A 72089-nucleotide genomic window follows, 5' to 3' on the forward strand; every position below is an offset into this window, starting at 1 on the left:
GAAGGGGGGGGGGGGGGGTGGAGCAGTGTCCAGCCTGTGGGGTCTGAGCCACTATCTCCGCTGACAGGACACTGAGCTCCTGAGGGAATCGAACGTTCCCCACCACAGGGGATCGCTCACCCCAGCAGCATGCCGTCACCCCCTTACAGAGCCAGAATTAATGCTATATTTGAGAAAGCCTGGGAAAACCCAGATGAAAAATTTCAGATCCCTAGAAAGGTTCTCGTTGCTTTCCCTTTCCCTGTGGAGGATAGGAAAAAATGGGAAAACCCACCCACAGTTGACGCATCTGTATCCAGACTCTCAAAAAGGTGGTTTTACCTGTCCCCAGATCTACCGCGTCAAAAGAACTGGTTGATCGCAAGGTTGACACTACGCTCAAAACCATATACACGGCTTCAGGGGCAATACTACGTCCTATTTTTGCCTGAGCATGGATTTCCAAAGCTATAGCAAAGTGGTCATGCATATTACTTAAGGACTTGGATACAATGGCTAAAAGTGACGTTGAATTGTTTTTACATTACATTCAGGATTCTGCAGGATTTATGGTGGAATCCATGAAAGACCTGGGTTCAATGGCTGCAGGGATATCTTCCATGTCTGTCTCAGCTCGTAGAGAACTTTGGCTGCGCCAGTGCTCTGCAGACGCAGAATCCAGGAGATATGTAGAGACCCTACCCTACACAGGTCAGTCTCTCTTTGAGGAAGTGTTGGATGCGTGGATTTCCATGGCTACAGCGGGTAAGTCACCTTTTCTTCCCTCAGCTGCACCTGCTACGAAGTAACCTTTTTCTTCAGCTGCCTCACAGTCCTTTCGGGCTGCTAAAACAAGAAAGGCCAACACCATCTTTTAGAGGAAGTGCAGAGGGTGTTTCTCCCGCAGGAAAAAGCGTTTGTGATACAACCAATGGTCCGGGATGTCCTGAAGACAGCCCAGGTGTCGGTTCATCAGTGCATTCAACTTCTGGGGAAGATGGTGGCCTCTTACGAGGCTCTGCAGTTAGAAAGGTTTCATGCTCGACCCTTCCAACTGGATCTCCTGGACAAGTGGTCGGTATCTCATCTGCACATGCACCAGAGACTGTCTCTGTCGCCAAAGGCCAGGATTTCACTCCTCTGCTGCCTACAATTACCTCACCTTCTGGAGAGCCGCAGGTTCGGAATTCAGGACTGGATCTTTCTAACAACGGATGCAAGTCTCCGGGACTGGGGGCGCATGCTCTGGGCAGAAAAACACGCATTGGCGCTGTTAGCAATCTTCATTCCAGGAGTAGACAACTGGGAAGCAAACTTCCTCAGCAGACACGATCTCCATCGAGGAGAGTAGGGACTCCATCCGGAGGTGTTCATGGAGTTAACAGATCTTTGGGGTGTACCTCAAATAGACATGATGGCCTCTCGTCTCAACAAGAAGCTTCGGCGGTATTGTTCCAGGTCGAGGGACCCACAAGCCGTGGCGGTGGATGCCCTAGTGGCTCCGTGGGCGTTCCAGTCGATATATGCGTTTCCTCCACTTCCACTCATTCCAAGAGTTCTAAAACTCATAAGGAGAAAAAAAGTTCAGGCGATGCTCATTGCTCCAGACTGGCCAAGAAGGGCTTGGTACGCAGATCTACTGCTAAAAGAGCAGAGGCCTCTTCCTCTTCGGGAGGACCTGCTGCAGCAGGGGCCATTCGCTTATCAAGACTTACTGCGGCTACGTATGACGGCATGAATGTTGAACCCCAGATATTAGCTCGGAAGGGCATCCTGAACAAGGTTATACCTACCCTGATACAGGCTAGGAAAGGAGTAACGTCTAAACATTACCATCGTATTTGGAAAAAAAATAAGATTTTAAACCTACCGGTAAATCTTTTTCTCCTAGTCCGTAGAGGATGCTGGGGCCTCCGTAAGGACCATGGGGTATAGACAGGCTCCGCAGGAGACATGGGCACTCTAAGACTTTAGATGGGTGTGAACTGGCTCCTCCCTCTATGCCCCTCCTCCAGACCTCAGTTATAGAACTGTGCCCAGAGGAGACGGACAATACGAGGAAAGGATTTTTGTTAAACAAAGGGCGAGATACATACCAGCCCACACCATACAACATGGTATATACTAAACCAGTTAACAGCATGAACAAAACAGCATCAGCCAGAGACTGATCTCAACAGTAACATAACCCTTATGTAAGCAACAACTATATACAAGCCTTGCAGAATTTGTCCGCACTGGGACAGGCGCCCAGCATCCTCTACGGACTAGGAGAAAAAGATTTACCGGTAGGGTTAAAATCTTATTTTCTCTTACGTCCTAGAGGATGCTGGGGACTCCGTAAGGACCATGGGGTTTATACTAAAAGCTCCAGACCGGGTGGGAGAGTGCGGGCGACTCTGCAGCACCGATTGAGCAAACATGAGGTCCTCATCAGCCAGGGTATCAAACTTGTAGAATTTTGCAAAAGTGTCTGAACCCGACCAAGTAGCTGCTCGGCAAAGCTGCAACAATGCCGAGACGCCTCGGGCAGCCGCCCGAGAAGAGCCCACCTTCCTAGTGGAATGGGCCTTTACCGAATTTGGTAACGGCAATCCAGCTGTAGAATGATCCTGCTGAATCGTGTTACAGATCCAGCGAGCAATAGTCTGCTTAGAAGCAGGAGCGCCAACCTTGTTGGCCGCATACAGGACAAACAGTGCCTCTGTTTTCCTAACCCTAGCCGTCCTGGCTACATACATTTTTAAGGCCCTGACTACATCAAGGGACTTGGAATCCTCCAAGTCACCCGTAGCCACAGGCACCACAATAGGTTGGTTCATATAAAACGACGAAACCACTTTAGGCAGAAAATGAGGACGAGTCCTCAACTCTGCTCAATCCACATGGATAATCAGATAGGGGCTCTTGTGAGACAAAGCCGCCAATTCGGACACCCGCCTTGCAGATGCCAAGGCCAACAACATGACCACCTTCCAAGTGAGAAATTTTAATTCAACTATTTGAAGAGGTTCAAACCAGTGAGATTTAAGGAACTGTAACACCACGTTAAGGTCCCACGGTGCCACAAAAGGAGGTTGGATGTGCAGCACTCCCTTTACTAAAGTCTGGACTTCTGGGAGAGAAGCCAATTCCTTCTGAAAGAATATAGATAAGGCCGAAATCTGCACCTCAATGGAGCCTAACTTTAGGCCCATATCCACTCCTGTCTGTAGAAAATGGAGAAAACGACCCAGCTGAAAATCTTCCGTAGGAGCATTCTTGGCTTCACACCAAGATACATATTTCCTCTAGATACGGTGATAGTGCTTCGCCGTTACCTCCTTCCTAGCTTTGATTAGAGTGGGGATGACTTCCCCCGGAATTCCTTTCCTAGCTAGGATTTGGCGTTCAACCGCCATGCCGTCAAACGTAACCGCGGTAAGTCTTGGAACACACAGGGCCCCTGTTGCAACAGGTCCTCCCTGGGAGGAAGAGGCCACGGATCTTCTGTGATCATTTCCTGAAGATCTGAATACCAGGCCCTTCGAGGCCAATCTGGAACAATGAGTATTGTCTGCACTCTTGTTCGTGTTAGGATTCTCAATATTTTAGAGAGAAGTGGAGGGAACACATAGACCGACTGAAACACCCACGGTGTCACCAGGGCGTCCACCGCCACTGCCTGAGGATCCCTTGACCTGGAACAATACATCCGAAGCTTTCTGTTGAAGCGTGACGCCATCATGTCTATTTGAGGAAGTCCCCAATGACTTGTTACCTCTGCAAAGACCTCGTGATGAAGTCCCCACTCTCCTGGATGGAGATCGTGCCTGCTGAGGAAGTCTGCTTCCCAGTTGTCTACTCCCGGAATGAAGACCACTGACAGAGCGCTTACATGATTTTCCGCCAAGCGAAGAATCCTGGTGGCTTCTGCCATTGCTGCTCTGCTCCTTGTCCTGCCCTGGCGGTTTACATGTGCCACAGCTGTGACGTCGTCTGACTGGATCAGAACGGGTAGGTTGCGAAGAAGATTCTCCGCCTGTTGCAGGCCGTTGTATATGGCCCTTAATTCCAGCACATTGATGTGTAGACAAGCCTCCTGGCTTGACCATATTCCCCGAATAAACTTTCCTCGTGTGACTGCTCCCCATCCTCGGAGGCTCGCGTCCGTGGTCACAAGAACCCAATCTTGAATGCCGAACCAGCGACCCTCTAGAAGGTGAGCACTCTGGAGCCACCACAGGAGAGACACCCTGGCCCTGGGGGACAGGCTTATCCTCCGATGCATCTGTAGATGGGACCCTGACCACTTGTCCAGAAGGTCCCACTGAAAAGTTCTCACATGGAATCTGCCGAACGGAATGGACTCGTAGGCCGCTACCATCTTTCCCAATTCTCGAGTGCATTGATGAACTGACACTCTTTTTGGTTTCAGCAGGTCCTTGACCATGTTCTGGAGTTCCTGGGCTTTTTCCATTGGGAGAAAAACACTTTTTTTCCACGTCCAGAATCATGCCCAAAAATGATATCAGAGTTGTCGAAACCAACTGCGATTTTGGTAGATTTAGAATCCAGCCGTGTTGTAGTATTCTCAGGGAGAGAGACACGCTTTTTAGTAACTGATCTCTTGATCTTGCCTTTATCAGGAGATCGTCCAAGTATGGGATAATTGTGACCCCCTGCTTGCACAGGAGCACCATCATTTCCGCCATTACCTTGGTGAAAATTCTTGGGGCCGTGGAAAGCCCAAACAGCAACGTTTGAAACTGGTAATGACAATCCTGTACAGCGAATCTCAGGTACGCCTGATGAGGAGGATATATGGGGACATGAAGGTATGCATCCTTTATGTCTAGTGACACCATAAAATCCCCCCCTTCCAGGCTGGAGATCACTGCCCGGAGAGATTCCATCTTGAATCTGAACCTCTTCAAATATAGGTTTAGGGATTTTAGATTCAGAATTGGTCTGACCGAGCCATCCGGCTTCGGGACCACAAATAGGGTTGAATAAAACCCTTTCCCCTGTTGCACTAGGGGAACCTTGATAATCACTTGCTGTTGACACCGCTTTTGTATGGCAGCTGAAACTATTTCCCTCTCTGGGGGAGAAGCTGGCAAGGCCGATTTGAAAAATCGGTGTGGAGGCACATCTTCGAATTCCAGTTTGTAGCCTTGGGATACAATTTCGACCACCCAAGGATTCAAATCCGACTGAACCCAGACTTGGCTGAAGAGTCGAAGACGTGCCCCCACCGGTGCGGACTCCCGTAGCGGAGCCCCAGCGTCATGCGGTGGATTTGGTAGAGGCCGGGGAGGATTTTTGTTCCTGGGAACTAGCCGTAGCTGGTGTTCTTTTCCCTCTACCTCTGGCGAGGAAGGAAGAGCCACGCCCCTTTCTGAACTTATGAGACTGAAAGGACTGCATCTGGTACTGAGGTGTTCTCTTTTGATGAGGGGGAACGTAAGGCAAAAAAAGAAGACTTACCCGCGGTAGCTGTGGAAACCAGGTCCGTGAGGACCTCCCCAAATAAAACTTCACCTTTGTAAGGCAAAGCCTCCATATGTCTCTTTGAGTCAGCATCACCTGTCCATTGGCAGGTCCACAGGGACCTTCTAGCAGAAACTGCCATGACATTGGCTCTTGAACCCAAATGCCCAATATCTCTCGCAGCCTCTCTCATATATAACACTGCGTCCTTGATGTGACCTAAGGTCAACAAAACACTATCTTTATCTAGGGTGTCAATGTCAGATGACAAGTTATCTGCCCAAGCTGCAATTGCGCTACCCACCCATGCCGACGCTACTGCAGGTCTGAGCAGGGCTCCCGTAGTCGCATAAATTGATTTTTAGGTAGTTTCCTGCCTGCGATCCGCCGGATCCTTTAGGGCCGCCGTGTCCGGGGACGGTAGTGCCACCTTTTTGGACAAGCGCGTCAAGGCCTTGCCCACCGTGGGCGAAGATTCCCACCGTAACCTGTCCTTTGAGGGGAAAGGATACGCCATAATAATTCTCTTGGGAACCTGCAGTCTCTTGTCTGGAGTTTCCCAAGCCTTTTCAAATAAAGCGTTCAGCTCATGAGATGGGGAAAACGTTACCCCAGGTTTCTTTTCCTTAAACATGCAGACCCTCGTGTCAGGGACAGAGGGGTCCTCTGTGATATGCAAAACATCTTTTATTGCAATAATCATATATTGAATACTCTTGGCCACTCTTGGGTGCAACCTTGCATCATCATAGTCGACACTGGAGTCGGAATCCGTGTCGGTATCAGTGTCTGCTATCTGGGAAAAGAGACGTTTATGGGACCCTGAAGGGTCTTGTGACACAGTAAAAGCCATGGATTGACTCCCTGCTTTGTCCTTGGACTCTGCTTTGTCCAATCTCTTATGTAATACAGCCACATTAGCATTTAAAACATTCCACATGTCCAACCAATCAGGTGTCAGCTGTGCCCACTGAGACACCACCACCACCTGCTCTGCTTCCTCCCTAGACAAGCCTTCCGCTTCAGACAAGTCGACACACACGTACCGACACCCCCACACACACTGGGATATATGAATATGGGGACAGACCAACAATAAGGCCCTTTGGAGAGACAGAGAGAGTATACCAGCACACACCCAGCACCACTAGATACTAAAACAAAGTCCCAGCCTGTACAGCGCTTTATATATAAAATTAGCACCAAATAAGTGTGCCGCCGCCCTCGTTTCTGCACCCTGTTACTTGTTCAGCAGGGGAGAGTCCGGGAGCAGCTTCTCTGCAGCATGCTGTGGAGAAAATGGCGCTAGTTAGTGCTGGAGGATCAAGCTCCGCCCCCTCAACGGCAGGCTTCGGTCCCGCTATTTTTATTATACTGGCAGGGGATTTATTATATACTGCCTCCGCAGTATCTATATACGTGTGCCAGTCTTATGCGAGGTAAAAATTGTTGCCCAAGGCGCCCCCCCCCTGCGCCCTGCACCCTTGCTGTGCCTGTGTGTTGTGGGAGCAATGGCGCGCTGCGCGGTACCTCATGAAGATTTGAAGTCTTCTTGCTTCCTATAATTACCCGGCTTCTATCTTCCGGCTCTGTGAGGAGGACGGCGGCGCGGCTCTGGGACGAACAGCAAGGACAACACCCGTGTTCCGACCCTCTGGAGCTAGTGGCGTCCAGTAGCCTAAGAAGCAGAGCCCATCAGTCCAGGAAAGTGGGTCTGCTTCTCTCCCCTCCGTCCCACGAAGCAGGGAGCCTGTTGCCAGCAGTGCTCCCTGAAAATAAAAAAACCTAACAAAAGTCTTTTCAGAGAAACTCAGTAGAGCTCCCCTGTAGTGCATCCAGTCTCCTCTGGGCACAGGATCTAACTGAGATCTGGAGGAGGGGCATAGAGGGAGGAGCCAGTTCACACCCATCTAAAGTCTTAGAGTGCCCATGTCTCCTGCGGAGCACGTCTATACCCCATGGTCCTTACGGAGTCCCCAGCATCCTCTAGGACGTAAGAGAAATACGTATCTTGGTGTGAGTCCAAGAAGTTTCCTACGGTGGAGTTTCAACTGGGATGGTTTCTCCTCTTCCTGCAAGCAGGTGTGGATATGGGCCAGAGGTTGGGATCCGTAAAGGTCCAGATTTCGGCCCTATCTATTTTCTTCCAGAAACAGTTGGCTTCCCTCCCAGAGGTTCAGACCTTTTTGAAAGGGGTCTTGCACATCCAGCCTCCCTTTGTGCCACCTACAGCACCATGGGATTTTAACGAGGTGCTGCAGTTTCTCCAATCGGATTGGTTCGAGCCTCTACAGGAGGTTGATGTCAAGTTTCTCACATGGAAGGCTGTCACTTTGTTGGCCTTTGCTTCTGCTACACGTGTGTCGGAGCTGGGGGCTTTGTTTTGTAAGAGCCCCTATTTGATCTTCCATGAAAATAGAGCTGAGCTCCGGACACGACAGCAGTTCCTTCCGAAGGTTGTGTCGGCATATATCAACCAACCTATTGTGGTGCAAGTTGCTACTGACTCCTCAATTTGATCAAAGTCCTTGGATGTGCTAAGGGCTCTGAAAATCTCTGAAGAGGACAGCTCGTCACAGAAGATCAGACTCTGTTTGTCCTGTTTGATCCCAAGAAAATTGGGTGTCCTGCTTCTAAGCAGACAATCTCTCGCTGGATCAGGTTCATTATCCAGCATGCGTATTCTACGGCAGGATTGCCGTGTCCTACATCTGTTAAGGCCCACTCTTCTCGTAAGGTGGGTTCTTCCTGGGCGGCTGCCCGGGGTGTCTCGGCTTTACAGGTTTGCCGAGCAGCTACTTGGTCTGGGTCGAACACATTTGCAAAATTCTACAAGTTCAATACTTCGGCCTCTGAAGACCTGAAGTTTAGTCAGTCAGTTCTGCAGGAGCCTCCGCGGTCTCCCTCCCGTTCTGGGAGCTTTGGTACATCCCCATGGTACTAATGTGGACCCCAGCATCCTCTAAGACGGAAGAGAAAATAGGATTTTAATTACCTACCGGTAAATCCTTTTCTCGTAGTCCGTAGAGGATGAGGAGCGCCCGCCCAGCACTTCGTGATCCTGCAGTGATTACTTAGTTCAGTACTGCTTTGTTACTTCGTAATCTTGTTCAGCTGATGTTTCAAGCTAGTTAGCTTGGTTTGCCTTGAGTGTGAGCTGGTGTGAATCTCACCACTATCTGTGTAAAATCCTTCTCTCAAAGTTGTCCGTCTCCTCGGGCACAGTCTCTAGACTGAGTCTGGTAGGAGGGGCATAGAGGGAGGAGCCAGCCCACACACTCAAACTCTTAAAGTGCAAGTGGCTCCTAGTGGACACGTCTATACCCCATGGTACTAATGTGGACCCCAGCATCCTCTACGGACTACAAGATTTACCGATAGGTAATTAAAATCCTATTATTGCCAGCCTACAGGCCCCCTCATATCCTTGCCTTTCACCATTGAAAGCCCAGTCCTCTCCCACACGCCACATGTTACGCCTGCAGCCGAACTGGAGGTGGAGCAGCCGAGGGCTGGACCGGCCACAAAACACATACTGCCACCGCCGGAACCACACCCAGTGGGACAGAGCTGCAGAATTCCAGTGCCGCCTGCGTTTGGAACCATGGGCCGTAGTTTGTCCGCCCCTGTTGCCTATTTGTACCTTCTGGAAATTGTATACCAAAAAAACAGTTCTATTCTAACCATGAACCACCCCTTACCCATTTCATACCCTTTTATATACATTATGTACCCTTTTGTAAAGTAAATTGAACACAATAAATGCAATCAGACTCTCTTGAAGCAGTTTATTTATAAATTTAGAGGGTTAAAAAAAAAAAAAAAAATGGGAAACAGTTTCCAGCATATAGTAGATGAGGCGGCTGAGGGGGTGGCAGATGTCCTAATGCTTTTGTCAAACAGTGATTTAGGAGGGACATAAAAGCCTTTCACGTCTTATCTGGTCAAATCTAACTGGAGATCACTTAATAACAGAGGGCAGAAAATCTACTCCCCTATTAAAACAGAATATCACCAGCAGGCAATGGGAACATTCTGGCTGCTAGGAGATCGCAGCCAAGGAACGTCACCGGCCATTGTGGTTTCCACATTCAAAACTGGCGACAAGTCTGGACAAAGTGAGGAGAGACAAACTCTACACTGACAGTCTTCATAATAGCCGTCATGGATTACTCTCGTCACAGCAAGATATCACCTTACTACAAAAGATCTTTTTTCAGGGAACCTAGGGAAGGAAGACGGGTGGAACAGAGCTGTGTATGAAAGTGGAAGAGGTAGAGAAAGGGATTGAGGTAGAGAAAAAGAAAAAGGTTCTGTGGACCAAGGGAAGGAATTTACCATCTACAGTACCGGTCACTGATACACAAAAGGAGGCAGCTATTTGCCTTAACCAATATTCAGCCTATCATTTTACCACCAAGCTGTGACAACACCGAGGCATGATGCAGAGTTACCTCATGCCTCAGAAGTCGTAACTTCTTACCGAAGAGATGTACTGGATTCTCTGATAGATTTGCTCAATATGGAAAAGATCTTCATCCCTTTCACCTACACACAGAAGGGCACTTTACAGAGGTCAAGAGATGAGGTGGACAGAAGACAGACAAACAATGGGCTCTAATTAGCACCAGAAGAATTTGCAATCAAGCATTATCTGTTCCCCTTAAAATATACTACATATTAGCAAGATAGTCTGTGCCATGGCAAGGCAGAAATGGCTAAATGAATCCAAAGTGGTTGAAAACCCAGACAATTGAACAATATTGCATCTCTAGTCAGACACTTGTGCACCATCTAGTGGCCATTTCATAGATGACGCGAGTCGCGTCACATCCGCTAACAGGAGAGATTTCACTCTCAATAAAAGTTCATTATGCATCCCGGAACTGTACAAGAACAATGGTCAGACGACATTGTGTTACCTATGCTAGAATGTTACTCAACTATAACACTACATAAAATGAAGGCTCAACAGCGCTCGATAACCATATATAGTCCTCTCAGCCAGACAGGCCAACATTCTCCTCACTTATGCAAAGAAATAAAAAAATACCATAATCCAGAAAGCTACCGATATCTACAGACAGCCTTAGACATTCATATAGGTCCTGGAGATATGTAATAGACACACACTATGTGCTACAGGAGTGTGCATCGGTGTAATATGATGATGATAGAGGTAACCCATAGAATTAAGCACCTGCCATATAAAGATGTGTGAGGTCTGCCCCTATACACACAGCCCAGTGACAGTGTGCACAGTCTGGCACAATCGGTCGCAGGGAGAACCAGATCTCAGATCTCCAGCTTTCGGTTTATCAGTATGGAGCAAGCGGTCAGGCAGCCTCCAATCTTAGACACCTCCGTGCAGGATGATGGGACCAGTGTGTAATCAGTCAGCTTCTGAAAGACCTGGATGCAAGAGATACAAAGCAGATGTATTACGTCCAAACATATGCAAGGCGTACAGAACGCCGACGCCAAGTATCACGTCACTGATAATAATCCTGTATACTGGTAGTTAGCAACCAGACATTTTTAATGTGTTCTATATAATGATACATATAAGGATTAGCTATACACTGACAATATCAGGGGTGCACACAGCAGTTTGGGAGCTGCCCCACTACCACCAGGTGCAGAAGTGGAGCAGTGTATTTATATACACCAGTGTGCAGCGAATGCTACTTACCTGCACGCTGTTGGGATATTCCTCCGCACTGCGGTGAACCAAGACATTGGTTTTGGGGCCCACGCGAGCGTAGATGCAGTTAGCAGCTGGGTCATCTGGCACAGTTAGTGTCTCGTAGTGGTGATCCGTCAGCTGCTCCATCACCTGCAGGAGATGGCAAGCAATAGTAAAGAGAATTTTGTTTCAACATGGAAACCATGAGCTTACTCTGATTGCAATGTTTACTACTAATACGGATGGTGCCGCATAATCTTTCTGCAGCAGGAACCCAAGCTTCCAACTTGCCATCATTATGAGACCCCAAACAGTCACTTCCCAATAGAGTAGTCGTAGAACACATGTAACTGTGACAGGGAAGGTGGCCCCACTCAGCTCTGGGCCCCATAGTAGCCGCACTCCCTGCACCTATGGTAGCTACACCCTGTATATAACACATGTAACTGTGACAGGGAAGGTGGCCCCTCTCAGCTCTGGGCCCCATAGCAGCCGCACTCCCTGCACCGCGCGCTCCCGAAAAGGGGGCGTGGCCTATGAAAAGGGGGCGTAGCTTCGCGGGAAGACCCGCGATCGCGAGCCACGCCCCCCAATTTCGTCACTGAGAGGGCATGCCCAGCGCTCCGTGAGCCGCTGGCATGCCCCCTCTCCCTCGGTCTACAATGAATAGACGCTGTGCGCATGCGCACAGCGTCTATTCACCGCTGCTCTGCTAAGCAGGGCAGCGAGGACTGAGCCTCCCAACTGCTCCCCCCCACCGCGGGACACTACGGCCCGCGGGTGGGACAGCGGGACAGACCCCAAAAAACGGGACTGTCCCGCGAAAATCGGGACAGTTGGGAAGTATGTATAACACATGTAATTGTGACAGGGAAGGTGGCCCCTCTCAGCTCTGGGCCCTATAGCAGCTGCACTCCCTGCACCTATGGTAGCTACGCCCTGCACATAACACATGTAACTGTGACAGGGAAGGTGGCCCCTCTCAGCTCTGGGCTCCATAGCAGCCACACTCCCTGCACCTATGGTAGCTACGCCCTGTATGTAACACATGTAACTGACAGGGAAGGTGGCCCCTCTCAGCTCTGGCACATACCAGCCACACTCCCTGCACCTATGGTAGCTACACCCTGTATATAACACATGTAACCGTGACAGGGAAGGTGGCCCCTCTCAGCTCTAGGCCCCATAGCAGCCGCACTCCCTGCACCTATGGTAGCTACACCCTGTATATAACACATGTAACTGTGACAAGGAAGGTGGCCCCTCTCAGCTCTGTGCCCCATAGCAGCCGCACTCCCTGCACCTATGGTAGCTACACCCTTGTATATAACACATGTAACTGTGACAAGGAAGGTGGCCCCTCTCAGCTCTGGGCCCCATAGCAGCTGCACTCCCTGCACCTATGGTAGCTACACCCTGTATATAACACATGTAACTGTGACAGGGAATATGGCACCTCTCAGCTCTGGGCCCCATAGAGCCACACTCCCTGCACCTATAGTAGCTACGCCCTTGGGAGTGTGTAGATCTGATAATCATGTTAATCACAAACCCAGCCCATAGGTTGTGCACCTCTAGAGTATTTTGTAATGTAGCTGTTATACATTATTCTATAGTTATCCAGGAGTAATTACACATCCAAGATGACCAAGGGGCCTATTTATAAAATATTTGCAGAATATTGTTTTTTTTTCGGGGGATCTCTGCAAATATTAAGTCTCCCCCATATGTACCATGGAGGGACTGCAGAAGATATCTCCGTTTCCAGCAGAAGCCACAGAGCCATCAGAACCCCCCCAAGTAAGGGACCTTGTATTTTATTTTAACTTTTTATTTTTTATTACAAACTCTGTACTTAAAACCACATTTTATGGGTAATCTGAGCCAAGTACTTCCTGATTAGGGCTCTGAGCCCCCATTTTATATAGATATTCTAAACATCACTTTTAAGTACTTAAAATACAAGCCCCGCCCATGTGTGTCACATGACTCATGCTGAAAGATTTGTTATAGTCAATCCTATAGTGAGAGTCAATCCTACAGTTAGCGGAGATTCTGATCATTTCTCCTGGCTCCCCAATTTGCCACAAGAGCGTAGGGTAATCCAGAGTCTCTTTATACTAAGGGCGGGATTCAATTCTTTTCACCCCTTTCCACACCCGTTCTGTTTCTGCCCTCAGGGACGTCGTATCATTATTTCAGCTCGCTACTCCGGGAGTAGCGAGGCACCCAACCCTTTACACAGCTAAACCCGATTACTATGGGCGCAATATGCACGATAACGGAGATCAATTTAGAAAGGAAATTGGGCGTGATACATCATTTGAATCTCACCCTAAGTGTCCCATTTATCAAACTTAAGGGTCTATTTACTAAGCCTTGGATGGAGATAAAAAACCAGCCAATCAGCACCTTACTGCAATGTTACAGGCTGTGGGGCAGATGTATTAACCTGTAGAAGGCATAAGGAAGTGATAAACCAGTGATATGCGCAAGGTGATAAAGGTACCAGACAATCAGCTTCAATATGTAAATGAACAGTTAGGATCTGATTGGCTGGTGCCTTTATCACCTTGAACATATCACTGGTTTATCACTTCCTTATGCCTTCTCCAGGTTAATACATCTGCCCCTGTGTTTGAAATATAACAGGAACTAGTTGGTTGGGACTTTATCTCCATCCAAGGCTTAGTAAACAGACCCCTAATTCTTTTCTGAGAACATGGGGAAATGTCTGTATCTGTATATTTAAGGACAGAGTTAGGAGTCACCTCTGTGTAAGAAATGAGGAATGCATGAGAGCTCAGATATGTAGGGGATATCTACAGCTTTGCAAGAAATGGCTCTCTATGGAGACAGTTTGGCTAATTAGCTAGCTCTAAATAGCTTAGCCTGCGGTAGCCAACAGCTGGGGAAGCCTGTTAGAAGGATCTTCCGGTATTCCAGCAGGCTGACCCTTTTACAGATGCACATTGCAAATATGTAGCATTGCACATGTATGGCCACACAGAGCCAGGAGGTAAAAGCAACATAGGAAGACATTACTTTGCTTCTTACAGCAGTATCAGAACATGCGTCCCGGCAAGAGAATGTTCTTATATTACATTTCTTATTGCTGCAATAGAAGGATATTAAACGTATCAGGACAAATTCAGATATTAATAAATTGGCCCCAAAAAGATGAACTAAAATATCCAGTAAATGAGAACGTTCCCTCTATCCGGTATCCAAATCGACAACAAAAAGGTCGACACACCTTTGGTCGACATGGACAAAAGGTCGACATGAGTTTTTCACAATTTTTTTCTTTTTTGGAAATTTTTCATACTTAACGATCCATGTGGACTACGATTGGAACGGTAATCTGTGCCCAGCGGAGCGAAGGCACCATGCCCGAAGCATGGCGAGCGAAGCGAGCAATGCGAGGGGACGCGGTGCACTAATTGGGGTTCCCGGTCACTCTACAAAGAAAACGACACCAAAAAAAAACTCATGTCGACTTTTGTCCATGTCGACCTAAGGTGTGTCGACCAATTGGCATCGACCTAAGGTGTGTCGACCTTTTTGTTGTCGACCTGGAGTCCCAGACCCCTCTATCCCGCCCTCCTGGCTACACAGACCTTACAGATACGCGTGTCTCACCAAGATGGCCGACTTCTGTCAGAGTGCGGGTAAATTTCCAATCAAAGAGCATTATGTAACCATCAGATATTTGTTCTCACTGCATAATATGAACTAGAGCGCACAGACCAGATTGTACATTCGTTTTTATATATTAATGCACACTTCATTTATATTAATAAGAAAACTCCTCCTATACCGGTTGCCTCACCTTCAAGGCTTTTTTAGCTGTGCTGCTGCTTCCGATAACGAGGGTGTCCGGGCCGCCCATACTGCAGAAGCTTTTTAGATGCAAGTCTCCAGCAACAGGAACAGTGGATACGGCATAATCCTAGAAGGGAAACGTATATACTGTGTAAGAGTTGTGTAGCTGAAGCACTGAACACCTGAGACAGCCATTTTGTGGAGATTACAGGATATAGGTATTACCAGGCTCCCAGCCAATAGTTGCTCACCAGTGGGGATGGCAAACAAACAAGATGGAGACATGACAATGATAGCTACACAGCAGACCACAGTGAGCACAGGGATATCTGGCTGCAGTAGAGAGAATTGGGTCAGTTGCAGAATACGTTTTATCTGTGGAACAGAATATGGGTAAATACCTGATACGTTTTTGCCACCATCTCTGCTCCGCGGAGATTGGTCCATTTGGACAGACCCACAAATATCTCTGTACCTGTAACGCATGACAATATGGTCATCAAGAGTCTCTCAGACATTACAGCTATGGTTAGCAACACCTGCTGCACAGGGGACAAGGTCGGAAAAACTGGATTAGGGATCTACATGGCATTAAAGCTGCAGAGCCACCCAGTAAAAGCTATTTACTAAAAAGGTGACTCCTCGCCCCAGCTGGAGCTCTGTATATGCTTGCTTGTAGTGTGTACATAACAACCATACGATTTTAGGGCATTGACGTCAGCCTGGACCCCCCTCCTCCTCCTTGTGCTCCCTTAAAAACAACTCCAGTCACTTAAGATATCATCTTATTGTTTCATTGTATAGTGTGTATGCCCAATATCGTGGGTCGGGAAACTGTATACAATGTCGCATGTACATAGCCTAAAGGGCCGTATTCATGGCCCGATTTGGGGAGAGCTGTGTGCCGAGCATGCGGGGGGGAGATGGCGCTCATTTCAGCCAGCGGGTGAAATGAGCGACCTGCTAGATTGGCCTGCATGCAGGCTCAATCTAGCACCAGCGATAGCAATGCCCGCGGGGCTGCGCATCGCTATGGGGGTACACACGGAGAGATCACTGCTTAAAATCTAAGCAATCTTGTCAGATTGCTTAGATTTTAAGCAGCGATCACTCCGAGTACCCCCCTTAACTCTCTGCACATTACATCTTCCCCACCTGCAGTGCAGCATGGTTTTGTCCATTAGTGTGCTTTTTTGGTTGGCTAACAATCCTGAATAAGGCCCAGAAGCCGCTGTTTTACCTACTGTATATAGTAAAGCTTCACTACTATATACAGTATATCAGCAGGGCCCATACCCCCCCACCCCCTAACAAAGACTGAGGTAGAAACAGAGCATATACTGTAAGTAAACTTGGGTAATATAATGGAGCCTATACCCTTTACTGTAAAGCGATGATAGAACTTTGTCTTCCAATATTATTTACAGTAAGGTGCATTCTCATTCTACAGCATTTCCATTACATTACACAAGTAACCTGAATATATCCAGTAGCCAAAAAGACATTCTTATTTCCTGATTAGTGATGTTCCATCACGGCCCTATATCACCATGACAATTGGCGTAGCGGTGATTGGCCAGCTCTGGATTATCAGGCCCTCACATACAACCAAAGCCAGAGTGAGGACCCACGGATGGATCACTGGTGTATAACGCCGCTGGCACTTCTGCTGCAGAAAAAAGGGGGAGGGGTGTGCAGGCCCCAGCCCCTCACAGCGGGCATTATGGCTTTCCCTGCCCTTCTGCTCTGCCTGAGAGCATCTCACCGCGCTCCTAATGTCTGTCCTCTGATCCCAGGTGTCCATTTATGTCAATCATGCTACATTGTAGGGGGGGGGCTGCGTCCATCTCAGAAACAGGTCCGCACATGCGCAGATCACCTAACATCGGAGATGTGAATTAGGCTAGAGCCACACATAGCGGCCAAGCGGGTCCCAGTCAGCGGGACCCGCTTGGCCGCAAGGAGACTGCACATAGGCACCCACACGTGTGGCAGTCCCGCCACCGCCAGATCCAACCACAGCATGCTGCGGTTGAGCCAGATGACAGGACAACGGGATTTCAAGGTGAACACATACATTTCAACGTATATGTTCACAGTGTGTGGCTGTGAAATCCCGTGTGTCACTGGCCGGATCCTGTTCTGCGGGTCCCAATCAGCGGGAACGCTTGGCCGCTATGGGTGGCCGTAGCCTAAGCCATCAGGTTTATGTACATCTCTGAATTAGACCGTCAGGCCTAAATGTATTAAGCCTTAAAATGTGAGAGTGGAGACGGATCAAGAACCAGCTCCTGTCCTTTTTCAAACATCCTGTAACATGGCAGTTAGGAGCCGATTGGCTGGTGCGTTATCACTGTCAGTCTCCACTTTATCACTTTTTAAGGCTTAATACATTTGGGCCACAGTCCTTCCAACCCCCTCTCCCCCATCTATAGATCTAGTCTTTGCTGATTTGAGTCCTCTGGGTTTTGGCGACAGGGGCCCATTTATTTACTTAAACAGGTCCCCAAAAAGTATATTCCTTAATGTCACATACCGTGGAGATTTGGGATGCCTTTTTGGGGCAATTGTTCAGGTGTCTGTACACGGGATCCAAATCAAACCCCTCCCAGCAAAGTAAAAAGCTAAGTGGCCACTTTACTACCGGGAAAGCTAGCACGGTGTAAGAAAACGCTTCGAGCAGTCTATTCCCCTGCGATAATCACCGTACTGCAAGAAACATTCCATCCTCTGCAGATCACCGCTTATGGATCACTCCCAACTTTCCTCCTAGAGGGCAGTGTAATCACTGGTGGCGGAGTGCGTGCAGGACATTTCTGCATAAGAGCTCCGCAGCCAACATCTTCAGTGACATCCAGCAGCACGTCACCAGTAACCACCCAGATTCAGGCTTTCACCAGTACCTTGGTATGTAGCAGGAAATATGCTCTGCATGCCGATTCCTCTCACACAGGACAATTTATATACAGGTTATCCAGAATGCTTGAGAATTGTTGGTTTCCCATAATTTGGATTACCGTGCCTAATTGCTGCTAAAAATGGCTCCGTTTTCCCCGCACTGCTTTTATCACAAACATGGTGTAACAGTTTTGATAGGGATGGAAGAATTCCTAACCACCCGGATACCACCGGAACATCCTGGATGAACTGTACTTGCGCCTGTTTTCATACCACGGATAAATTATTTGGGATCAGTATGAGATCCCGGAGGTCGAGATGCCAGCAGTCAGGAGACAGACGCCGGGATCCTGAGAGCAGTGATCCCGGCGGCGAGCACGACGTATCCTCTCATAGGCTTGCTGTGCTTGCCACACTTCGGGCCCGGTGGTGGCCTTAGATTCTATTCCCCCTCGGGTGGTGGTGTGAAGGGGATTACCACTTTCCCCTCCACGGAGCGACGGGCGGCAGAGCGGCGGGCGGTTTCCAGTCTGGAGGGGCTTGCATCCGAAAGGATTCAAGCCCCTCCAATCCCAGCGGCGCATTTCAAACGGCGCGCCAAGCGCGAGCCAATCAGGGCTCGCGCCTTGGCCGCCAATCAGAGCTCGCCGCGGCGAGCCAATCGGGGCTCGCCGCGTCATAGCTCCGCCCGCTCCCGGCGCCATATAAGAGGCGCTGCGGAGCGGGACCAGTCAGTCGGACGGCGGACGGGAACAGAAGAGGAAGAAGAGCTCCTGCGGAAGAAGACGTCGGCGGAGAAGAAGACATCGGCGGTGCGGAAGAAGACGTCGGCGGTGCGGAAGAAGACGTCGGCGGAGGCACCCAGGAAGACGGAAGACGGCGACCAGCGGCGGATGTCCGGCGGAGAGTGCTGCAGCGTGTGGAGAGCAAAAGAGCTAACGAAGCTCCCCGCTGCAGCCTCTCCCTCCGCGACAGGTAGGCGGCCCTGGGCCACCTCTACCTATATATAATCCTCCCTAGAGCACCAGGGACAGGCACTAGGCCTGCGGGCAGAGTCAGGCCCTGTCGGCCTGTGTGCACGTTAGGCAGGCCTCCGGCCTGTGCCCTCTCTCCAGGCCCCAGGCCTGTGCCCTCTCTCCAGGCCCCAGGCCTGTGCCCTCTCTCCAGGCCACCGGCCTGTGCCCTCTCTCCAGGCCACCGGCCTGTGCCCTCTCTCCAGGCCACCGGCCTGTGCCCTCTCTCCAGGCCACCGGCCTGTGCCCTCTCCAGGCCACCGGCCTGTGCCCTCTCTCCAGGCCCCAGGCCTGTGCCCTCTCTCCAGGCCCCAGGCCTGTGCCCTCACTCCAGGCCCCAGGCCTGTGCCCTCACTCCAGGCCCCAGGCCTGTGCCCTCACTCCAGGCCCCAGGCCTGTGCCCTCACTCCAGGCCCCAGGCCTGTGCCCTCACTCCAGGCCCCAGGCCTGTGCCCTCACTCCAGGCCCCAGGCCTGTGCCCTCACTCCAGGCCCCAGGCCTGTGCCCTCACTCCAGGCCCCAGGCCTGTGCCCTCACTCCAGGCCCCAGGCCTGCGCCCCTCCTTCAGGCTCCTGCCTGCGCCCCTCCGGCTGGAAGTGGGCTGTGCAGCAGCTCTTGAGGGGTCAGTGGTTGTTGTTTGAAGCCGACCGGCCCCACGCGGTGTATGACCCAGGGGATTGGAAGTGTGGAGTAACGTTCCCGTCCCACACGTCGCCATCCCCCGGTCATCGGAAGTGGGCCAGTCTGTTCCAGACCCCCGCCCTCCCTTGTGAGCCAAAGGCACCGGCTGGTGTCCAACATCCAGAAGGTAGGACTAGTAGATCGGGGTATACTGTTAGGCCGGGGAAGTGTTCCACTGACTTGCCGGGTAGTGCACGTGTTAATTAGTACAGTCTCCGTTTGATTGGGGCAGAACCAGTAGCCTCCAGTTGTTTGAGTTAGTTTGTTAGGCAGGCGTAGTTGGCTGTATCGTTGTTAGCCGTAGAGTAGCCTGCAGGTAGGGAGGTTGTTCTTCTTGTCCCAACAGGAGTGGAGAGGTGCGACAATCAAGGTGACCCGCAAGTTGGAAGTGAGTATCACCCTGTGTCTGTCTGTCGGTCATTCCCCCTGTATACCGGTCCGGAGGGTTTGCTCGCGGACGCGAGGACCCCCCGCTCACCACGCAACGTGCGAGAGTGCGAGTGTGTGAGAATTGGGTAGCTGAGGCCTATTGGCCAGTGATGACCTTCCGCCCAGCCGGTTAAGGTCGCGGCTACCCCTGACGTGTCCCGTGCTCTAGGCGGAGGTCGGGCGTACGTCTCAACCGACATATTCCTCTCTTTCCAGACCCCCGTCGTCCGCGGTGAGGTGGTGTCCGCCCTGAGGAGTGGTCTCGAGAGTGAAGTCTCTGGCGTGCCTGGAAATAGTCTGCGGCGGCGTTGTACAGGTGGGTGGAGTGACGACACCTGCACAGCAGCAGGCGGTACATCCTTGTTAGCCGCTCACATTTGGCGTAGTCGGCAGGATGGACGAAGATCGGTCACTACCCACGGCCGAGAAGCCGTGGACAGATGCGCCGAAACCACCCACTCGGAGAGGCTCGACTGCCAGCTCCACTGATGTGGTACCGAGGGGAACGGACGACGAGCGACGAAGGTCATCGCGTCGACTCAACGTCGGACCAGCCCTCGCCCACCTACCCCGTTACGACGGTCGCAATATGACCTTAGAGGACTGGAAGGCCCGACTAGAGGCGACATTCCTCATCTATCGGGTGCCCGACGACCTGCAGGTGCCCCTCGCCCTGAATTCTCTGGAAGGCGAGGCTCGTCGGACGATTCTCTTGCGGCCCGACGAGGAACGCGAGGAGCTGGAAGAGATCTATAATATCCTGGGGGATATTTATGGCGACACCTCCTCGGCGGGGACCCTCCGGCAGCGTCTGTTTGGCCGGTTCCAGAGGGAGGATGAGTCCATCCCCCAGTATGCAAACGCGCTCCAGGAGATGATGGGAGAAGTGCGTCGGAAAGACCCCGATGGGTTTGGGGCGCTCACCAACACCAGCCAGATATTGCGGGATCAGTTCGCCATGGGACTCCGGAACGTGCCCCTGAGGCAGGTGATGCTGGATAAGATATCCCAGGATGACACCCTGACCTTCCATCAGGTGGAGATCGACGCCGTAGCCAGGGACCGCAATGCCAATTACGGGCCACACGCCGTTTTTCCCCAGTGGGTGCAGCCGATCTCCGCGCCCGTGGCTAGCCGGGAGACCAATCCCTTAGAGACCTGCGTGCAAGACCTGAAAGAGGCCTTCCTTCGGGTGACCAAAGAAATGAGGGAAGAGGTCTCCCAGCTGAGGGAGGAGGTGTACCGGCGTGACCAGCGGGGCACGGAGTCCCGTGAGCGGGACACCAGGCGGCCCCGTGGACGAGGCGCGGAACCGGACGGCCGTCCGGGAGAGGGCCGGGGCCCTCGTTGTTACCGATGCCATCGGTATGGGCATATTGCGCGGACCTGTACCGAAGCAATCCCGGAGGCGCAGTTAAACTGACCTCCCTCGCGGTAACGGGACCACCCGTGGGGGGGGAGCGGTGAGGAGGGATCAGCCATTAACGAACAGGCTGAATTGGTAGGAGAGTGTCCCGTGGTAGTCAGCCGCCTCGGCGGGAAAGATCAGTCCTGCTTGTTGGATACCGGCTCTCAAGTATCCACCATTTCCGAGGCCTGTTTTCTTGAACATTACGCCCATCTTAAAAGTGAGGTGTCCGAGAGCTTCATTACCCTCACGGCGGCTAATAACCTACCCATTCCCGTGGTGGGGGTGGTGTGGATGGAGATGGTAGTTTGTGGCCGAGAGCTGGGTAGGAAGGGGCTGCTGGTAGTCAGCAGCCCGGGACTGAGCCATGGCCCAGTGATCCTCGGGATGAATGTACTCCGACATCTCGACCAGCTCTTGTTCCAGGAAAATGGGCCACAATATTGGAGGAACCTGGGAGTCCGGCACCCCGTCCAGCAGGCACTCCAACAAGTGGGACGACGGGGAACCAGGGCCCTAGGGGCAATCGAAGAGCACCTGGGCCTTTTGAAGGTCGGTCACCACCAGCGCCTGGAGTTGCCACCTCGCCAGGAAGTCCTGATCCCTCTGGAAGTGCGGACCCATCAGAGCCTAAATGGCATGGAGGTGATGGTCGAGCCCACTGATGTGCTGAGGGTAGGGTCTGGAGTGATGGTGGCACGGACCGTGTCGGTGGTGACCGGTGGAAAGGTCTCCGTCCGCTTTTGCAATCTTACCGACCAGCTTTGCCGAGTCCCGGCTGGGACAGTTATCGCTCAGGTGGTGGCGATTCACGAGGATAGCGTTCAGGGTATGCGTAAACTTTCCCTACGGCCAGAGGCTTCCGAGGCATGGGCATTATCCGTTCAAGTGGAGGAGCAAGAGGGGCCCTGCCCCGAGTGGAACGGCACCATGATCCGTACACAGATGGACGTGTCGCTGGAAGAGTGCGCGGCCGGGGACGTAGCCAAGCTGGACCAGATGCTCTGGAACCGTCAGAAGGTGTTCTCCCGGCATGAGGAAGATTTTGGGTATACGGAGGACCTGCAGCATGAGATCCGCACCGGAGACGCCCCCCCGGTTCGGGAGCGGTATCGGCCGATACCGCCCCGGTTGTACCAGGAAGTAAAGAGCATGTTGCGTCAGATGCTGGACAACCACGTGATCCAGGAGAGCAAAAGTCCCTGGGCTGCACCCATTGTCTTAGTCCGGAAGAAGGACGGGACTATCCGGTTCTGTGTGGATTACCGGAAGCTGAACAGTTGCACCGTCCGGGACGCTTACCCTCTCCCTAGGATCGAGGAGTCCCTAGCTGCACTGGGCAATGCGAAGTTTTTTTCGACCCTGGACCTGGCCAGTGGATACTGGCAAGTGCCGGTGGCCCCCCAGGATAGGGAGAAGACCGCATTCGTCACTCCCATGGGGTTGTTCGAATTTTGCCGCATGCCGTTTGGGTTAAACAATGCGCCCGCCACATTCCAGCGGATGATGGAACGGTGCTTGGGAGACTTGAACTTTGAAGCTTTGCTGATTTACTTGGACGACATCATTGTGTTCGCCCCGACCTTGGAGGAACACTTTGCTCGACTCGACCTGGTTCTTCAGCGGTTGGAAGCATACGGCCTGAAGCTCAAGCCCCGGAAGTGCCACCTGTTGAAATCCAGCTTGGAGTACCTCGGGCATGTAGTGTCACGTGATGGGGTGTACCCAACCCCCAGCAAAGTGGCGGCCGTCCAGGAATGGAAGGTGCCCACCACCGTCACGGAATTGCGGGCATTTCTGGGTTTGGTGGGGTACTACCGGCGCTTCATCAAGGATTTCGCCCGGATCGCGGAACCCCTACATGCCTTGCTTCGGGGGATTGCGACCACTAAAAAAGCTGCCCTGGAGACTTGGGGAGAAGCGCAGAACCTGGCCTTTGACCAACTGAAAGGAAGTCTCACGGAAGCTCCGGTGTTGGGGTACGCAGACTTTGAGAAGCCCTTCGTCCTATACACGGATGGGAGTCTACAGGGGTTGGGCGCGGTCTTGGCTCAGGTCCAGGATGGGCAGGAGCGGGTGATTGCTTACGGCAGTCGTAGCCTGCGAGAGACCGAAAGGAACCCAGACAACTACAGTTCCTTCAAGTTGGAGCTACTGGCAGTGGTGTGGGCCGTGACCGAGAAGTTTGCGGAGTACTTGACCGCCACTCACGTGGATATTTTCACGGATAACAACCCCTTGGCGTACCTGGAGACCGCCAAGTTGGGTGCCTTGGAGCAACGATGGGTGGCCAGGTTGGCCAAGTTCTCCTACAAAATCCGCTATCGACCGGGAAAGAGTAATGCCAACGCAGATGCCCTGTCTCGTTTTCCGGTGGAAACCCCCGAACCTGGTGGGGAAGAAGAGGACTGCGGCGAAGAAATGCCGGATCTCACTCGTGTGCGGCAGGCCACGGCCGGAGAGTTGTACCGACAAAACGCCCAGACTGCCTTGCTTAGGTACACGGAGATGGACTGGGCACAGGAACAGCAGGCTGATGAGGATTTGGACCTCGTTCGACAGTGGGTACAGAGGGGTCATGTGCCATCCCGCCAAGAGCAGGATGGACTGACCGGGTTCTGTAGGAAGGTGGTACGTCGTTGGGACCAATTGCGGGTCTGCACTGGTACCCTGCGGAGACGCTGCTACTTGGAACAGGAAATGCGTACTGTGGAGCAGGTGGTCGTGCCAGAAACCCGGGTGCGGTCGCTGGTGGAAGAGGCGCACGAGCAAGGGGCCCATTTGGGACCCTATAAAACATACCATTGGTTGAGACGCCAATATTTCGCCCCCCGGCTGCAAGCAGTCGTGGACCAGGTGTGTCGTGAGTGCAGGCGGTGTGCGGTAGTTAAACCACCGGAACAGCACGTGCCCATCCAGACGATCCGGACCAGTCGGCCACTGGAGATGCTGATGATCGACTACGTGTTGATCGGGGAATCTGTAAGTGGGCACCAGTATGCCTTGGTAATGACTGACCACTTCACTAAATTCACGGTAGTGGTTCCCACCCGAAACCAGACCGCGGAGTCAGCAACACGAGCGATCGTCGAACATTTCATTCGGCGGTACGGTTGTCCTGAGCGGATCCATTCGGATCAGGGTGCCTGTTTCCAGGGGCAGCTGATGGAGCGCCTCTGCCAGCTTTATGGCGTTCAAAAGTCCCGCACGACACCTTACCATCCGCAGGGGAATGGCGCCTGCGAGAGATTCAACCGGACTCTGCTGCAGATGCTCCGCGTGTTGGAGCGTGCCGAGAAGCAGCGATGGCCCGAACGTGTTCAGGAGCTGGTCTGGACTTACAACAACAGAGTTCACCACACCACGGGATTTTCCCCTTTTTTCTTGTTGTTCGGCCGACCCGGACGGGAGGCACACGACTTACAACTGTCCGGGACTGAGGAGGTAACGCCCCTCGCCCTTGCCGAATGGGTCGAGGACCATCGCCTACGTCTGAAGGCGGCGCACGAGTTGGCTGGGAGGCTGATCGCCGACCACCAGCATCCACCTGTGAGGTCCCACGAGCCTGGATCGTTGGCCGTGGGCCAGCGAGTGTTGGTGCGAGAGGTTCGCCCAGGGGGGAAATTGTCTGAACGGTGGGAAGTAACCCCATACCTTGTTCGCCGTCGCTTGGACCCGGGTGGACCAGTGTATCAAGTGGAGTCTACCGATGGGACGAGACGCCTGCGCACGTTACATCGTAGTAAACTGCGACCTTGTCCGTTCCCGGATCCGGCGAGCGGGGCTGAGTCCCCGGCAGCGGAGGACGGGTTAGGGGCCCCTATCGGGGACGCTCTGACCCCTCTGTCAGACGAGGAATGGTGGTTGCCGGTGGAGGAGAATCATCCGGAGGAGGCATCGGAACCTCAACCCCCAGCCGAAGTAGTGGCCTCTCCCCTGCCAAGACGCTCTCTGCGCTCAAATAGGGGCGTCCCGGGCCCTCGCTACGCGGATCCGAACTTTGTATGGTCGGATTCTTGCTTTGTGGAGACCACAAAGGACAAAGGGGGGGGAAGTGTGAAGGGGATTACCACTTTCCCCTCCACGGAGCGGCGGAGCGGCGGGCGGTTTCCAGTCTGGAGGGGCTTGCATCCGAAAGGATTCAAGCCCCTCCAATCCCAGCGGCGCATTTCAAACGGCGCGCCAAGCGCGAGCCAATCAGGGCTCGCGCCTTGGCCGCCAATCAGAGCTCGCCGCGGCGAGCCAATCGGGGCTCGCCGCGTCATAGCTCCGCCCGCTCCCGGCGCCATATAAGAGGCGCTGCGGAGCGGGACCAGTCAGTCGGACGGCGGACGGGAACAGAAGAGGAAGAAGAGCTCCTGCGGAAGAAGACGTCGGCGGAGAAGAAGACATCGGCGGTGCGGAAGAAGACGTCGGCGGTGCGGAAGAAGACGTTGGCGGAGGCACCCAGGAAGACGGAAGACGGCGACCAGCGGCGGATGTCCGGCGGAGAGTGCTGCAGCGTGTGGAGAGCAAAAGAGCTAACGAAGCTCCCCGCTGCAGCCTCTCCCTCCGCGACAGGTAGGCGGCCCTGGGCCACCTCTACCTATATATAATCCTCCCTAGGCCTGTCGGCCTGTGTGCACGTTAGGCAGGCCTCCGGCCTGTGCCCTCTCTCCAGGCCCCAGGCCTGTGCCCTCTCTCCAGGCCCCAGGCCTGTGCCCTCTCTCCAGGCCCCAGGCCCGTGCCCTCTCTCCAGGCCCCAGGCCCGTGCCCTCACTCCAGGCCCCAGGCCCGTGCCCTCACTCCAGGCCCCAGGCCCGTGCCCTCACTCCAGGCCACCGGCCCGTGCCCTCACTCCAGGCCACCGGCCCGTGCCCTCACTCCAGGCCCCAGGCCTGTGCCCTCACTCCAGGCCCCAGGCCTGTGCCCCTCCTTCAGGCTCCTGCCTGCGCCCCTCCGACTGGAAGTGGGCTGTGCAGCAGCTCTTGAGGGGTCAGTGGTTGTTGTTTGAAGCCGACCGGCCCCACGCGGTGTATGACCCAGGGGATTGGAAGTGTGGAGTAACGTTCCCGTCCCACACGTCGCCATCCCCCGGTCATCGGAAGTGGGCCAGTCTGTTCCAGACCCCCGCCCTCCCTTGTGAGCCAAAGGCACCGGCTGGTGTCCAACATCCGGAAGGTAGGACTAGTAGATCGGGGTATACTGTTAGGCCGGGGAAGTGTTCCACTGACTTGCCGGGTAGTGCACGTGTTAATTAGTACAGTCTCCGTTTGATTGGGGCAGAACCAGTAGCCTCCAGTTGTTTGAGTTAGTTTGTTAGGCAGGCGTAGTTGGCTGTATCGTTGTTAGCCGTAGAGTAGCCTGCAGGTAGGGAGGTTGTTCTTCTTGTCCCAACAGGAGTGGAGAGGTGCGACAATCAAGGTGACCCGCAAGTTGGAAGTGAGTATCACCCTGTGTCTGTCTGTCGGTCATTCCCCCTGTATACCGGTCCGGAGGGTTTGCTCGCGGACGCGAGGACCCCCCGCTCACCACGCAACGTGCGAGAGTGCGAGTGTGTGAGAATTGGGTAGCTGAGGCCTATTGGCCAGTGATGACCTTCCGCCCAGCCGGTTAAGGTCGCGGCTACCCCTGACGTGTCCCGTGCTCTAGGCGGAGGTCGGGCGTATGTCTCAACCGACATATTCCTCTCTTTCCAGACCCCCGTCGTCCGCGGTGAGGTGGTGTCCGCCCTGAGGAGTGGTCTCGAGAGTGAAGTCTCTGGCGTGCCTGGAAATAGTCTGCGGCGGCGTTGTACAGGTGGGTGGAGTGACGACACCTGCACAGCAGCAGGCGGTACATCCTTGTTAGCCGCTCACAGTGGTGTGGACCATCACCCAAGTGGGGAAACCAGCCGGCAGTTGGGACTCGGACCGCCGATATTGCAGATGGTGTCATGATTCTGGTCTCTGTATGTTGGCCGCCAGGATCCCGCCCGGCAGACAATTGACCATCTCCCGATTATTGTAACCCCCTCTCCTGTGTTGCGCTTTGCTGAACTCCGTGGCTCCATGGCAATTGGTCATTTAATCACCAGCTAAACCTCATCACCTCCCAAGACTCCTCCCATATCTCCTCTGCTATTCTATATACAGGCCACCAGTTATGCACACAATAGGATTAATATTGCACCTGCATGGGTCTACTCTTATTTCTAAGTCAATGTCCCAAATGGACCTTCATCACTGCTCCTCACTCACACCCACAGGACTTCTCTCATGCTGCACTTACTGGGATCTCTATCCCCCATGCCACCAGACAATTTGTCCCCAAGACTTTGAACTTTCCATAATTGAGAAGAGCATCTTAAAAACCAGCAGCTGCGGGGAGATGTACCAAATCATGGAGAGAGATAAAGATGAGAAGTTGCCCAAATAATCAGCTTCTGCCATTTCAAAGACTGCTTGATAAATGACAGAAGTTGCTTTGGGCTTCTTCTCCACTTTCTCTCTGCCAAAGGCTTGATGCACCTCCCCATTAGCCTGATGACCCAGGTGAAGCTCGACACAATCACCTACCTGTGTATAGAATATCACTGGCATCCAGTGTGGCATTCTCATCCTCAAGTTCACATACTCTGAATTTCAACTCTTCAAACAACTTCTGCAAACCTTCTGTCTGAGTAAGATGGAGAAAAGCAGAGGGTGAGGAGGAACCGGGGAACAGATGGCGAATTATGAAACAAGGATGGGACGCATACATAATCATGTGTGACAGAAATATGAATTCACCTCTTTTCTTCTTGCAGGATTATATGGGCGAGTGATTAAGGCTGTATCTGCTATCACAACTGCCATGTCCCCAATTAGTTGTCCTCGGGGTAGATCTTCGTTTGGGGGTAGCTCCATCACCTGAAGACCCAGCTTCTGCCTCAAGATGCCACAGAAGACACCGCTCTCCCTCTGTGCCCTTGCGAGGTCCACCTGCCCATCTCCTTCATGTGCCAGAGAGGAGGGCACCCCTCTCACCACAGCATGGGTGTATCTGCCAGTCATTTCTTATGCCCCAGGAAGGGGAACCAAGGACTAGAGTCCTAATGATGTCAAACAGAACCTGCAGATAGTTCTGTTTGGGTCTACAGTCACTCCCTTCCTGGTTTCCTTCCACAACACTCCTCTTCTCCTGCCTGGATGTGTTCCTCTCTCCCCAGCCTCCTGTTTCCTTCCTGACTTCACATCCTGGAATAAAAGGAACGACAACATATGTCTGAATCTATACATACATATAGCACAAAGCACATGCAGACGCTACATGTGTTACAAACACTAGAAAGTAAACACATGGCATAGCTTGGACACACAGAACCCATCCCTATTGACATTTCACTAGCAGCTTTGGGATTACATTCTTCAACTCATTAACGTAATTACTTGGCTCCAACAAGGCTATCCTACAGGTCAGAATTTCCCAAACTCTGCCATTACAGTCCAGATTTTAAGGATATCCATGCTTGATTCCAGTTGGTTAAATTAAATTGAGAGGAGGTGTCAATTATGGGGTCTATTTACGAAGCAGTGAAAAGAGTGGAGAAGTGAGCCTGTAGAGAAGTTGCCCATGGCAACCAATCAGCTGCTACATACAATTGTATAGTATGCAATTTATAAAATGTTACTTCAATGCTGATTGGTCATCATGGACAACTTCTCCACACTTTTCACTGCTTCATGAATAGACCCCTATGTCACCTGTGCTAAAGCATGGAAATCCTTAAAACCTGGGCTGCAACGGCAGAGTTTGGGAAACTCTGAATAAGGTCAGCGCTTTCCAAACATGGTTCTTAAATCCCTCAAGCAGCGCTAGTATTAAGGATAACCATGCTTGGTCACAGGTGATGTAACGCATACCTCGGTTATTTTGATTTAACCATCTGTGATCAACATGGATAACCTTAAAACCTGGATTGCAAGGAGGCTTAGAGTACAGAGTTTAGGAAACATCTCTATAGGTGGCATGTGATGTCCTTTTCTACAGTGTTGTAGATCATTGGACGCCGTGCTTTAAACAGAGAAAATTAAGTAAAAGAAAATACCAGAAATCATCCATCACTTCATGGCCTGTAGACTTAACATGGTATGCCCATGCCATGTTTACAGGGTTCTCTCTTCCACACAGCTGCAACAAGAAAGGGATAAGACGCAGCTACTGTAGGTTTTTTCCTGGAGAGCAAGAGAGGAAATATCAAGGTTTAGCCCCAAGGGTGCTGTTCAGTCGCCTTTCCACCAGCACTGAAAGTGTTAAATCAGAACATTCTGAAGGCCACATCCTCCATAGCACTCAGTTGTGAAGGGGTTAAGAAGGAGCCTGGCTGTTCATGTCCCATAGAGGTTGCCAGAGCTCTGGTACCCCAAGTACTGATAATCTGGATAAACGAGAACTCTGTCACCCCCCACAGTATGTACTTCGTAATCCTGGGCCATATTCACACTACAGGCAACATTGCAGGGTTAGGTACGGCATTGCAGAGGTTAATTAAGGATTCTGTGCAGTCACATAGTACACGGTAGTGACAGGGTTAATTATCCTACTTGTAAAACACCAGCACATAATGCAGCGCTGTATATTAAGGGGAGTGGGTTACAAATAAATGACATACAATAACACTAACAGAAGATAGAAGGGGTCCTGCCTAAACTAGTTAGGGCCCCGCTGGTTCCCAGGGATATTAGGGATCACACACATATACAGCCTTTTGTTTTTATCATTTTAAGGACAGACAGAAGAGGGATCTATAGGAGACAGAGTGTAGGGTGGGCCGGGGAGGACCCCTACAGTCACAGGGGAACAGACCCAGCCAGACACCAGCAAGGACAGAGTGCTGTGTGCTGGAGGGGAGCAGAGAGAGGACCAGGCAGGGGAGAGGAGGAATGTAGCAGGCTGCAGCAGGGAGGAGAGGAGCAGGGTGAGGCAGGGAGCCCTGGGCCTGGACACAGGGAGGGAAGGGGAGAACATAAATAAATATCTCACCACAGGGAGGAGAAGGTGCTGGCACGTGATAAGTCCTTGTCCCCAAACCGCAGAGAGCTGGGGGTCACCCAGTCCAAAGCGTCCCTGCTGCCTCCCCCCTTATCCCTCCCCTCTCTCCATCGCCCCTTTATCCCTCCCTCTCTGCATCTCTCCCTCCTCCCTCCAGCAGCCTCATGCTCTCTCCTCCTACAGTCACAGCACTGGTGGGAATTCAGAGGCCAAGATGTACACCCAAAGCAGATTACACCCTGCTCCCCATCCATCCAGACACCGCACACAGACATCATCCTCCTTATACACAGGATGGAGAGGACGTGTACCAACACACAGACATCATCCTCCTTATACACAGGATACAGAGGACGTATACCAACACACAGACATCATCCTCCTTATACACAGGATACAGAGGACGTGTACCAACACACAGACATAATCCTCCTTATACACAGGATGGAGAGGACGTGTACCAACACACAGACATCATCCTCCTTATACACAGGATGGAGAGAACGTATACCAGCACACAGACATCATCCTCCATATACACAGGATGGCGAGGACGTGTACCAACACACAGACATCATCCTCCTTATACACAGGATGGAGAGAACGTATACCAGCACACAGACATCATCCTCCATATACACAGGACGTGTAGCAGCACACAGACATAATCCTCCTTATACACAGGATGGAGAGGACGTGTACCAACACACACACCACCCTCCTTATACACAGGATGGCGAGGACGTGTACCAACACACAGACATCATCCTCCTTATACACAGGATGGCGAGGACGTGTACCAACACACAGACATCATCCTCCTTATACACAGGATGGCAAGGACGTGTACCAACACACAGACATCATCCTCCATATACACAGGACGTGTACCAGCACACAGACATCATCCTCCTTATACACAGGACATGTACCAGCACACAGACATCATCCTCCATATACACAGGACGTGTACCAGCACACAGACATCATCCTCCTTATACACAGGACATGTACCAGCACACAGACATCATCCTCCATATACACAGGACGTGTACCAGCACACAGACATCATCCTCCATATACACAGGACGTGTACCAGCACACAGACATCATCCTCCTTATACACAGGATATGTACCAGCACACAGACATCATCCTCCTTATACACAGGACGTGTACCAACACACAGACATCATCCTCCATATACACAGGACGTGTACCAACACACAGACATCATCCTCCATATACACAGGACGTGTACCAACACACAGACATCATCCTCCATATACACAGGACATGTACCAGCACACAGACATCATCCTCCATATACACAGGACATGTACCAGCACACAGACATCATCCTCCTTATACACAGGACGTGTACCAACACACAGACATCATCCTCCATATACACAGGACGTGTACCAGCACACAGACATCATCCTCCATATACACAGGACGTGTACCAACACACATACATAATCCTCCTTATACACAGGACGTGTACCAGCACACAGACATCATCCTCCTTATACACAGGACGTGTACCAACACACAGACATCATCCTCCATATACACAGGATATGTACCAGCACACATACATAATCCTCCTTATACACAGGATATGTACCAGCACACATACATAATCCTCCTTATACACAGGACGTGTACCAACACACAGACATCATCCTCCATATACACAGGACGTGTACCAGCACACAGACATCATCCTCCTTATACACAGGATATGTACCAGCACACAGACATCATCCTCCTTATACACAGGATATGTACCAGCACACATACATCATCCTCCATATACACAGGACGTGTACCAACACACAGACATCATCCTCCTTATACACAGGATATGTACCAGCACACAGACATCATCCTCCTTATACACAGGATATGTACCAGCACACATACATAATCCTCCTTATACACAGGATATGTACCAGCACACATACATAATCCTCCTTATACACAGGACGTGTACCAACACACAGACATCATCCTCCATATACACAGGACGTGTACCAGCACACAGACATCATCCTCCTTATACACAGGATATGTACCAGCACACAGACATCATCCTCCTTATACACAGGATATGTACCAGCACACATACATCATCCTCCATATACACAGGACGTGTACCAACACACAGACATCATCCTCCTTATACACAGGATATGTACCAGCACACATACATAATCCTCCTTATACACAGGACATGTACCAGCACACATACATAATCCTCCTTATACACAGGACGTGTACCAACACACAGACATCATCCTCCATATACACAGGACGTGTACCAGCACACAGACATCATCCTCCATATACACAGGACGTGTACCAACACACAGACATCATCCTCCTTATACACAGGATATGTACCAGCACACAGACATCATCCTCCTTATACACAGGACGTGTACCAGCACACAGACATCATCCTCCATATACACAGGACGTGTACCAACACACAGACATCATCCTCCTTATACACAGGATATGTACCAGCACACATACATAATCCTCCTTATACACAGGATATGTACCAGCACACATACATAATCCTCCTTATACACAGGACATGTACCAGCACACAGACATCATCCTCCTTATACACAGGACATGTACCAGCACACAGACATCATCCTCCATATACACAGGACGTGTACCAACACACATACATCATCCTCCATATACACAGGACGTGTACCAGCACACAGACATCATCCTCCATATACACAGGACGTGTACCAGCACACAGACATCATCCTCCTTATACACAGGACGTGTACCAACACACAGACATCATCCTCCATATACACAGGACGTGTACCAGCACACAGACATCATCCTCCTTATACACAGGATATGTACCAGCACACATACATAATCCTCCTTATACACAGGATATGTACCAGCACACATACATAATCCTCCTTATACACAGGACGTGTACCAACACACAGACATCATCCTCCATATACACAGGACGTGTACCAGCACACAGACATCATCCTCCTTATACACAGGATATGTACCAGCACACAGACATCATCCTCCTTATACACAGGATATGTACCAGCACACATACATAATCCTCCTTATACACAGGACATGTACCAGCACACATACATAATCCTCCTTATACACAGGACGTGTACCAACACACAGACATCATCCTCCATATACACAGGACGTGTACCAGCACACAGACATCATCCTCCATATACACAGGACGTGTACCAACACACAGACATCATCCTCCTTATACACAGGATATGTACCAGCACACATACATAATCCTCCTTATACACAGGATATGTACCAGCACACATACATAATCCTCCTTATACACAGGACGTGTACCAGCACACAGACATCATCCTCCTTATACACAGGATATGTACCAGCACACATACATAATCCTCCTTATACACAGGATATGTACCAGCACACATACATAATCCTCCTTATACACAGGACATGTACCAGCACACAGACATCATCCTCCTTATACACAGGACGTGTACCAACACACAGACATCATCCTCCATATACACAGGACGTGTACCAACACACAGACATCATCCTCCATATACACAGGACGTGTACCAGCACACATACATCATCCTCCATATACACAGGACGTGTACCAGCACACAGACATCATCCTCCATATACACAGGACATGTACCAGCACACAGACATCATCCTCCATATACACAGGACGTGTACCAGCACACAGACATCATCCTCCATATACACAGGACGTGTACCAGCACACAGACATCATCCTCCATATACACAGGACGTGTACCAGCACACAGACATCATCCTCCTTATACACAGGACATGTACCAGCACACAGACATCATCCTCCATATACACAGGACGTGTACCAGCACACAGACATCATCCTCCATATACACAGGACGTGTACCAGCACACATACATCATCCTCCTTATACACAGGACGTGTACCAGCACACAGACATCATCCTCCATATACACAGGACGTGTACCAGCACACAGACATCATCCTCCATATACACAGGACGTGTACCAGCACACAGACATCATCCTCCATATACACAGGACGTGTACCAGCACACAGACATCATCCTCCTTATACACAGGACGTGTACCAGCACACAGACATCATCCTCCTTATACACAGGATATGTACCAGCACACAGACATCATCCTCCTTATACACAGGATATGTACCAGCACACATACATCATCCTCCTTATACACAGGACGTGTACCAGCACACAGACATCATCCTCCATATACACAGGACGTGTACCAGCACACAGACATCATCCTCCTTATACACAGGACATGTACCAACACACAGACATCATCCTCCATATACACAGGATATGTACCAGCACACATACATAATCCTCCTTATACACAGGATATGTACCAGCACACAGACATCATCCTCCTTATACACAGGATATGTACCAGCACACATACATCATCCTCCATATACACAGGACGTGTACCAGCACACATACATAATCCTCCTTATACACAGGACATGTACCAGCACACAGACATCATCCTCCTTATACACAGGACGTGTACCAACACACAGACATCATCCTCCATATACACAGGACGTGTACCAGCACACAGACATCATCCTCCTTATACACAGGATATGTACCAGCACACATACATCATCCTCCATATACACAGGACGTGTACCAGCACACATACATAATCCTCCTTATACACAGGACGTGTACCAGCACACATACATAATCCTCCTTATACACAGGACGTGTACCAACACACAGACATCATCCTCCATATACACAGGACGTGTACCAGCACACAGACATCATCCTCCATATACACAGGACGTGTACCAACACACAGACATCATCCTCCATATACACAGGACGTGTACCAGCACACATACATAATCCTCCTTATACACAGGATATGTACCAGCACACATACATAATCCTCCTTATACACAGGATATGTACCAGCACACAGACATCATCCTCCTTATACACAGGATATGTACCAGCACACATACATAATCCTCCTTATACACAGGATATGTACCAGCACACAGACATCATCCTCCTTATACACAGGACATGTACCAGCACACAGACATCATCCTCCTTATACACAGGACATGTACCAGCACACAGACATCATCCTCCTTATACACAGGACGTTTACGAGCACACAGACATCATCCTCCATATACACAGGACGTGTACCAACACACAGACATCATCCTCCATATACACAGGACGTGTACCAACACACAGACATCATCCTCCATATACACAGGACGTGTACCAACACACAGACATCATCCTCCATATACACAGGACGTGTACCAACACACAGACATCATCCTCCATATACACAGGACGTGTACCAACACACAGACATCATCCTCCTTATAAACAGGACGTGTACCAGCACACAGACATCATCCTCCATATACACAGGACGTGTACCAACACACAGACATCATCCTCCATATACACAGGACGTGTACCAGCACACAGACATCATCCTCCTTATACACAGGATATGTACCAGCACACAGACATCATCCTCCTTATAAACAGGACGTGTACCAGTACACAGACATCATCCTCCTTATACACAGGACGTGTACCAACACACAGACATCATCCTCCATATACACAGGACGTGTACCAGCACACATACATAATCCTCCTTATAAACAGGACGTGTACCAGTACACAGACATCATCCTCCTTATACACAGGACGTGTACCAACACACAGACATCATCCTCCATATACACAGGACGTGTACCAACACACAGACATCATCCTCCATATACACAGGACGTGTACCAACACACAGACATCATCCTCCTTATACACAGGACATGTACCAGCACACAGACATCATCCTCCTTATACACAGGACGTGTACCAACACACAGACATCATCCTCCTTATACACAGGACATGTACCAACACACAGACATCATCCTCCATATACACAGGACGTGTACCAACACACAGACATCATCCTCCTTATACACAGGACATGTACCAGCACACAGACATCATCCTCCTTATACACAGGACATGTACCAACACACAGACATCATCCTCCATATACACAGGACGTGTACCAACACACAGACATCATCCTCCTTATACACAGGACGTGTACCAGCACACAGACATCATCCTCCTTATAAACAGGACGTGTACCAGTACACAGACATCATCCTCCTTATACACAGGACATGTACCAGCACACAGACATCATCCTCCTTATACACAGGACGTGTACCAACACACAGACATCATCCTCCATATACACAGGATACAGAGGACGTGTACCAACACACAGACATCATCCTCCTTATACACAGGACGTGTACCAGCACACATACATAATCCTCCTTATACACAGGACATGTACCAGCACACATACATCATCCTCCTTATACACAGGACGTGTACCAACACACAGACATCATCCTCCTTATACACAGGACGTGTACCAACACACAGACATCATCCTCCATATACACAGGACGTGTACCAGCACACAGACATCATCCTCCTTATACACAGGATATGTACCAGCACACAGACATCATCCTCCTTATACACAGGATATGTACCAGCACACAGACATCATCCTCCTTATACACAGGACGTGTACCAACACACAGACATCATCCTCCATATACACAGGACGTATACCAGCACACATACATAATCCTCCTTATACACAGGATATGTACCAGCACACATACATCATCCTCCTTATACACAGGACATGTACCAGCACACATACATCATCCTCCTTATACACAGGACGTGTACCAGCACACAGACATCATCCTCCATATACACAGGACGTGTACCAGCACACATACATAATCCTCCTTATACACAGGACATGTACCAGCACACATACATCATCCTCCTTATACACAGGACGTGTACCAACACACAGACATCATCCTCCTTATACACAGGACGTGTACCAACACACAGACATCATCCTCCATATACACAGGACGTGTACCAGCACACATACATCATCCTCCTTTATACACAGGACGTATACCAACACACAGACATCATCCTCCTTATACACAGGATACAGAGGACGTGTACCAACACACAGACATAATCCTCCTTATACACAGGACGTATACCAACACACAGACATCATCCTCCTTATACACAGGACACAGAGGACGTGTACCAACACACAGACATCATCCTCCTTATACACAGGATACAGAGGACGTGTACCAACACACAGACATCATCCTCCTTATACACAGGACGTGTACCAGCACACAGACATCATCCTCCATATACACAGGATGGAGAGAACGTATACCAGGACACAGACATCATCCTCCATATACACAGGATACAGAGGACGTGTACCAACACACACACCACCCTCCATATACACAGGATACAGAGGACGTGTACCAGCACACAGACAGACACACACACACCACCCTCCTTATACACAGAATACAGAGGACGTGTACCAGCACACAGACATCATCCTCCTTATACACAGGATGGAGAGGACGTGTACCAGCACACAGACATAATCCTCCTTATACACAGTATGGAGAGAACGTATACCAGGACACAGACATCATCCTCCATATACACAGGATACAGAGGACGTGTACCAACACACACACCACCCTCCATATACACAGGATACAGAGGACGTGTACCAGCACACAGACAGACACACACACACCACCCTCCTTATACACAGAATACAGAGGACGTGTACCAGCACACAGACATCATCCTCCTTATACACAGGATATGTACCAGCACACAGACATCATCCTCCTTATACACAGGACGTGTACCAACACACAGACATCATCCTCCTTATACACAGGATACAGAGGACGTGTACCAACACACAGACATCATCCTCCATATACACAGGACGTATACCAGCACACATACATAATCCTCCTTATACACAGGATATGTACCAGCACACATACATCATCCTCCTTATACACAGGACATGTACCAGCACACATACATCATCCTCCTTATACACAGGACGTGTACCAGCACACAGACATCATCCTCCATATACACAGGACGTGTACCAGCACACATACATAATCCTCCTTATACACAGGACATGTACCAGCACACATACATCATCCTCCTTATACACAGGACGTGTACCAACACACAGACATCATCCTCCTTATACACAGGACGTGTACCAACACACAGACATCATCCTCCATATACACAGGACGTGTACCAGCACACATACATCATCCTCCTTTATACACAGGACGTGTACCAGCACACATACATCATCCTCCTTTATACACAGGACGTATACCAACACACAGACATCATCCTCCTTATACACAGGATACAGAGGACGTGTACCAACACACAGACATAATCCTCCTTATACACAGGACGTATACCAACACACAGACATCATCCTCCTTATACACAGGACACAGAGGACGTGTACCAACACACAGACATCATCCTCCTTATACACAGGATACAGAGGACGTGTACCAACACACAGACATCATCCTCCTTATACACAGGACGTGTACCAGCACACAGACATCATCCTCCATATACACAGGATGGAGAGAACGTATACCAGGACACAGACATCATCCTCCATATACACAGGATACAGAGGACGTGTACCAACACACACACCACCCTCCATATACACAGGATACAGAGGACGTGTACCAGCACACAGACAGACACACACACACCACCCTCCTTATACACAGAATACAGAGGACGTGTACCAGCACACAGACATCATCCTCCTTATACACAGGATGGAGAGGACGTGTACCAGCACACAGACATAATCCTCCTTATACACAGTATGGAGAGAACGTATACCAGGACACAGACATCATCCTCCATATACACAGGATACAGAGGACGTGTACCAACACACACACCACCCTCCATATACACAGGATACAGAGGACGTGTACCAGCACACAGACAGACACACACACACCACCCTCCTTATACACAGAATACAGAGGACGTGTACCAGCACACAGACATCATCCTCCTTATACACAGGATGGAGAGGACGTGTACCAGCACACAGACATAATCCTCCTTATACACAGTATGGAGAGAACGTATACCAGGACACAGACATCATCCTCCATATACACAGGATACAGAGGACGTGTACCAACACACACACCACCCTCCATATACACAGGATACAGAGGACGTGTACCAGCACACAGACAGACAGACAGACACACACCACCCTCCTTATACACAGAATACAGAGGACATGTACCAGCACACAGACCTCATCCTCCATATACACAGGATACAAAGGACGTGTACCAGCACACACACACACCACCCTCCTTATACACAGAATACAGAGGACGTGTACCAGCACACAGACATCATCCTTCTTATACACAGAATGTGTACCAACACAAACCACCCTCCTTATACACAGGATGGAGAGGACGTGTACCAGCACACAGACATCACTTTCCATATACACAGGATGCTGCCCTTCCATATACACAGGATGCTGCCCTTCCATATACACAGGATGCTGCCGCAGCCATGTACCAGTCACTTCCCACTGGAACATCGGAAACTTCTTCATAATGCACAGAATGGCATGTACCACTCTCCTCCACCTAATACAGAGGATGCCAGCCACCTACATAGTACCCTCCACCTAATACAGAGGATGCAGGCCACCTACATAGTACCCTCCACCTAATACAGAGGATGCAGGCCACCTACATAGTACCCTCCACCTAATACAGAGGATGCAGGCCACCTACATAGTACCCTCCACCTAATACAGAGGATGCAGGCCACCTACATAGTACCCTCCACCTAATACAGAGGATGCAGGCCACCTACATAGTACCCTCCACCTAATACAGAGGATGCAGGCCACCTACATAGTACCCTCCACCTAATACAGAGGATGCAGGCCACCTACATAGTACCCTCCACCTAATACAGAGGATGCAGGCCACCTACATAGTACCCTCCACCTAATACAGAGGATGCAGGCCACCTACATAGTACCCTCCACCTAATACAGAGGATGCAGGCCACCTACATAGTACCCTCCACCTAATACAGAGGATGCAGGCCACCTACATAGTACCCTCCACCTAATACAGAGGATGCAGGCCACCTACATAGTACCCTCCACCTAATACAGAGGATGCAGGCCACGCAGCACTCTCCACCTAATACAGAGGATGCAGGACACCTACATAGCACCCTCCTCCTAATACAGAGTATACAGGCCACGTAGCACTCTCCACCTAATACAGAGGATGCAGGCCACCTACATAGTACCCTCCACCTAATACAGAGGATGCAGGCCACCTACATAGTACCCTCCACCTAATACAGAGGATGCAGGCCACCTACATAGTACCCTCCACCTAATACAGAGGATGCAGGCCACCTACATAGTACCCTCCACCTAATACAGAGGATGCAGGCCACCTACATAGTACCCTCCACCTAATACAGAGGATGCAGGCCACCTACATAGTACCCTCCACCTAATACAGAGGATGCAGGCCACCTACATAGTACCCTCCACCTAATACAGAGAATGCAGGCCACCTACATAGTACCCTCCACCTAATACAGAGAATGCAGGCCACCTACATAGTACCCTCCACCTAATACAGAGGATGCAGGCCACCTACATAGTACCCTTCACCTAATACAGAGGATGCAGGCCACCTACATAGTACCCTCCACCTAATACAGAGGATGCAGGCCACCTACATAGTACCCTTCACCTAATACAGAGGATGCAGGCCACGCAGCACTCTCCACCTAATACAGAGGATGCAGGACACCTACATAGCACCCTCCTCCTAATACAGAGTATACAGGCCACGTAGCACTCTCCACCTAATACAGAGGATGCAGGCCACCTACATAGTACCCTCCACCTAATACGGAGTATACAGGCCACGTAGCACTCTCCACCTAATACAGAGGATGCAGGACACGTACATAGTACCCTTCACCTAATACGGAGTATACAGGCCACCTACATAGTACCCTCCACCTAATACGGAGTATACAGGCCAAGATTGCACCCTCTTTATCCTCCTATCCTAATACAGATCTGTCTGTATTTTGAGTGCAACCCCAGGTCATGTACCACTCAAATTCAGCTAATACAAAGGATTAAGGATAGATAGCATCAGCTTTGTCCTAATACACAGGATACAGGCCATATGTACCTGCCCTCTTATTCACAAGATACAGGCCACGTAACAATTGCCTCAAAGTGCATGGAGGGAATTGTGGCTAACGAACATCAAGGCCTTACCACATCATGGTAGGTGAGGCTGCACCCCTGGTGGCGATGTTGGTAACATAGATTGATTTAGAGTGTTTAACCACCCCAACTCCTGGCGCAAATATTTATATTAAATTTAAAATTAGCTATACATCAGCTGCAAGTACTGAGGGATTGCTGGCTCCCCCAAACAACAGAAAAAAATATATATACAAAAGTGTAATGCGCTTGATGTATGCTTGTTAATAAATTGTCAAAAAAAGTAAATACACAGGTGTCTGATGTTGGTAACATAGGCCCAAAGTCTGTAAAATAACAGGTTAGTACTTGACCATTCACCAAGCTTGATCAATCCCCCCCCCCCTTCAAGGTTTTTCGTTAAGCATCTCTAAAACACATGGGTAATAGAGGGCGTGCAGCATCCTGGTCAAAATTAAGCTTAGTGCACACTTATCAAACATTATTGGGAGCGCTCCAATACCCTTCTGCCCCATGTGACTGAGAAATGGCATGCCTAGACTTGGATTATGGCAGCACAAGTATCAGGGTGCCCAAACACCCACAGAGCCGGCACCTATAGAAGTGCACCAGTGAAGAAGTTGAGCATGGCAACCAATCAGCATTAAAGTAACATCATTTGCATACTATAAAATGATACAGAGCAGCTGATTGCTTATAATAATAAATAAAATGGCAACCAAACTATTCAGTGAAGTGTTTATTTGGAACCTAGGTTTAGAAGAGCATTCATTATTACACTGTTGTGGTGTTTGCAGCCATGTATCACAATCAGCTGTGTGTGACAGTCTGCCCACACGCTTGCTGCGGTCTATAAACACATATAAAGATGCCTCTACTAATAAGAAACCTCATGCGTCTGTCTCTAACCCAGAGATATAATAAAAGGCATGCACGGAAAACCTACCACCATAAGCAGATCCGCAGTGGAAGAATTGGGCTAATTATCCTTATAAGCTTTCCAGGCTGTGGTCAGGGTGCGGCTCCCCTTATTAACTCCCCCATTACCCAGCAAGTCTGCTCTAGTTTGCAGGAAGAACTTACAAAGTGTGAAACACGTGAGCAGATTTCTGTTCTAATTTGGTCCATATGCACTAACGCCGTAGTTCTCAAACTCGGTCCTCAGGAGCACAAATAGCTAGGTCACATTTTCCAGGTCACCCAGCAGGTGCACAGGTGTAGTCATTGCTCACTGACATATTTTAAACGATCCACAGGTGGAGCTCACTATTTTACTTGAGATTCTGTGAGGAGACCTGGAAAACATGCACTGTGTGGGATCCTGAGGACTGAGTTTGAGAACCTGTGCACTAACACAGAGGTTCTCAAACACAGTACTCAAGGCTCCCCAATGGTCCAGGTTTTAGGTATAGCCATGGTTTAGCACAGATGGTTAAATCGAATTGAGGCATTAATTAAGTCACCTGTGGCCAAGCATAGATAAACTTAAAACCTGGTTCGTTGAAGTGCCTTGTGGACCACGTTTGAGAACCTCTGCACCAACATATGTCCTTGTCACTCTTTTTACTCTAAGAGGGCAATTCAGTTACAGGCAATGCCGGTCTAGTGCGCGCATATTCCGCACTTACAGAACCCCCTGTAGGTCTATTAAGGGTGATATCTGGGAGAACTCGGGGGCATTTTGTGTGTTGTGCTAGCTTTCCAAAGCTATTGCAACAGAACATGGCCCACATTTGAATTAAACATTAAGTTTTCACCCAACCACCCTCAACAAATTTTCCATGAATGACCTGGGGTAAATTAAATACATCTGTGCACATTTATGATAGCAAGTACCCTGGAAGAGTTTTGTTGCCTTTAGCGGCCAATTAGATACTTGCTTTCACTTTCTAAACCACATTCTATAAATGATAGCTAAAATATGATTGGTAGCACTAGCTACCTTCAACTTAGCTTTTCCTGTTACTAGTTTTCAGGAAATTTCCCACATATCATACCTCCCAATACTTAAAGCTGAAGTTCCCAAATGTGGTCCTTGAGGCACCCTAACAGTCCAGGTTTTAAGTATTTCCATGCTTGGCCACAGGTGACTTAATTAGTACCCCAGTCAATATGATTTAACCATCTGTGCTGAGCCATGGCTATACTTAAAACCTGGGCAGTTAGGGTGCCTTGAGGACCACGTGTGGGAACCTCTGACTTAAAGTGTGGACATAGGGGCGCTGAGCACTGTTGGCGTGGCTAGGTCTCATCACTTTGGGCATGCCAAAAACCCCAGGGCCCTGTCTAGCATATATAATGTACTGGGCAGGAGCGGATTGGCCATAGGGCCCATTAGGAAGATTCCCGGTAGGCTGACGTGTATGTGGGGCCTGTTTTGTGTGTTGTCATGTGACCCCACCCTCCACATGACAGGCAGCCCACTGCACTCAGTACACTGCATTGTCCCCATTCATTCTGTTATTCCATCTCTGCAGTACAGTAACTCTGCCATCCAGTGATGCTGCCGTGGCTACACGGTATGTTATACCTCTTGCGCTGCCCATGTCAGGCCAATTCTACAAAATTTTACAGGGCCACTTTTAGTTCCCAATCCGCCACTAGTCTGCAGCAAAATACGCAAGGAAGACTGCATTTGCTTACAATCAAGGCCGTATGAGGAGGGATTACGCCCCCATCAACAGACCCCACCCCCTCATCAGACGGCACCCCCATTGATTACGCCCCCCCCTCCCTCAACAGACCCCACCCCCTCATCAGACTGCACCCCCATTAGGGCTGCTTCCATACATTTCCCAGGCTGGTTTTCCATCCCAATCCACCCCTGGTACTGGGCCATTCTCCAACTACTCTCACCTAGGGGCAGATGTATTAAGCCTGGTGAAGTGATACAGCAGTGATAAGTGGAAGGTGATAACGCACCAGCCAATCAGCTCCTAACTGTCATTTTTCAAATCCGTAGTGATTGGCTGGTGCGTTATCACCTTGCACTTATCACTGCTTTACCACTTCTTAATCCCTTCTCCAGGTTAATACATCTGCCCCCTAATGCCAAAGCACCCCAATCTGGGTATAGACAGCAAGGCAGTCCTAGAAGCCTGTGCAAAAGTCCTGACTGTCAGGACCGTCTCCTAGAATGGAGATGTTCTAAATCAGGACAGATGGCAGGTATGCATAAAGTAATACATATAAATAACTTTGTGAGAGTTAAAGATAGTAAAGTACATCCAGGCACATGATAAAACATACAACACTCATGCAGCATAGTTTATTAGTGCAGTAGGGTTTAAGGGGGGATTTCCGCACAGGATTTGTCAGGTAAATAAGTAATAGGTACTTATACCGACAGTACCAAGGTACTGTAATGTGATATGCCATATGGTCACTGTCTAATTACTGTACATATGTTGGTGATTCTCTTCGGAATCAAAAATACAACAATTGGAAACAGGTGGTTTCTCTGCAAGGGTGCTGAGAAGAAAATAGGATTTTAATACCTACCGGTAAATCCTTTTCTCATAGTCCATAGAGGATGCTGGGGACTCCAAAAGGACCATGGGGTATAGACGGGATCCGCAGGAGACATGGGCACACTATAAGACTTTGAATGGGTGTGAACTGGCTCCTCCCTCTATGCCCCTCCTCCAGACCTCAGTTATAGGAACTGTGCCCAGGGAGACGGACATTTCGAGGAAAAGGATTTTTGTTAACCAAGGGTGAGAAATACACCAGCTCACACCACAACACACCGTACAACATGGCTTTCAAGCAATACCACTTAACAGTATGAACTAAAAACAGCAACAAGCTGAATATAACCGATACACAACCATCGTGTAACAGAAAACAATGATTATCAATACAACTGCAAATAACAGTCCGCACTGGGACGGGCGTCCAGCATCCTCTACGGACTAGGAGAAAAGGATTTACCGGTAGGTATTAAAATCCTATTTTCTCTTACTTCCTAGAGGATGCTGGGGACTCCAAAAGGACCATGGGGTCTATACCAAAGCTCCAGACCGAGCGGGAGAGTGCGGACGACTCTGCAGCACCGATTGAGCAAACATGAGGTCCTCATCAGCCAGGGTATCAAACTTGTAGAACTTAGCAAAAGTGTTTGAACCCAACCACGTAGCTGCTCGGCAAAGTTGAAGCGCCGAGACTCCTCGGGCAGCCGCCCAAGATGAGCCCACCTTCTTGGTAGAATGGGCTTTCACTGCGGCAACAGCAGTCCATGTCACTGGCCTAGACTGAGGATGTTGTGAACTCGGGGGCTCTTCCGATGGTTGGGAAGAGGAACCACAACTGAGCCGGAAAAGGGGAGGCCTAATATAGGATTTCCTCATACAGGACGCTGACAATGGAGTTAGATGAAATATTGATGAGTTTTATTGTAGGGAAAACAACTTAAAGGCAAATGACAAAAGGGGTAAATGTCCAGACCCACTGAAGGGTTTTATGAGCAGGATTTGAGATACTGGTAACTGGAGAAACTGTGGGTGATATTTAAAAGTCACTGATAACTTATGAATGATGATAAAGGCACAGATGGAAAAAGAACTTGTAAGCGGTGACAGAGATGCTGATGATGTGAGGAACAGAAGTGCAGGGGTTTTAGATGCTGTTTAATTTGTAGAACTTGAGAACGGTGACTGAGACGCTGATGATGTGAGGAACTGAAGTGCAGGGGTTTTAGACGCTGTTAAGTTGTAGAACTTGAGAACGGTGACTGAGACGCTGATGATGTGAGGAACTGAAGTGCAGGGGTTTTAGACGCTGTTAAGTTGTAGAACTTGAGAACGGTGACTGAGACGCTGATGATGTGAGGAACTGAAGTGCAGGGGTTTTTGACGCTGTTAAGTTGCAGAACTTGAGAACGTTGACTGAGACGCTGAAGATGTGAGGAACTGAAGTGCAGGGGTTTTAGACGCTGTTAAGTTGTAGAACTTAAGAACGGTGACTGAAACGCTGAAGATGTGAGGAACTGAAGTGCAGGGGTTTTAGACGCTGTTAAGTTGTAGAACTTGAGAACGGTGACTGAGACGCTGTTAATTGTAGAACTTGAGAACGGTGATTTAGACCCGCAGCCACGCTGATTCCTAGGAGCACTGGTGTCTGGATCACAGAGGGATATACCGGCCGCTGAGTACACTGGAACCGGTGCAGCGGACTGGCAGACTGGAAATGCTGGGGACACTGGAGTACAACTGCAGAGATCCTTGCCGGGAACAAGAGCGCTGGCATCTACGTCAGGGAAAGACGATACTCAGGCACTGAGGCTCCGTCCGGCGTCTGACTTTGAATTCCCCGCCACCGCTGGATTGGCGGAGCAGTCTGATGACGTCACCCGCCCCCCGTCCACGTGAAGCCGGGTGTCATGGCGGCGCCCATGCCCCGGAGAACCGCCAGGAGCCGCGTCAGCCAGACGCCGGAGCCCGCGGCCCACCGAAGGCAGAGGCCGCAACACCGACCAGCAGACACGCAGGGGTAAGCGTGGCGAACGCCACCTCTGGTGTGTGACAGTACCCCCTCCTCCAGGAGTGGCCCCTGGACACTTTCCAGGTTTTGTTGGATGTCTGGAATGGAATATCCGCACCAGTCGGTGAGCCGTAACCTCAGTAGCTTTGACCCAGCTCCTTTCCTCGGGGCCAAAACTTTTCCATTCCACCAAATACTGCAGATTCTTGTGAAGATAGCGAGAATCAAGAATAGCTTTGATCTCAAAGTCCGTACCCTCTTCAGCCTCTGCAGAGGTTGGCCTTGGGGACTTGGAATGAAACCGGTTCAAAACAAGAGGGCGAAGAAGAGAGACATGGAAGGAATTTGGTATCCGGAGATGGGAAGGCAATCCCAATTTGCAGGCAACCGGATTCAAAACTTGTAACACGGGATAAGGACCAATGAACCTTGGAGCGAACTTCATAGTGGGCACCTTTAAACGAAGATTGCGGGTAGAGAGCCATACCCTGTCACCAACCTTGTATTGAGGAGCTGCCCGTCGCTTCCTATCCGAAAAGAACTTATAGCGAGCGGAAACTCTCTTGAGATTGGCATGGACTCGACTCCAGATTTTACTAAAATGCCGGAGGGTAGAGGCTGTAGCAGGAACTTCTTCTGGAGGACAAATGGGTAATTCCGGAACTTGGGGATGAAATCCGTAATTAATGAAAAATGGAGACTCACCAGTCGAGGAGTGATATAGATGATTATGGGCAAACTCGGCCCAAGGCAACAACTCCACCCAATTGTCTTGTGAGGGGGAGAGATAAACACGGAGAAAAGTCTCTAGATCTTGATTGACGCGTTCAGTTTGCCCATTGGTCTGTGGATGGTAAGCAGATGAAAACTTGAGTTTTATTTGTAGAGCCGTGCAGAGGGCTCTCCAGAATCTTGCCGTAAACTGTACCCCTCGATCCGAGACTATTTCCAGAGGTAACCCGTGCAGACGGAAGTGTTCCCGAATGAATAACAAAGCCAACTTAGAAGCTGATGGTAATCCGGTCAACGGAACAAAATGTGCCATCTTAGAGAATCGGTCGATAATCACCCAGACGGTGTTATGACCCTTAGAGAGAGGCAGTTCAGTAACAAAATCCATAGAGATATGAGTCCAAGGCCTCTTAGGAATGGACAATGGGTGCAACAACCCCGCAGGAGGTAGACAAAGAATTTTGTGCTGAGCACATTGAGGACACGAATTGACATATTCTTGAACGTCCCTCTTCATAGTGTCCCACCAGTAAGATCTTCGTAGAAATTCCCACATCTTTTGAACTCCCAGATGGCCAGAAAACTTGGAAATGTGAGCCCACTGCAACAATCTTGGTCGAAATTTAGCTGGCACAGACATTCTTCCAGGAGGAGGACCCAACGCAGTGGGAGCCGCAGAAATAGAGACAGGACTGAGGATCAACGCCTTTTCAACAGAATTCTCCTCATCCGAAGCCATTAAGGAACGGGATAGGGCATCCGCCTTGGTGTTGAGAGTTCCAGCCCGGTACTTAATGACAAACGAAAATCGAGCAAAAAAGAGCGCCCATCTTGCTTGACGGGGATTCAAGCACTGGGCCGTCTTAAGATACAGTAAATTCTTGTGATCCGTGAAAATCGTAATTAGGTGTTTAGCCCCTTCCAAAAGATATCTCCATTCTTCTAAGGCAGATTTTATTGCCAACAGTTCTTTGTCTCCAATGGTGTAATTTAATTCAGCAGGGGAGAATTTGCGAGAATGGAAACCACATGGATGTAACTTCCCATCTGAAGCGTATTGCGAAAGTACGGCACCTATGCCTACCGTAGAAGCATCAACCTCCAGAAAGAATGGTTTTAGAGTCTGGTTGCTGAAGCACCGGAGCGGTCATAAAGGCTGCCTTCAACTGGGCGAACGCTGCTACAGCTTCAGAGGACCAATGGCTTGGGTCAGCCCCCTTCTTGGTTAGGGCAGTAATAGGCGCCACAATAGTAGAGAAACCCCGTAAGAACTTCCGGTAGTAATTTGCGAACCCTAGAAACCGTTGTACTGCTTTCAAGGAAAGAGGCTGAGTCCAGTCCCGAATAGCAGAAAGTTTCTCCGGATCCATACGCAACTCCGTGCCTGAAATAATGTAGCCCAGAAATGAAATAGAGGGGACCTCAAAGGTGCATTTGGAAATCTTGCCGTAAAGATGGTTCTCTCGCAACCGAAGGAGTACCTCCTTAACTTGTATTCTGTGCTCAGTGAGATTCTTCGAAAATATCAGGATATCATCCAAATATACCACCACATTTAGGTATAACATGTCCCGAAAGACTTCATTAATGAATCCCTGAAAAACGGAAGGGGCATTGCTGAGGCCAAACGGCATTACCAGGTACTCATAATGCCCGTCCCTAGTATTGAAGGCCGTCTACCACTCGTCCCCTTGTCGGATACGTATCAAGTTATAAGCTCCCCTTAAATCGAGCTTAGTGAAGACTCGAGCTCCGCGAACTCTATCGAAAAGCTCCGTGATGAGCGGCAGGGGATACTTATTCTTAATGGTGACTTCATTTAGACCACGATAATCGATACATGGCCTCAGGCCTCCGTCTTTTTTCTTCACAAAGAAGAAGCCCGCTCCCGCTGGGGAAGTAGAGGGGCGGATGAATCCCTTCTGCAGATTAGACTTGATATATTCTGACATGGCTTGAGTCTCAGGTACTGACAAAGGATAGGTACGACCCCGAGGTGGCATTTTCCCCGGAATAAGCTCAATAGGACAGTCCCAAGGTCTATGCGAAGAAGAAGCCGCTCCCGCTGGGGAAGTAGAGGGGCGGATGAATCCCTTCTGCAGATTAGACTTAATATATTCTGACATGGCTTGAGTCTCAGGTACTGACAAAGGATAGGTACGACCCCGAGGTGGCATTTTCCCCGGAATAAGCTCAATAGGACAGTCCCAAGGTCTATGCGGTGGTAACTTATCGGCCGCCTGTTCCGAAAAAACATCTGTAAACTCCCGATAAGCCTCTGGAATCTGCTCTACATCCGACTTGGACGATGCACGAAGCGGGTAGACAGGAGTAAGACAATTCGAGTGACAGAATGGACTCCAAGAAATTATCTGTGTCGACCTCCAGTCGACGTGAGGGTTATGAAGCTTTAGCCAGGGAAGACCAAGGACGAGGTCGTGAGACATCTCCTGAATCACAAGGAACTCCAGATGTTCTTGGTGCAAAGCTCCCACTTGCAGCTTGATTGGCGTATGACTTGTAATCAGAGCATTAGGAATTTGGGTATCATTAATAGCAGTTATCGTAATAGGTCGTTCGACCGACTGTAACTTCAAACCCAGATTCTGGGCGCAGGAAAGGGAAATAAAATTCCCCGCAGCTCCTGAGTCCAACAGTGCCTTAACGGTTTTGACTTCAGACTCAGAAAACAGAGATACAGAAAGCAGACAGTCCACTGCCGGAGAAGATTGAGAAACAACCCCTAGCTTGACTTCTTCAGAACAAGCTAGGACTGCCCGTTTCCCGGGCGAGACTTGCAAGACTTGAGAAAATGATCCGCGGCTCCACAGTAGAGGCAAAGTCTACCTTCACGCCGGCGCTGACGCTCTTCTGGGGACAGCCGAGACCGATTAATCTGCATGGGTTCGTCTGGACTGGAATTAACTGTTTGCTTAGAAGGAAGAGATCGGAGTCTCAACCGGTCTGACCGACTACGTTCACCACCTCGTTCCTGCATACGAAGATCCACCTTTACACAGAGTGAAACCAACTGTTCCAAGGAATCTGGCAGATCTCTAGTAATCAATTCGTCTTTTAAACGATCCGAGAGCCCGTTCCAAAAAGCAGCCCGAAGGGCATCATTATTCCAGCTCAGTTCAGAAGCTATAGTTTGAAAGTGAATTACATACTGTCCCACTGTACAAGAGCCTTGTCGAACTCGGAGCAAGTCAGCTGAGGCAGCAGTCGTCCGGCCAGGCTCATCAAAGATCCTTCGGAACGATCTAATGAAGTTGGTATAACTAGAGACTAACGGATCTGATCGCTCCCACAACGGTGACACCCACTCCAACGCTGAACCCTCAAGCAAAGAGATAATGTATGCCACTTAAGACCGATCAGTAGGGAATTTATGTGAGAGGAGTTCGAAGTGTACCTCACACTGATTGAGGAATCCACTGCAATTTTTCGGATTCCCGTTATAACAAGGAGGAGTGGGAAGCTGAAGGCGTGACCTGGTTCCAGACAAGGAGGGAACGTTGCCAGATACAACCACTGGTGCGGATACTGGAACTGGAGCTGGGACCACTGAAGCCAGCGAAGTCTGAATTTGATCCAACCGGCCAGATAACTCCTGGAGATAATGCATCACCTGATTCTGTGCTGCTTCCTGACTCTGTACTCGGGAAACCAGGTCCTGCATGGTGCTTGCCTCTGGGTTTCGATTCCCCGGGTCCATGTGGCCTGAGTATACTGTCACTGGCCTAGACTGAGGATAATGTGAACTCGGGGACTCTTCCGATGGTTGGGAAGAGGAACCACAACTGAGCCGGAAAAGGGGAGGCCTAATATAGGATTTCCTCATACAGGACGCTGACAATGGAGTTAGATGAAATATTGATGAGTTTTATTGTAGGGAAAACAACTTAAAGTCAAATGACAAAAGGGGTAAATGTCCAGACCCACTGAAGGGTTTTATGAGCAGGATTTGAGATACTGGTAAGTGGTAACTGGAGAAACTGTGGGTGATATTTAAAAGTCACTGATAACTTATGAATGATGATAAAGGCACAGATGGAAAAAGAACTTGTAAGCGGTGACAGAGACGCTGATGATGTGAGGAACAGAAGTGCAGGGGTTTTAGACGCTGTTTAATTTGTAGAACTTGTGAACGGTGACTGAGACGCTGATGATGTGAGGAACTGAAGTGCAGGGGTTTTAGACGCTGTTAAGTTGTAGAACTTGAGAACGGTGACTGAGACGCTGATGATGTGAGGAACTGAAGTGCAGGGGTTTTTGACGCTGTTAAGTTGTAGAACTTGAGAACGGTGACTGAAACGCTGAAGATGTGAGGAACTGAAGTGCAGGGGTTTTAGACGCTGTTAAGTTGTAGAACTTGAGAACGGTGACTGAGACGCTGTTAATTGTAGAACTTGAGAACGGTGATTTAGACCCGCAGCCACGCTGATTCCTAGGAGCACTGGTGTCTGGATCACAGAGGGATATACCGGCCGCTGAGTACACTGGAACCGGTGCAGCGGACTGGCAGACTGGAAATGCCGGGGACACTGGAGTACAACTGCAGAGATCCTTGCCGGGAACAAGAGCGTTGGCATCTACGTCAGGGAAAGACGATACTCAGGCGCTGAGGCTCCGTCCGGCGTCTGACTTTGAATTCCCCGCCACCGCTGGATTGGCGGAGCAGTCTGATAACGTCACCCGCCCCCCGTCCACGTGAAGCCGGGTGTCATGGCGGCGCCCATGCCCCGGAGAACCGCCGGGAGCCGCGTCAGCCAGACGCCGGAGCCCGCGGCCCACCGAAAGCAGAGGCCGCAACACGACCAGCAGACATGCAGGGGTAAGCGCGGCAAACGCCGCCTCTGGTGTGTGACAGTCCAGCCGTAGCATGAGCATGCTGAATCGTATTACAGATCCAGCGTGCAATAGTCTGCTTGGAAGCAGGAGCCCCAATTTTGTTGGGAGCATATAGGACAAACAGAGCCTCTGATTTCCTAATTTGAGCCGTTCTGGCGACATAAATTTTCAAAGCTCTTTTACGACATTGAGAGATTTTGGCACTGCCACGGCCTCCGTAGCCACAGGCACCACAATAGGTTGGTTTATGTGAAACGAAGAAACCACCTTCAGCAGAAATTGTTGAGGAGTCCTCAATTCCGCTCTATCCACATGGAAGATCAAATAGGGGCTCTTGTGAGATAAAGCCGCCAATTCCGACACCCGTCTTGCGAACGCCAAGGCCAAAAGCATGACCACTTTCCAAGTGAGAAATTTCAGCTCAACCTTTCGCAAAGGTTCAAACCAGTGAGACATAAGAAATTGCAACACCACGTCAAGATCCCACGGTGCCACGGGTGGCACAAACGGAGGATGGATGTGCAGCACTCCCTTCACGAAAGTCTGAACCTCTGGAAGGGCGGCCAATTCTATTTGAAAGAAAATAGATAAAGCCGAAATCTGCACTTTAATGGAACCTAATTTTAGGCCTGCCTCCACGCCTGCCTGCAAAAAATGGAGGAAACGACCCAGCTGAAACTCCTCCGTAGGAGCTTTCTTGGCTTCACACCAAGACACATACTTTCTCCAAATACGGTGATAATGCTTTGCCGTGTCCTCCTTTCTAGCCTTAAGGAGAGTGGGGATGACTTCCCTGGGAATACCCTTTCGAGCTAGGATTTGGCGTTCAACCTCCATGCCGTCAAACACAGCCGCGGTAAGTCCTGGAAAATGCACGGCCCCTGCAGTGACAGATCCTCTCTGAGAGGAAGAGGCCAGGGATCTTCTATGAGCAATTCCTGAAGATCCGGATACCAGGCCCTCCGTGGCCAATCTGGAACGATGAGTACCGCCTGAACCCTTGTTCTTCTTATGATCCTCAACACTTTTGGTATGAGTGGAAGTGGATGGAACACATATACCGACTGAAACACCCACGGAGTTACCAGGGCGTCCACTGCACTGGCATGAGGGTCCCTTGACCTGGAACAATATCTCGGAAGCTTCTTGTTGAGGCGAGACGCCATCATGTCTATGTGAGGAATTCAACAACGAATTGTCACTTCTGCAAAAACCTCTTGATGAAGACCCCACTCTCCTGGATGGAGATCGTGTCTGCTGAGGAAGTCTGCTTCCCAGTTGTCCACGCCCGTGAGGAAGACCGCTGACAAAGCGCTCACGTGCTTTTCCGCCCAGCAGAGAACTTTTGTGGCCTCCGCCATCGCCGCTCTGCTCTTTGTTCCGCCCTGGCGGTTTATGTACTCCACCGCTGTTACGTTTTCCGACTGAATCAGGACAGGTAGACCTCGAAGAAAGTGTTCCGCTTGCAGAAGGTCGTTGTAAATGGCTCTTAATTCCAGAACGTTTATGTGCAGACAAGCTTCCTGGCTTGACCATTTTCCCTGGAAATTTCTTCCTTGTGTGACTGCTCCCCAGCCTCGGAGACTTGCATCTGTGGTCAGCAGGACCCAATCCTGGATCCCGAACCTGCGTCCCTCTAGGAGGTGAGAACTTTGAAGCCACCACAGGAGAGATATTCTGGTCCCGGAAGATAGACTTATTTTCCGGTGCATGTGCAGGTGAGACCCGGACCACATGTCCAACAGGTCCCACTGAAATACCCGGGCATGAAACCTGCCAAACGGAATGGCTTCGTAAGCTGCAACCATCTTGCCCAGCACCCGAGTGCATTGATGAATCGATACCCTTGCCGGTTTCAGAATGTCCTTGACCATGGTCTGGATTTCCAGAGCTTTTTCTGCTGGGAGAAATACTTTCTGCAGTTCCGTGTCCAGGATCATGCCCAGGAAAGACAGCCGAGTTGTCGGAATCAACTGTGATTTTGGCAAATTTAGAATCCAACCATGTTGTTGCAGAATTGTCAGGGAGAGTGCCACGTTTCTTAGCAACTGCTCCTTTGATCTCGCCTTTATCAGGAGATTGCCCAAGTACGGGATAATTGAGACCCCCTGCTTCCGTAGGAGTACCATCATTTCCGCCATTACTTTGGTGAAGACCCTCGGGGCCGTGGAAAGACCAAACGGCAACGTCTGAAATTGGTAATAACAATCCTGCACCGCAAACCTCAGGAAAGCTTGATGTGGAGGATATATTGGGACATGTAAGTAGGCATCTTTTATGTCGACTGACGCCATAAAATCCCCCCCTTCCAGACTGGAGATCACTGCTTGAAGAGATTCCATCTTGAACTTGAAAGTTTTCAAATACAGATTGAGGGATTTTAGGTTCAGGATCAGTCTGACTGAGCCGTCTGGCTTCGGTATGACAAAGAGGCTCGAATAAAACCCTTCTCCCCGTTGAGACGGGGATACCGTGACAATGACACGCTGTTGACACAGCTTTTGTATCGCAGCACTCACTACTTCCCTTTCTGGGATAGAAACTGGCAAGGCTGATTTGAAAAATCGGTGGGGGGGCACCTCCTGAAACTCCAGTTTGTACCCTTGGGACACTATGTCTAACACCCAAGGATCCAGGCCCTGGTGAAACCAGACCTGACTTTAGAGTCGGAGACGCGCCCCCACCGGCACGGACTCCCGCAGAGGAGCCCTAGCGTCATGCGGTGGACTTGGCAGAAGCCGGGGAGGACTTCTGGTCCTGGGAGCCTGGCACAGCAGGCAACCTTTTCCCCCTTCCTCTACCTTTAGAGGCAAGGAAGGACGATCCTCTTCCTTTTTTGTATTTATTAGGCCGAAAGGACTGCATCTGATAATGGGGTTTATTTTTCTGTTGTGCAGGAACATAAGGAAGAAAGGATGACTTACCCGCTGTAGCCGTAGACACCAGTTCAGCGAGGCCGTCACCAAACAAGACACTACCTTTATATGGGAGAGCTTCCATAGCTTTCTTAGAGTCTGCATCAGCTTTCCATTGATGAATCCACAGCGCTCTCCTGGCCGAGACTGCCATGGCATTGGCCCTTGATCCCAAGAGGCCAATATCCCTCGCCGCATCCTTTAGGTAAGCTGCAGCGGTCCCTGATATAACCGAGAGTCAAAAGAATGTTATCCCTATCCAGGGTATCCATGTCAGATGCCAAATTATCTGCCCACTTAACAATAGCACTACTCACCCATGCCGACGCCACGGCAGGTCTGAGCAGTGCACTCGTAGTGACATAAATGGATTTTAAGGTCGTTTCCTGCTTACGATCCGCAGGGTCCTTAAGGGCAGCAGTGTCAGGAGACGGAAGCGCCACCTTCTTGGACAGTCGTGATAGAGCCTTGTCCACATTGGGAGATGACTCCCACTTTTCCCTGTCGTCAGAGGGGAAAGGATATGCCATTAGAATTCTCTTGGGAATCTGCCACCTTTTATCAGGAGATTCCCAAGCTTTTTCACAAAGCGTGTTCAGTTCATGAGAGGGGGGAAACGTCACCTCAGGCTTTTTTCCCTTATACAAACAAACCCTTGTATCTGGAACAGCAGGTACTTCAGAAATATGTAAAACATCTTTAATTGCCACAATCATGTACTGAATACTCTTAACCAATTTTGGATGTAAACTGGCCTCACTATAGTCTACACTGGAATCAGAGTCCGTGTCGGTATCAGTATCCGCCATCCGGGTAAATGAATGCTTTTGTGACCCTGAGGGGGCCTGTACCTGAGACAAGGCGTCCTCCATGTATTTTCTCCATGTCTGTGTCTGAGAATCAGATTTATCCAGTCTTTTAGTCAATAACGCCACATTTGCATTCAATGTACTCAACATATTCACCCAATCAGCAGTCGGCGGTGCCGACAGAGTCACTCCTAACTCCTTATCTGGGCCCCCAGCAACTTCCTCCGGGGAGGACCACTCAGCCTCAGACATGTCGACACACCTGTACCGACACGCACAAACACACTGGCTATAGGGGACAGACCCACAGGGAAGCCTGTTAGAGAAACACAGAGGGAGTTTACCAGCTCACACCCCAGCGCATATTCCAGTACTGAGATCAAATATCAGATGTCTGCGCTGTTTATAAAAAGGGTTAATAGCACCAAATTACTGCCCCCCCCCCCCACCCCCCGTTTTGCTCCCTGTTACTTGTTCAGGAGAGTGGAGGTCCGGGCCAGCGTCTCTGCAGCCTGTGAAGAGAAAATGGCGCTGGTAAGCTGTGAGGGCTAAGCCACGCCCCCTCACCGGCGCACTGTAGTCCCGCTCAAAACTCAAATATTTATACTGGTGGGGGTTTTATTTAGTGCCTAGGCACTTATAATATATATATTTGTGCCAGTTTTATCCTCCAGTAACATGCTGCCCAGGGCGCCACCCTGCGCCCTGCAAGTGCCGTCTGAAGTGTGTGTGGGAGCATGGCGCGCAGCGCGACCGCCGCACGGTACCTCGTTACTGAAGTCTTCTGCCGTCACTAAAGTCTTCTGTACTTCTTTATACTCACCTGGCTTCTTTCTTCTGGCTTCTGTGAGGTGGTTGACGGCGCGGCTCCGGGAACAAGCGGCTAGGTGCACCAAGTGATCGAACCCTCTGGAGCTAATGGTGTCCAGTAGCCTAAGAAGCAGAGCCTTTAACCCAGAAGAAGTAGGTCTGCTTCTCTCCCCTCACTCCCACGAAGCAGGAAGCCTGTAGCCAGCAGGTCTCCCTGAAAATAAAAAACCTAACATAAAGGGGTATATGCAATTCCGGACGAATTACAGCGTTTTTTCTACCGTTTCTGGATTCGACACTACTCGACAGCCGAAACCCTCCACCCGGGACCATGAATTCGACATATTCAATTCATAACGGATTCAACACTCCCCTTGTCGAAAAACGGACCAATCGTCGATTAGTGGGCGTCCTGGATTAGACTTCCCGCCGTTTGGAGTCCTATATAGGGCTTGTTTGCTGCGTGCTCAGCAGCCATTTTGTGAACATGCAGAGTGGAGTGGAGGTGTTGCAGAGTGATCAAAGTGGGTTTCTTTGCTGTGGTATCGTTTGTACACCCAGCAGGCTTTAATCCAGGATGGACAGGATACCTGTTACCCCGGAGGAGAGTCGTTTTTGGAGCGATTTCTACATTTGTAGGTAAGTACCACATGTGGTCTGGCGTTGCATGCAGGTGTTTGTGTAGTGTATGGGTGTTGTTCTGAGTGCTTGGCTACCGTTTTGGATGAGGTATGAGTGCAGTATGTAATGTTTGGGTGGTGGGGGGGTGCCATGAGGTGTACATGTGGTGTTGCTTTGGAGTGTTTGGGGTATGTATATGTGTGCAGGTATGTGTATATAGGTCCTGTTTGGATTGCTGCAGGTCCTGCTTGTATCGCTACATGTTTTTTTTGGAGTTTTGTGTTTGGGGGTAGTGGTTGACACGTGCTGTCGTTTGTTTGCAAAACACGTTTTTTGGCTCCTACTTTATCACTGGTGTACCTCCAGCATGTGCAGGGATGCTTGTACTGGCTTTTTGGCTTGTTTGGCTGAGGTTTTTTTTTTTTGTGTGTGTGTTTGGTCCTGCTTGAGCACTGGCGTGTGGTTGCATGTAATTATGTAATGTGTGTTAAATTTGTAAAAATAATTTTTATAAAACCAGGCTACGCACGCCCGGCTTGGTTTCGGGAGACCCCAGTTAGTTGGACATCTAAAGCAATTACTTACCTAGGGGTACAGATCCCAAAAAATTTGAACAATTTGTACAGTCTCAATTTGAAGCAAATTGTGCGCAGTATGAGGGAGGACACGGAAAGTTGGAGACATCTTAAAATTTCGTATTTGGGCAGAGTGAACTTGGTGAAAATGATTCTATTTCCTATACTTCTATACCCACTGCAATCCCTCCCCATTTTATTGTCTAGAAATGCTGTGACAGAAATTAATAAAATAATGCGTACTTTCATTTGCAACGGTGGGCGGGCACGAATAAGTTTGGTGAAACTGCAGCAGCGTAGACACAACGGAGGTGTGAATCTCCCTAATGTATTGGAATATAGTTATGCCTCCCACTTACGTTATTTGAGAGATTGGCTACACGGTGGAAATATGTACTCCAATGCGACCCTGGAGACTGCCTTCTTAGGTAGTGGTGGTATTATCTCTTTCCTACATCTACATGAAGAAGAGATACCCCCTTCAGTCCGCGCGAATCCACTGCTGATGTCCACTCGGAGAGTTTGGCACACCTTACGGTGTAAATGCTCCTTAAACCCCCATGTGTCCCTTTTCCTTCCCCTAGTCCGCAATACCCGTTTTCAGGACGGAAACGCGAGCTATCCTTTCAGTCTCTGGGAGAGGCATGGTATTACCTTCATACGTCAAATTACAAATGGCGAGTTACGAAAACCACTCACGCTTGCACAGGCGGTGGCACTTTTTCCAATATTCAATAGATTTCCCTTAGCGTACCTACAGGCTCAGCATTACGTGGCTGTTGCTTCTAAGTTGTTATCCCCGCAGGACTATGACAATCCGTTAGATAAATTATTATTAGATGGAAACCCCTCTTCCAAGGCAATCTCTACCCATTATTCATTCTTGCACACACCCCTACAATATGATGACATGACGACAGGAATGGCACAGTGGAGAGTTTATTTTCCGTCTCTTACTATGACAAAATTGTTGAAGTCCTTTGAGCTATCCACTAAATTAATACCTGCTGCGTCCTATGTCGAACTCTTTTTAAATATCTGGCATAGAACGTACTAGCCGCCACACCGTAGACACCTAATGGGTTTGTTAGAAGACTCTTCATGCCCTAGATGCGGTACACAATGGGCTGAGCTGTTTCACTGCCTATGGGGGTGCCCCATAATCCGGAGATTTTGGGTCCAGATATGGAGATATGTTACTCAACACTTAGTCAACTATTACCGCTTACCCCTGAATGGGCAATATTTGGTATAATGCCGGAGGGTACTAGGGTGGCACAGGGTGTTAAAAAGTTGGCAATGATAATTTCTGCAGCAGCCAAAAAATGTATCTTACAGATGTGGATACAACCCTCGGCCCCGCCAATGTCACTTTTTTTAGGGAAGATCTTTTATATTTTCAGAATGGAATGGCTGGAGGCATCCTTACAAAAGGAAAGGTTTACCATGAAATTTTTCGAGACTTGGGAAAGCTATATAGAAACTCTGTCCCGCCCATTAAAGGAACAGGTGTGGAGATGCTTTAACAACACTTTATGGTACAAAACTAGAGTTTATGGACAGGACCCCCCCAATTTAATTTGATGCTGATTAGGGTTTTTTTTTTATTTTTTTTACCAAGTTTATTTAGGGGGGAGTACAGTATAATGCTCTACTTTGAGAGAGAGAGTGGACGTAGATGTTGGTGTAGGCATGGATCCGGACTCAAACTGTTTGTCTTCAATACCTGAAAGAACCTTAATTGTGACTCTAATATATATCTTGGCTCTCATATTGGTTTACACTGCTGCTTTATTCTTAATACGTGATAGACGGATATTTCTGTTATAACTTTTATTGATCGTATACTTTGATGTACTTTATTGTGAAATTTTTATTATGCTTCAACTGAAATAAAAAAGTATTTTGGAAAAAAAAATAAAAAAATTATTTTTACAACAGAGATGTTCAGGGACAAGCAGCCCCGATCCCCCCCTTCCCCCCACCCCTCAGAAGAATTTTCCCTGCAAAGCAATGAGGACGACCCAGGAGGAGGATACGACCGAACAGGCATCCAGTGACCAGCCGCGGTCGTCAAGGGACCAAAGGGAAAAGCGAAAGAAAAAGAAAAGGCCTAGAAAGGTAAATACTGACAACACCTGCAGACACAATAGCATCCAACTTGACACACCCTAGTTTGCGCACTACCATGCACACCTACAGGTATCTTTGCGCACTGCCAGGGATACTGACACACTCACAGGTACATACCGATCGTATTAATTGCATGTTTTTTTATCCCTAAAGGCAAGAAGCCAGCCAGAGGATCAGTCGGAGGAGGAAGCCTCTGGTGAAGACTAGTGATGAGCGGGTTCGGTTCCTCGGAATCCGAACCCCCCCGAACTTCACCCATTTTACACGGTTCCGAGGCAGACTCAGATCCTCCCGCCTTGCTCGTTTAACCCGAGCTCGTCCGAACGTCATCATCCCGCTGTCGGATTCTCGTGAGGTTCGTATTCTATATAAGGAGCCGCACGTCGCCGCCATTTTCACTCGTGCATTGGAGATGATAGGGAGAGGACGTGCAGCGTTCTCTCAGTTGTGTTCAGTGTGCTGCAAATATCTGTGCTCAGTGTGCTGCAAATATCTGTGCTCAGTGTGCTGCAAATATCTGTGCTCAGTGTGCTGCAAATATCTACTTTCTCTGCCTGAAAAACGCTCCATATCTGTGCTGCATTGTAGTATATAGTAGGAGGACAGTGCAGAATTTTGCTGACCAGTGACCACCAGTATTATATCAGTACGGTACAGTAGGCCACTGCTCTACCTACCTCTGTGTCATCAAGTATACTATCCATTTTAGTTGTGCGCAGTATATATAGTACAGTAGTCCACTGCTCTACCTACCTCTGTGTCATCAAGTATACTATCTATCCATACCTGTGGTGCATTTTAGTTGTGCGCAGTATATATAGTAGGAGGACAGTGCAGAATTTTGCTGACCACTAGTATATAATATATAGCAGTACGGTACAGTAGTCCACTGCTCTACCTACCTCTGTGTCGTCAAGTATACTATCCATCCATACCTGTGGTGCATTTTAGTTGTGCGCAGTATATATAGTAGGAGGACAGTGCAGAATTTTGCTGACCACCAGTATATAATATATAGCAGTACGGTACAGTAGTCCACTGCTCTACCTACCACTGTGTCATCAAGTATACTATCCATCCATACCTGTGGTGCATTTTAGTTGTGCGCAGTATATATAGTAGGAGGACAGTGCAGAATTTTGCTGATCACCAGTATATAATATATAGCAGTACGGTACAGTAGGCCACTGCTCTACCTACCTCTGTGTCGTCAAGTATACTATCCATCCATACCTGTGGTGCATTTTAGTTGTGCGCAGTATATATAGTAGGAGGACAGTGCAGAATTTTGCTGTCCACCAGTATATAATATATAGCAGTACGGTACAGTAGTCCACTGCTCTACCTACCTCTGTGTCGTCAAGTATACTATCCATCCATACCTGTGGTGCATTTTAGTTGTGCACAGTATATATAGTAGGAGGACAGTGCAGAATTTTGCTGACCACCAGTATATAATATATAGCAGTACGGTACAGTAGGCTACTGCTCTACCTACCTCTGTGTCGTCAAGTATACTATCCATCCATACCTGTGGTGCATTTTAGTTGTGCGCAGTATATAGTAGGAGGACAGTGCAGAATTTTGCTGACCACCAGTATATATATAGCAGTACGGTACAGTAGTCCACTGCTCTACCTCTGTGTTGTCAAGTATACTACAAAAGTTCAGTAAAATGACCCAAAAATCAAAATTAAAAGTCTGATGAGAAGCGTAAAACTTGCCAATATGCCATTTACGACACAGTGTGGCAAGGAACGGCTGAGGCCCTAGCCTATGTTCATGGCTAGTGGTTCAGATTCACATGAGGATGGAAGCACTCATCCTCTCACTAGAAAACTGCAGTGCCACTCCTAGATGGGCCAGGTGTTTGTGTCGGCCACTTGTGTCGCTTAGCTTAGTCACACAGCTACCTCATTGCACCTCTTTTTTTCTTTGCATCATGTGCGGTTTGGGGACTATTTTTTAAATCTGCCATCCTGTCTGATACTGCAGTGCCACTCCTAGATGGGCCAGGTGTTTGTGTCGGCCACTTGTGTCGCTTAGCTTAGTCACACAGCTACCTCATTGCACCTCTTTTTTTCTTTGCATCATGTGCTGTTTGGGGACTATTTTTTAAATCTGCCATCCTGTCTGACACTGCACTGCCACTCCTAGATGGGCCAGGTGTTTGTGTCGGCCACTTGGGTCGCTTAGCTTAGCCATCCAGCGACCTCGGTGCAAATTTTAGGACTAAAAATAATATTGTGAGGTGTGAGGTGTTCAGAATAGACTGGAAATGAGTGGAAATTATGGTTATTGCGGTTAATAATACTATGGGATCAAAATGACCCCCAAATTCTATGATTTAAGCTGTTTTTGAGGGTTTTTTGTAAAAAAAACACCCGAATCCAAAACACACCCGAATCCGACAAAAAATTTTCAGGGAGGTTTTGCCAAAACGCGTTCGAATCCAAAACACGGCCGCGGAACCGAATCCAAAACCAAAACACAAAACTCGAAAAATGTCCAGTTCACAACTCTAGTGAAGACGCAGGACAGAAGAAGCAGCGTGGACCCAGATACACCGAGGCGGAAAACTGTGCCCTAGTGGATGGCGTCGACAGGTCCTACGACGTTCTGTATGGACCAAGAGCACAGACCACAGCAGCTAAGACAAAGCGAAACATCTGGGATGCCATCGCGAGACAAGTCACTGCAGTATCTGGAAACCGCCGGAGCACCAGAAACCGCATGAAGCGGTACAGTGATTGCCGTAGACAGACCAAGAAAAAGATGGGGATTCAGCGCCGACATGAGACAGCTACGGGAGGTGGTCCGGCTCTCAATTTGAAGTGGCTATCGTGGAAGTTATAAAAAGGCGATGAACCCTGTCATGGTCCAAGGAGTTCGCGGAGGTGTGGACTCCAGCCGTCCTGCTGGCTTTCCTGAGGAGGAAGAACCGCCCAGAAGACGGAAGACGGCGGGAGACAAGCAGTCCAAAAGGAGGTGTGATGGTAAGAATACATTCAGATGAGTTGTACTAAACTTTTTATTTTTATTTTTTTTGCTAATGTGTGTGTTCTTTCTCCCAGACACGCCTGCCCAGAGGACATCACCTGCGCGCAGGACATCGCCAGCACGCGGACCATCACCTGTGCAGCAGGCATCGGCAGCAGCACACGGACCATCACCTGCGCAGCAAGCATCAGCAGCGCGCAGACCATCACCTGCGCGCCAGACACCGTCAGCGCGCAGAAAGTCACCTGCGCGCCAGACATCGTCAGTGCGCAGACCATCACCTGCGCGCCAGACATCAGCGCGCAGAACGTCACCTGCGCGCCAGACACCGTCGGCGACCACACAACCAGCTGGGCGCCAAACTACTCCTGCGCGCAGGCCATCACCAGCTCGTGATCTCTCCAGGAGCTCTGGGACTGTGACACAAGAGCCTCAACAAGACACTACCCTTGTGGACCCATCACCCGAACTGTTTGAGTCAACAGGGTTAACGGATGAGACTTTTCTAGGGTTTGATGACAGCCGTGCAGATGTATCCAGCCATACCCTTGAAAAGTCTCCAGAATTGAGGACAAGTGAAGCTCCTGGAGCAGCGGCACCACAGGATGGAGAAGATTTTTGTTTTTGTATGCTTTTTGGGTGTGTGTGGGGGGGGGGGGGTGTCACCATTTTTGTATAGTTTATTAACTTTATTGTTTTTTTTTTCTTCTTTTGCAAACAGAGGTGCCACAGACCTGCAGCGGATTCGCTTCAGGGATTGGTCCCCACTACAGGCCGGATCTCTTACAGGATGACAGGGGCAAACGCAGGATTTAGCGAGGGGGGTTTCTGTTGGTGGGTGTGTATGTATACGTGCATGTATGTGTAATATATATATATCTATATATATATATATATATATATACATACATACATACATACATACATACACATATATATGGAGGCAGAACGGCACTCATAGAGACTGGTATACCATAGAAAATCAGTACAGGACGCTGTAGCTGTTTGTCGACGTTTCAGAGTCTACAGTAACTCTGAAACGTTGTCAAACAGCTACAGCGTCCTGTGCAGATTTTCTACGGTACACCAATGTCTATGAGTGCCGTCCTGCTACACACACACAGTCCCGGACAATCTGCACTCCATCCATACATAATTAAATGCCCAGGTGCCCTCCTAAGTCAACAGAGTCAGCTAGAATACAGTTCAGATATGCTGGCACTCTCGGGACTTAATTTGCAGCATAATAAATCCAGTAGACGGCGGTGCTTACTCCAATGTTTTAGTTTATTTTCAAACCATTTTCAAGGATACAAGAAAACCATACATGTTCTTACCTATATAGGATAACACCCAGTGATCTCTGACGTCATCGGGAGCGGACGGCGTTTGCAGGGATAGCGGCATGGAGGATCACTGGATGTTATCCTATAAAGGTAAGAACATGTATGGTTGTTTTTTTGTAACCTTGAAAACGGTTTGAAAAGAGTAAGCACCGCCGTTGCTGCAGATTAAGTCCTGATAGTGCCACTTACATATCTGAACTGTACGTGTGTGTGTGTGTGTGTGTGTGTGTGTGTGTGTGTGTGTATGTATATATATATATATATATATATATATATAAACGATGCTGTATGCTGTCTACGTCATTGAAAATTCCTAAGAGTGCTGCCCAGTATCGTTGCTGTCCATAGTCCCTCACAGATATATAACACACATATACACATACACACACACACATAAACAAACACACATACATACATACATACATACATACACACATACATACAGTACATACACAAGCACAAACACAAACCCACATACATACTGTACATAACACATACATACTGTACAAATACACACATAAAGAAAGATTTTGAACTTACATATACACAGTGGCTGGGAGCAGAGGGGCGGACGTGTGAGGACGGAGGGAGCCCCCAGCCACCGGGAAATTCATGACTGTAAGCAGAGAGCTGCATACTTAGCTCTCTGTGGACTGGTTGCTGCAGCTCCGCTCCCGCGATCGCGGTCGCGGCTTTTTGCTAAGACGAGACAGCAGAGACACAGCTGTCTCTGTCTCAAAAAGAAAATTCAGCTCATCAGGGGGGGTTTCCAGGTACTCGGAAACCCCCCCTGCGTGCGCCACTGGATGAGTCGGACGACGAGGTGGAATTGCAGCAGCCCTCTGTTTCTACATCCCTGTGTGAGTAATTATCAAATTGTGAACCTTCAAACAAATGTATGAATGTGTATTCTAATTTCTAATTTTCTTTTCAGCTTCACAAATGCAATTGGTGGCAGACGTACAGGAAGGGCAGGATCCCTCAAATGTACAGAGGGTACACACCCTGGCAGCAGAGATGACTGCCCGCCAGGATAATTACACACATGTCGTTGAAACCAGACTGGACGCCATTGAGAAGACAAAGATGGCAAACGGTTTGGTTGAAATGCAAAAGGCTCTTGCCGACAGCACGGCAGAAACGCAAAAGACCAGACAAGAAGATCACAGGGAGACTATGGACATCCTTCAAGTTCTGGCCACATCCATCAACCGGCTGGTGGATAACACAGCATGCCTGGCACACAGCGTTGACAACATGTCGGAGAGCCAACGACATTCGGCAGCCAGCCACCAGATCATCGCAACAACGCTACAGATGATCTATGATAAGCTCCCAGAGCCAGCTCATCAACACGCTGGTGAACCACCACATCCGCCACCACAAGCCACACGGACGCCTCCTGCCCTTGCTCCACCACAATCCTGGTATGGACAGTCACAGCTGTACCAAGGATATACAGGGATGTACCCCACCTATCAGATGCCTCCACCACCAACACCGGCCGCATCATCTACACCAGCACGGCCACCGAGGCCAATTCAACGCACCCCACAGCCGCCCAGGGCATCGACGCCACATCAGTAGGAAGAAGAGGATCCGGACACCCAACAGCCACCATAAACGCGGTCGTATTGTTTTATTATTTACTATGTTTTTCATGTTTCCCTTTCTCCCCCTCCCATTAGTTTTTTTTTTCTTACTATTGTTTTCAGTTTGTGTTGGCCTCCCCCACCCCAGACCGGGTACTACCAAGGAGCTATATGTCTAGACATACATGCGCGGGCATGTATGCGTGTGGTAACTGATGAAAGCTCCTTGCGGTTACATATATGATGGGCCAAAGAGCTATTCTGATACCACTTTTTTTTTTCCTCCAAAAAAACTCAATTTTGAATTGATGTAAATTAGGCTTTCACTGTAGTGTGAATTTACTATTCACTAGTGTTTGTTTATGCTTCTTCATAGGATTGTTTGAAAAATTGAAGTGGATGGCGTAGATGTGTTGTGCGTACCAAGGTGAGTAAAACCATGTTTCAATGTATATATTCCAGAAACTTTGTCCCGCCTGCCCTTGGAGAACAACACAGTCCAACAATGGGTCATGCTGGACTGTGTGGTTCCACAAATGCAGGCATGTCAAAGTACTGAACACTGACACCACTCTGCCACTTTGTCCCGCCTGCCCTTGGAGAACAACACAGGCCAGCAATGGGTCATGCTGGACTGTGTGGTTCCACAAATGCAGGCGTGTCAAAGTGCTGAACACTGACACCACTCTGCCACTTTGTCCCGCCTGCCCTTGGAGAACAACACAGTCCAGCAATGGGTCATGCTGGACTGTGTGGTTCCACAAATGCAGGCGTGTCAAAGTGCTGAACACTGACACCACTCTGCCACTTTGTCCCGCCTGCCCTTGGAGAACAAAGTCCAGCAATGGGTCATGCTGGACTGTGTGGTTCCACAAATGTTCTTGGGAAAGGAATGTGAACATGACATCATTACAGTGTCTTTACTTAATATGGAATTTCTTTTTTTTTTCACAGATATCTACACAAGAAAATAATGTAAAGAAGAACAAACACTTATTTTTTTGTTTTATTACATTTTATTTTTTAATCCAAAATAAAATTCAATTATAATTCTTCAATAAATTGTTAAAATGAGAAGTTTTGTGTGTGTTCTTTAAATTATTAGTAAATAAAATGTAAAATATGGCATTTCAGAGATGCAGTGGTATTGTGGTAGGTCGCCCATAGCAAATGCCGGAGGGCTGCAGTTTGGACATGCCTGGGTTACTTGGACAAGAGGGAGTTTTGGGCAATACATCTCACCTGAGGGGGGGGGGGGGGTCTGCTACATGGCGGAGGTTCAGGTCCACATCACAACTAGGTCACCCATGGTACAGCAGGGGAACTGTCGTGTCCCTTGACATCCACGCTGGTTCCAGCACCTTGGGAAGGATACTCCGCAAGACCTGTGGAAGAGAATGAGGAGGTAATTTGAGAGCGTTTCCTCCACCCTGGGAAAGAACAAAAGGTCCCAGCAACACTGCGCATATACACAGGTTACTCAGACAAGATGGAGTTTTGGACAATACATCTCACCTGAAAGAGTGACTAACATGGCGGTGGTTCAGGTCCACATCACAAGTAGGACGTCCATGGTAGAGTGGGGTAAACTGGTCCAATACTGGAGTGGCTTTGCAGAAGTGTATCCTGGGTAAAACTGTGGAATCATGGGTACATTTCCCTCAGCAGAGTGAAGAAAAAAATATTCTTTTTAAAAATCAATTAAATAATACTTGTGGGTCAAAAAAAGACAAACCAAGTAGATAATTCCTTCAAATATAAATAGATATGCTGTTAGCAATCCAAAAAGCAAAAAAAAAATACATGTTTTAAAATTTTTTAATCAGCTCACGCCAGCAAAGTGAGGCGGAATGAAATTGACGAAATGACTGTCGAAAAGCACTGTTGTTGAATCGACATTCTTCAATTGAATATACTTTTGTTGAAAAGCCGCATTTTTACCATTGCAGACATGTCGAATTTGAGAAATGTCGAATTGTCAAAAGTCGAATCTGAAACGGCAGTTTTTTTGTCGAAAAGTACTGTATTGCATTGTCGAATCAGTTTTTACTGTCGAAAATGCCCCGTTTTTCGACATTTGCGGCAATTCGACTGCAATTGCATATGGCCCAAAGTCTTTTCAGAGAAACTCAGGAGAGCTCCCCTAGTGTGTGTCCAGTCTCTCTGGGCACAGAATCTTACTGAGTTCTGGAGGAGGGGCATAGAGGGAGGAGCCAGTTCACACCCATTCAAAGTCTTATAGTGTGCCCATGTCTCCTGTGGATCCCGTCTATACCCCATGGTCCTTTTTTTGGGATCCCGTCTGTACCCCATGGTCCTTTAGAGGATGCTATACCCAGCATACGTAAGAGAAAAGGAGATTTCTTTTGTAGGGACATTTCTTATTTTATACATTTATATCACACAGTGAAAATAAATAGAAACATGGCTTTTAATCAAGGGTGTAGCCACCATAGGTGCAGGCAGTGCAGCTGCTTTGGGGCTGATGGTGTAGGAGCTTCCGCAGTATAGCAAATATATTGATTCACGCTTTTTTGCATTGATTAAGATATTTACTGTTAATCACAAAATGTGTTCGTGTATCCTTAAAAATATTGGACAGATATATTCAGACTATATACCTCAAATATCTTGTTTTAAAGCATGACGTGTTCAAGGACAAGGCAACACCAGATGTATCCAAGGCTAATTGGAAAGAAGTTTATGTCCGAAAGACTGATAAACGAAGCACTAACCATTTTCTAGAATGTTCTAATTGCTAATTATAATCTTGTATGACAATTGATGTATTACAGTTTTTGAGACATACATGGTGTATTCTGATTGGCTAAATGTATTGGCAAACATGAATCCTTTGTCTTTAAGCTATAAAATAAACCTATTATGGACCCTAAGCCAGGTCAACTATGGTCTGCTTAGGTTACACATGATCCTGTGTCACCTTTTCATTCACTGATCTCCAACCGGTTGCAAAAGAAACAGAATTCTGACTGATGACTGCAGAGAGTTTATAGACCAGACCTGAATAGGTTAACATACCCTAACATTTTGGGAGCATCGTCCGGAGATATTCCAGCATCTCCTCCACTGGCAACAAATCCTCTGATCTTTCAGGAACCGCTGATAAAAAAAAACCGGTAAGTGAGATTTAATGTGTAGATTTCTACCTGCTCATTTGAATCAGCGTTTCTTGAATGAATCTGCGGAAGTCCAGTCGGGAAGGTCAGAGAATATCTTAAAGAGCCCAGTGTCAGTCAGAAGAAATTTTTTTAAGGTACCATACATTTATGTTATATTGTTGAATTGTGGGTAAATATCTTCAGATAATTTGTCACAAGTGTACAGGGGAAATTAATCAAATATCCAGAAAAAAGTTACATTTTTAAAAGGTGGCGTATAGCTAAGGTGTATTCTAATGCTGATAAACAGTTTGAATTGATAAATAACCAAAGAGGTGTATGCAAATCTTGTACCTGTGTTGTTGTGTTAAGAAAATACAAAGGGTCCGTAGCACCGAGATTGGTGGCAATTACAAGCACTGAAGTCTCATTTGGTTATGTGGAAAATGATGATGAATTTTATTGTAAAATAGGTTGTCATTTAAAAAAAAAAGAAAAAGGGAATTGTTGGAACATTACATTAAGAATGATTGATCTAACATCATAACCTATTGGCCTAGGAACCACATAATCCCAGGTCTAAGACCCATGTGCCCGTGCAGCCTCAAACAGCTGCCGTGCACACAGATAACAGATATAGCATTTACTGTCATCCTTGTTTTTTGGATCCTTGCACTGTTGTATGTACTCTGTCAATATGCTTTTGAAAAGGTGGGGGGGAGTCGGGTTGTCTGCTGAATAATGAAACCAGTGTCAGTAACTAGATTCTCCTGCACACATTGTACTGTATATATTGTATGTCCCTATGCAAGACAGTTAAGGGGTAGGATTGGGTCAGTAATAAAGAACAGCTACTGTCTGAAAGAGACACAAGGTGAACATATTCCAAGAATAGTGGGGAGTTTACCAAGAACACAAGGAACAACAGGGGTACTGCTACAAGCAGGAGTCTATATAGGCAGGGGGATAGACCCTTGGAGTGACTTAACAATAATATTAGGGACGCATCTCAGTGATCCAGAAGAAATAATCTATTATGCAGGTCTCACTTGGGGAGCAGTACTAACAGATTTTCCACCAATACAGGGAGGAAGGGGCAACACTACAACCCCAGTCATTTGTCCACAGACGGATTTAAGGAGCTCTTTAGGTACAAGGATAGAAGAGATTCTTCAGAGTCAGCGTCTCACAAGGAGATTTTAAGTCCCTCATAAGGGGTTACTAAAATACCACATCAGGAGGGGTTCAAACCCGTGGATATTGTTAGTAACAGGGAGGGGAAGAAAGCTCTGAAAGGAATAAGTAAAATTTTCAAAAGAGCAGGTTTTCCGTCAGAAGGGACACTAGACTTAGAGAAATGGGAAAAATTTGCCTCCTGTAACAAGAGTTGGATAATAAAGCTCTAAAAGGAGATTTTAAGTCCCTCATAAGGAGTTACTAAAATACCACATCAGGAGGGGTTCCGCGCACGTTCACACAGGCATGGGAGCGCGGTCTGTAAAGATGTCAGGGCCCGACAAACCCGTGGATATTGTTAGTAACAGGGAGGGGAGGAAAGCTTTGAAAGGAATAAAAATTTGCCTCCTGTAACAAGAGTTGGATAATTAAGCATAATTGTAGAGATCAAGTATCCATCTGGATCACTGTAGCACAAGAAAGAGAAAATTAAAAAAATAAGAAAAGCCAAAGAAAATAATGCCATACCGAAGGTAACAGTTCACGTTGTCCGGGAACAAAGCAAGTGGAAAATCAGAAGCCCAACGCAAGGGGCCACAGGAAGGAACTCAAAAGAAGGAACCAAGCAAGATGACAGAAAGTGTTATTTCTGCAAGCAAAAAGGACATTTCAAGAAGAATTGCAAAAAATACAAGGAATGGTGTGAAAACCAGCAAGAAAAACCTAAAGCATGAAGAAGTGGCTTCCCGAGGTACCTCCCTGCCAAAACACCATCTGAACAAGAAAATGATCAAGTGACCCTTGTACTGCCAACAGGTCACCAATATCAATGCATTATAGACTCGGGAGCAAGCCGAACAATTTTAAAGCAGCAAGAAGAACCAAGTGAATTAATGACCACTGAGACCTAGTCCAGCAACAGCACCTCCACACTATACCCCACCCCTATACCCAGACATGCATGCACACCCAGGTACCCCTAGTATGAACAGAATTGAATCATCTGCAAGCTCACTAACAGTGAAATTGAAAAGAAATGTACCAGGAAAAGAGTGACGAATAATCAGCCCTATCTTGAAAGGATCTGTGGTTGAAAATCCGAATGATTTACCTGAGCTATGTGTACAGAGTATGCCCCAGTGTCCTGATACTTTATCACAAGAAAC

The 72089-nt window shown here is 48.8% G+C and overlaps 1 protein-coding gene across 5 annotated transcripts; it reads right to left on the reverse strand.

Annotated features, from left to right (window-relative positions):
- Positions 1–9225: 9225 nt before the first annotated feature.
- On the reverse strand, positions 9226–42922 carry DDAH2 (DDAH family member 2, ADMA-independent). 5 transcript variants are annotated; one of them, XM_063938057.1, is made up of 8 exons: positions 30374–30472; positions 29439–29565; positions 28141–28587; positions 27928–28027; positions 15364–15437; positions 14970–15089; positions 11144–11287; positions 9226–10863 (listed from the first exon to the last, which is right to left on the reverse strand). In XM_063938057.1, the coding sequence occupies exons 3-8, from the start codon at positions 28402–28404 to the stop codon at positions 10747–10749; spliced, it is 819 nt and encodes a 272-aa protein (XP_063794127.1). In that variant the 5' UTR covers positions 28405–28587; positions 29439–29565; positions 30374–30472; the 3' UTR covers positions 9226–10746. The 5 variants fall into 5 exon arrangements, with proteins under 5 accessions (XP_063794127.1, XP_063794129.1, XP_063794128.1 ...); XM_063938059.1 differs by lacking the exons at positions 29439–29565; positions 30374–30472 and adding an exon at positions 42844–42922; XM_063938058.1 differs by lacking the exons at positions 29439–29565; positions 30374–30472 and adding an exon at positions 42707–42803.
- Between the last annotated feature and the right edge of the window lie 29167 nt (positions 42923–72089).

This window comes from Pseudophryne corroboree, chromosome 8 (genome assembly GCF_028390025.1).
Source record: "Pseudophryne corroboree isolate aPseCor3 chromosome 8, aPseCor3.hap2, whole genome shotgun sequence".
Taxonomy (NCBI): Eukaryota; Metazoa; Chordata; class Amphibia; order Anura; family Myobatrachidae; genus Pseudophryne; species Pseudophryne corroboree.

Excerpts from the sequence above, each read along its gene's own strand:
- DDAH2 (XM_063938059.1), bottom strand. The coding sequence starts at position 28,404 with ATGACTGGCAGATACACCCATGCTGTGGTGAGAGGGGTGCCCTCCTCT. Across the intron at positions 28,028-28,140 it reads ATCCTGCAAGAAGAAAAGAG|ACAGAAGGTTTGCAGAAGTT; the intron begins GTGAATTCATAT and ends CATCTTACTCAG. Across the intron at positions 10,864-11,143 it reads AATATCCCAACAGCGTGCAG|GTCTTTCAGAAGCTGACTGA; the intron begins GTAAGTAGCATT and ends TCTTGCATCCAG.